Source organism: Equus asinus, chromosome 22, assembly GCF_041296235.1.
Source record: "Equus asinus isolate D_3611 breed Donkey chromosome 22, EquAss-T2T_v2, whole genome shotgun sequence".
Taxonomy (NCBI): domain Eukaryota; kingdom Metazoa; phylum Chordata; class Mammalia; order Perissodactyla; family Equidae; genus Equus; species Equus asinus.
The window spans coordinates 21,991,111-22,063,199 of record NC_091811.1 but is presented as its reverse complement, the minus strand read 5'-3'; the positions used below and the strand labels follow the sequence as shown (position 1 = coordinate 22,063,199).

The window sequence follows — 72,089 nt, the reverse complement described above, 5'->3', positions numbered from 1 at the left end:
TCAATCTTTTAAGAGGGAAAACTTATGAAGCCATAAGGCCTTGTTTATGAGGTTCGGTGAACTTTGAAGTTTACATATTTTCTTTCCTAGGAGACAGGTGTGGACATTCTCTGAATCACTGGGTGCAATACAGAGACCACTGCTACCACCAAACCGTGGAAATGGTCTCTTGGTTAAACTGTTCTGATCTCTGTGTTTCTTTAAATGCTACATTTTTAAAGACACAAAGGAGTAAATTGACGGTGAGATTGTATTTCATTCTTTACTTCTGGGATACGAACATATCATAGGTACCAGGCAAAGGAAGGTCTCACTTGCCGCTCTAAAACAAGGAAAAGGGACACTGTCTTGCGTTATTTTTTTACTCATCTTTCCCAGGTGTGCTCCACTTCAGCACATCTTTCTCTTCCCAACACACCAGTAATGCCCTCACCTTGGAAACGCTGCATTTGCTATTCTCTCTGCATGCAATTTCTCTCAGATATAGCCATAGCTAACTACTTCACCTCCTTCAAGTATCGATTCAATTATCACCTTAATAAAGCTTGCCCGGACAACTCTATTTAAAATTGCAACCTGTGTATCAGTGTCCCACCAGATGCCCTCCTCTGTACTCTTAGTTCTTCTCACCCACTCTAAATTTTTTATGGCGCTCGTCACCTTCTTAAATACCATATTATTTATATGTACGTTGTTAATTTGTATGTGGCTGAAATTCCCCCAAAGCAGACATTTTTGTAATTTTTGTTCAATGATATATATCAAGCTCAAAAAATAGGCACAAAATTCAATAAATGATACAATGAGTTAAGAAAAGTAATTCATATTTTGGTGTGGTGTCTTCTTGAATATAAAACTTTCTGTTAGCTATCTATTTTTTATTCTTTGTATTTAGTTCCTGATTCGAGAAAAGTATAGACACTGCAGTAGTGAAATATTTTTGAGGTTTCATTTATCAGTGAGCATATATAGACTGCATTGTTTTTATTTTTGTAATTCTTTCCTTCTCACTGCATATTTTTCATCTCTAATATGCTTTTAGTATTAATATTTTTGTGTATTTTGGTTCCATTAAGAGTATCATGAAGTTACTTGCAGCAAATCATACTTGGCTTGGCCTATCTTACAAGGAAGAGGACAATAAATGGAAGTGGGAGGATGGCTCCTTTCCTTCTCCTGAGCTGTAAGTTTCTAGTATATAATCCGATTCCTTATTCCTTTTACAATGTCTTTTCCTTAAAGAGCTGGAGGAAATAGAGAAGATTACTGGGGACAAAAGGTAGATCTTTTAGATTGTTTTTTTGTTATTTCCTATTATACTGTCAACAATTTTATAAATCATAAAGTCATTTATATTTTTCATAATTTGTGTAAATATGCCTCTCTTATTAGATGATCTGCCTAATGATAATTTCAGATAATAAATATAATATGGGGAAGGACATCACTATATATGATTAATGACACATCTGTATTTATATTGGGAAGAATAACAGAATCGTTATTCCTCAGCCAAGGAATTTGGGCCGTTTTTATGGTTTAAATACATATTGCTAAATTGCCATACAGAAACATTGCTTTAGACAACTATGGCAAAAATAAATATATTAGCAAGCTGTTTCATTACTCTGTGTCCATCTTAATTCACATTTCAAATTTTTGATAATTTTGATAGCTGACTTTTTATTTTATTCTTTTACATTATATTCTTCAGCTGTTTAGTGAGGCTGTTTTTCCTATAACCTGTATCAATAATTTTGCCCATTTTATCACATTTATCTTTTATTTCTTGGTACAATTCCTTATATATTAAGTTTCTGCCCTCTCTTTCAGATACGTCTTGCCACTTTTTTCCTTCACTAATTTGCCTTTTGAGTTTATTTGCTTTTATTATGTGAACAAATGGTTAACACTTAAGTATACCGAAATTGCCTTTATTCATTTGAAATATATTTTGGGTTGTGACAGAGAATGCTAAGCATGTACATGTGTGTACGCATATAGATATAATTATATCTATCTCTCTATGTATATATTTCAATTAGGTGATCAGTTGCAAAGTACTGTTAAATGATTCATTATTCTTCCATCATTGATTTTAATGTCTTATTTGTCATATACTAAAATTTTAATATTCAAATAATTTAATGCCATTTAAATATTTCAAAATTTGTGTAAATATTTTATGTGTAAACATAGTTGAATATTTTCTTACACTTGACTGTACTATTGCCTCACATTGAGAATCTATTCTTACTTTCATGGTTGATCATTTTAGTTATTGGAATTCTGTGATTTGAAAGTTTCCCTCTACTTCAAACCTTATACAATGTTTGGTACATAGAATACTCAACAAGCAAGTTGAATTAATGAATAGAAGACTGTATGAAATATTTTGGCAATTTACTTCTCCTAACACAGTTAAAAATTCTTTTTTTTCTAATTCCTTTGATATTTTGAAAAGGAATCTGTTATGCGTTTAATAAATGAATAGATGAGCTATGCTTTTTTTCCAGACTGTCATAGATGACAGTTTTGCTCTAGAGCTGATGAAATGTAGCTTTGTTGGCATTGACCAAAAGTGTTCTTCATAATCTAGATCTCTAGTCAAGGACTAAATTCAACTGGAGTATTTGGTAACACCTACCCTATAGCATTTATGTCAGCAGAGATTTTGTAAATTGTAGTGCATAATTGAACAGAGGGAAGCGTCCTGATATATTACATATATATATATATATATATATATATGAAATACAGACACATATATGTACACATATACATTATACTCCAAATTTCATAAATATTTTTGCTGATGCAAATGTATTTACATTCATGTAATGTATTTACAACTAAAATATCTCTCCTCTAATTGTAGCTGTACATGCATAGTTGAATGGTTTCTATCATGCCAATCTGTACTTAAACACAATTTCATATCCCAGGTCATATTTCCCATTTTTGTGATAATTTTCGAATCAGACCATTCTCTTCCTCTCTATACAGATGTATTTTTCCCACTTATAATTAATCATCACATTTTTGTGAAGCTTATTACTTATATGCCTATCTCATTTTTTAAATAAATTTATGAACTCTTTGAAAAGAAGACAGTGCCTTGAGTTCCCCACAGCACCTGATACAATGAATTCATGTAGTAAGTTCTTAAATAACACTATTTAATTTGAATATAATGAGCATGACCAGTGACTTGTGTTTTCTTAATTTCTCAGGCATTTACTAGAGCCAAGACAGGATTTCCAGGGGAAGTGTGTGTACATAAATGCACACACCATTGGTACTGATAACTGCACCAGACCCTCTTCATGCATGTGTGAGAAGGCTGCCCCCCAAAAAATTATAAGAAGATTCAAAGAAATGCTATGAGGTTCACATCTCAATAATATTCCAGATTCAAGATCTGCCTGCCTTTATTCTATTGTTCTTTCATATTATTTGTAACATTTTTTTCATGGCAGAAACTGATAAATGAGTTTATAATAGAAGGAGGCAGGGTGTAAGATTACCAGAAAAGTATGCGTATCCCAAGAAACTTAGAAATTTCAGAACTGCTTTGATTTTGTGAGAATTATATAAGTGAACTAATAAACATATCATTTCTTATGAATACTTAGCCTTTTGGTTCTTTTTTATATTTTTTATTTTTAAATTTTTTTATTGAGTTCATAATAGTTTACATCAATAGTTGTACATTATTTCTTGTGTGCCATCACATAAGTGCTCTCCTGTGCCCCTTGTGCCCACCCCCCCCAACCCCCTTCCCCTGGTAACCACTGAAATGTTTTCATTGTCTGTGTGTTTGTTCATATTCCACATATGGTGAAATCGTCTGGTGTTTGTCTTTCTCAGTCTGGCTTTTTTCGCTTAGCATAATTCCCTCCAGGTCCTTCCATGTTGTTGCAAATGGGATGAATTTGTCTTTTTTATGGCTAAGTAGTATTCCATTATATATATACCACATCTTCTTTATCCAGTCATCAGTTGGTGGGCACTTGGATTGTTTCCATGACTTGGCTATTGTGAATGGTGCTGCAGTGAACATAGGGGTGCATATATTACTTTGGATTATTGATTTCAAATGGTTTGGGTAGATACCCAATAGTGGGATAGTTGGATCATATGGTAGTTCTACTTTTAGTTTTTCGAGGAATCACCATTCTGTTTTCCATAGTGGCTGCACCAGTTTGTATTCCCATTAGCAGTGTATGAGGATTCCCTTTACTCCACACCCTCTCCAAAATTTGCTATTTTTAGTCTTAGTGATTATAGCCATTTTAACTGGTGTAAGGTGGTATCTTAGTGTAGTTTCATTTGCATTTCCCTGATGCTTAGTGATGTTGAACATCTTTTCATGTATTTATTGGCCCTCTGTATATCTTCTATGGAAAAATGTCTGTTCATAACCTCTGCCCATTTTTTGATCAGGTTGCTTGTTTTTTATTGTTCAGTGTATGAGTTCCTCATATATTACGGAGATTTAACCCCTTTTCAGATATATGATTTGCAAATATTTTCTCCCAAGTGGTGGGTTGTTTCCTTGTTTTGATTCTAGTTTCTTTTGCCTTGCAGAAGCTCTTTAGTGTGATGAAGTCCCACTTGCTTATTTTTTCTTTTGATTCATTCGTCTGAGAAGACATGGTATTCGAAAAGACCCTTTTTAGTTTGATGTCAAAGAGTGTACTATCTATATTATCTTCCAGGAATTTTATGGTTTCAGGACTTATCTTCAAGTCTTTGATCCATTTTGAGTTTATTTTTTGTATGGTGTGCGATAACAGTCTACCTTCATTCTTTTGCCTGTGGCTGTCCGGTTTTCCCAACACCGTTTATTGAAGAGACTATCCTTTTGCCATTGTATGTTCTTGGCACCTTTGTCGAAGATTAGCTGTCCATAGAGGTGCGCTTTTATTTCTGGGCTTTCAGTTCTGTTCCATTAATCTGTGTGCCTGTTTTTGGACCAGCACCATGCTGTTTTGATCACTATGGCTTTGTAGTAAATTTGAAGTCATGCATTGTGGTACCTCCAACTTTGTTATTTTTTCTCAGGTTTACCTTAGCAACCTGGGGCCTTTGGTTGCCCCATATGAATTTTAGGATTTTTTGTTCTATTTCCATGAAGAATGTCATTGGGATTCATATTGGGATTGCATTGAATCTGTAGATTGCTTTGGGGAGTATGGACATTTTAACTATGTTTATCCTTCCAATGCATATGCATGGAATATCCTTCCATCTCTTTATGTAATTATCAGTCTCTTTCAGTAATATCTTATAGTTTTCATTGTATAAGTCCTTCACCTCCGAGGTTAAATTTATTACTAGGTACTTTATTCTTTTAGTGGCGATTGTAAATGAAATTGTATTCTTGAGTTCTCTTTCTGTAACTTTGTTATCAGAGTATAGAAAAGCACCTGATTTTTGTAAGCTGACTTTGTACCCTGCAACTTTACTGTGGTTGTTAATTATCTCTATTAGTTTTCCAATGGATTATTTGGGGTTTTCTATATATAAGATCATATCGTCTGCAAACAGCAAGAGTTTCACTTTTTCACTCTCTATTTGGATTCCTTTTATTCCTTTCTGTTGCCTAATTGCTCTGGTCAAAATCTCCAGTACTATGTTGAATAAGAGTCATGATAGAGGGCATCCTTGTCTTGTTCCTGTTTTCAGGGGGATGGCGTGCAGTTTTTGCTCATTGAGTATGATGTTGGCTGTGGATTTGTCATATATGGCTTTATTATGTTGAGGTAATTTCCTTCTATCCCCATTTTGTTAAGAGTTTTTATGATAAACAGCTGTTGGATCTTGTCAAATGCTTTCTCTACATCTACTGAGATGATCATGTGGTTTTTATTCCTCAATTTGTTGATGTGGTATATCACATTGATTGTTTTGTGGATGTTGAACCATCCCTGAGTCCCTGGTATAAATCCCACTGCCTCATGATGTATGATCCTTTTGATGTATTGCTGAATTCGGGTTGACAAAATTTTGTTGAGGATTTTTGCATCTATGTTCATCAGTGATAATGGCCTTTAGTTTTCCTTTTTTGTGTTGTCTTGTCAGGCTTTGGAACTGGAGAGATGTTGGCCTTGTAGAATGTGTTAAGAACTGTTTCATTTTCCGTAATATTTTGGAATAGCTTGAGAAGGATAGGTATTAAATCCTCTCTGAAAGTTTGGTAGAATTCCCCAGGGAATTCATCTGGTCCTGGGGTTTTATTCTTTGGGATGCTTTTGATTACTGTTTCGAACTCTTTACTTGTGATTGCTCTGTTCAGATAATCTGTTTCTTCTTGATTCAGCTTTGGGAGGTTGTAAGAGTCTAAGAATTTATCCAACTCCTCTAGATTATCCATTTTTTTGGCATACAGTTTTTCATAGTATTCTCTTATAATCTGTTGTATTTTTGTGGTGTCTATTGTTATTTCTCCTCTTTCATATAAATGAAAAATTATAAAATTTTGTTTATCTGAGCTTTCTTTCTTTTTTTCTTTCTCAGTCTGACTAGGGGTTTTTCAATTTTATTTATCTTCTCAAAGAACTAGCTCTTTGTTTCACTGATCCTTTCTACTGCCCTTTTGTTTCAATAGCATTTATTTCTGCTTTGCTTTGTATTATTTCTTTCCTTCTGCTTACTTTGTGCTTTGTTTGTTCTTCATTTTCTAATTCATGTAGGTGTGATTTGAAATTGCTTATTTGGGATTTTTCTTTTTTGTTAAGGTGTGCCTGTATTGCGATGAATTTCCCCCTTAATATGACTTTTGCTGCATCTCTTATGAGTTGGTATAGTATGTTATAATTTTCATTTGTCTCCAGATACTTTTTGATTTGTCCTTTAATTTCTTCAGTGATCCATTGCTTATTCAGTAGCACATTGTTTAGTGTCCATCTCTTTGTACCTTTCTCAGATTTTAAATTTTAATTAATTTCTAGATTTATAGCATTGTGATTGGAAAAGATGCTTGTTATTATTTAAATTTTCTTAAATTTATTGATGCTTCTCTTGTTTCCCAACATATAGTCCATCCTTCAGAATGTTCTGTGTGCACTTGAGAAGAATGTGCATTCTGCTGTTTTTGGATAAATTGTTCTATATATGTGTATTAAGTGCAACTGGTTTACCTTTTCATTTAATTCCAATGTTTCCTTGTTGATTTTCTGTCTGGATGATCTATCTTTTGATATGAGTGGAGTGTTTAAGTTTCCCACTACTATTGTGTTATTATTAATACCTTCTTTTAGGTTTGCTAATAGTTGCTTTATGAACTTTGGTGCTTCTCTGTTGGGTGCATAGATATTTATAAGTATTATTTCTTCTTGATGGAGTGTCCCTTTGATCATTATATACTGACCCTCTATGTCTCTCTTTACTTGTCTTAACTTGAAGTCTACTTTGTCTGATATAAGTATTGTGGCACCTGCTTTCTTTTGTTTTCTATTAGCTTGGTTTATCATCTTCCATCCCTTTACTCTGAACCTGTTTTTGTCTTTGGAGCCGAGATGTGTTTCCTGGAGGCAGGATATTGTTGGTCTTGTTCTTTAATTCATCTCACCACTCTGTGTCTTTTTATTGGAGAATTCAATCCTTTTACATTTAGGGTGATTATTGATGTAGGAGGGCTTAATGTTGTCATTTTATCACTCATTTTCCAGTTCTCCTGCATTTCCTTTGTTTCTCATCCTATGTGTTTTGGTCTACTTATTTAATTATGTGGTTTTTTATGATGTGTTTCTTTGTTTTCTCCTTATTTATGATTTGTGTCTCTGTTCTGCTTTTTTGTTTAGTAGTTGCCCTGAGGCTTGTATTCAATATCTTGTGTATAACATAGTCCATTTTCTGATGGCCTCTTATTTCCTTAGTCTAAACCAATTCAGTCCCTTTCCTCCTCCCCTCCTAAGTTATGTTTCTCATATCTTATCCAATCCTGTGTTGTGAGTTTGATTAAAATGGCAGTATTATGGGCTGGCCTGGAGGCACCGTGGTTAAGTGAACATGTTCCACTTCTCAGTGGCCTGGGGTTCACCGATTTGGATCCCGGGTTCGGACATGGCACTGCTTGGCAAAAGCTATGCAGTGGTAGGCATCCCACGTATAAAGTAGAGGAAGATAGGCACAGATGTTAGCTCATGGCCAGTCTTCCTCAGCAAAAAGATGAGGATTGGCAGTAGTTAGCTCAGGGCTAATCTTCCTCAAAAGGAAAAATGGCAGGATTATCTTTGTTTTTGGTGTTTTCTTTCCCTTTAGCTTAATGCTATACTTGAGTATTTGCTATCATATTATGATTCTGTCTGTCTGTTTATCTCCTTACTCTGTGTTTTGTGATGCCTTCCTCCCTTGTTTTCTCATATGAGGGTCTTCTTTAGGATTTCTTATGGGGTGGGCGGTCTCATGGCCACGAATTCCCTTAGCTATTGTTTGTCTAGGAAAGTTTTTATTTCTCCCTCATATCTGAAGGATATTTTTGCTGGATAGAGTATTCTTGGCTGAAAACTCTTGTCTTTTAAACATTTGAATATGTCATTCCATTCTCTCCTATCTTATAAGGTTTCTGCAGAGAAATCCACTGAAAGCCTAATAGGGGTTCATTTATAGATTGTTATCTTCTGCCTTGCTGCCCTTAGTATTCTTTCTTCTTCATTCATTTTTGCCAGTTTTACTACTATATGCCTTGCAGTAGATCTTTTTACATTGACATATCTAGGAGATCTAGAAGCCTCTTCCACATGTATTTCCGTCTCTTTCCCTAGGTGTGGGACGTTCTTTGTTATTATTTCTTTGAACATGCTTTCTGCTCCATTCTCTTTCTCTTCTCCTTCTCTATACCTATAATTCTTATGTTGGATTTCCTAATTGAGTCAGATATTCGTCAGAGACTTTCTTCATTTCTTTTTAGTCTTAGTTCTCTCTGCTCCTTGTCTAGAGCATTTCAACATGTCTATCTGTGATTATGCTGATGTGCTCCTCCATTATGTCCACTCGATTGTTCAGGGAATCCATATTTTGTTTTATTTCTTCCTTTGTGTCTTTCATCTTTAATATTTCTGATTGATTCTTCTTTATAGTTTCAATCTCTTTTGTGAAGTACCTCCTGAACTTGTTGAGTTGTTTCACTACATTCTCTTTACCTTATGAATTTTTTGCTGATTTCTATTTTTAATTCATTGTCATTTATATTACATATTTCTGTGTACTCAGTACTGAATTCTGGGTACTTGTCATTTCCTCTCTGGTCTGGAGATTTGATATAGTGTTTGATATTGCTAGAGGAGGTGGGTCAGATCTTATGCATCCTGATATTATTTGGTTGCAGTTACCACCTATTGCCACTGAGTGGGGGTCCAAAGCCACATATTCTGAGCCCTCCACCTTCAGCTGAGATGCTGGGCACGGGGTGAGTAGAAGGGCACTTTTTCCTGTGTGCTTTCTGGACTTTCTCACTCCACTATTGCTATCTGGTCTCCTGGGGTGTTGAATCGATGAGGTCAGCCCCCACAAAAGCTCTCCCCCTGGTAGAGGTTTACCCTCTAGGCTGCACACACCCTCTGTGGTCCTTGATGTTCTCACAAATGAACGCCCCTCCCCTGTTCCTTCTCTCACAGAGCCTCCCATTGTTGTATATCACAGTCTTCAGGGGAGGGAGTGAAGTTCTCTCTTACCCCATTGCAGCTCCTTCAAGAGGGGCTCCAGCCTCTCTGACCTCAGCTGTATGGCTGTGTGTCTCTTCAACTTATTTGTGCTGTATTAGGATGTCCTCTGTTGGAGTATGGATTCCCCTTTTCATTGTATGTTGGAGGAGAAAGAGTCCTGGGCAAGTTTACTCTGTCACGATGCTGACATCACTCCATCTTCTTTTTAATATCTTAAAATTTATTCATTTATAATTGTGACCCCATGTAAACACTTCTTCAGAATCATTACAACAAGAAATCTAAGTGATAAGAGATTTAACATTTAATGCACAAAAAATGGCCAACATAGAAAAAATATCAATACTAACACAAAGTAAAATAAAATAAAATAAAGTTTAATTAAGACAAATTTCTGGTCATGTGTTTTCCAAGTTGCTTGCAGATGACTTCCTTCCTAACAGATTTTTAAATATGTCAATTTCACTTACATTAATTCCTTGCTTCTTGTCCTGTTGGAAAATATATATCCTGTCAGAGTGTACTTTTAAATAGACTCTGGATCCATTTCCCCTCGCCCTCTCACTGGTACAAGTTCTTATTCCATTAATTATCCTCCTTACATATATGCAATCACTTCCATTTAAAATATATTACCTTCAAGACATAAACATGCCCATACATCTCTATCATCCTATTAAATTTATGTCTTCTTCTATTGCTCCTTTTATAAGCTTCTCTTCCATGTCAGTGTACTTGAGCACAAAATCCACATGGATTATGTACTTTCTCACTTTCCAGTGGTTATTCAGAACCTTGTTATTTGTCTTCTTTTCACATTTTTATTGAGACTGCTTTTCTTTAACACTATTGATCTATTTGTCATTCATTTATTTATTTATTTTCAATTTTTTTTATGTATCTGTTTCTGTTTTAGACAGCAAGTTAATTCATGAATCTGATTAGCTATTGTTTTAGATGAGAAAAAATTAAGTTCCTTGTAAACTATGAAGCACTATATGATTCAAAAGTATTTTAGTTATAAATGATGATGGTACAATGTAAAAATTTTGGTTAGTGAAATGCATGCTATTCATACATATCACATTAACCTCTTTAATCTCCATCCCTTTTTATGTCTTTCACTTCTTCCTACTCCCTTGTTTTTCATTCTGATATCTATACTCTTCCTTCTATACTATCCTCCTTTCCTTTTATTTGTTCTACAAGGCAGACTTTATTGATGACAAGTGACAGAAACAAGATTCAACCTAGCTTGGGAAAAAAGGGACAGCTTTTGGGAATACATTTGGTTATTACATATAAGTGAAGAAAACTTTGAATAAACAAATCATAAGAAAAGTGGCGATACAGCTTAGGAATGGAGAAAACATGAGCTCAGAACTTGAATTCTACCAGCGTTCCCTGCTGCTTTTCTTTGCTTCTTTCTTTCAGGATGGGTTTTATTACTTTGTCATGAAGATGGATTTCTTTCAAATAGGAAACATGGACAATAACTACTCTCTTGCCTCCTATATTATAACTCCTTTTATGAGAGATTCTTCTCATTTAATTTCAGAAGGAAAAATAATAAATGATATGATGTTAAGGGAAGGCTAAACCCTAAAAAATATGGTCACCTCAACTACAGTCATATTTATTGAAGTATGGTGAGTTCTCAGGATAAAGGGTGTGTGCTGGCTGACAATAGCATAGATGATCCATACAATTATGCACTGTTTTTTCCTGTTCAACGAAAAGCTGCCAGAAATCAAATATATTCCTCAAGAAAACCTAGAAAATATAAGAAAAAGTGAGTAAAATAATAGCAAACATATATTTAAAATGTACTTAGCGCCAAACGCTGTTACAAGTGATTTATAGGTATTAACAGATTTGACACTGTATGGTAGATTGCAATATTTAATAGAAGAGAGAATTGATTAAGTTAACTTTTCTAAAGTTGTTAAACTTGTTAGTAGCAGAGCTAGAATTTGAGCTCAGAGATCTTACTGTGAAAGTCAATGCCCTGAAACATATTATCATATATATCTTCTCATATACCTACTCAAAGAAGGTTCTAGCAGAAGCATAATTTGACACTTAATGGCAGGTAAGGTTATACTGGAAGCCTTATAAAATAATGAATAAAAAATTTTAATTGTTCTATATTCAATTCAAAATAGCTGGGAATTCAGAAGACTATACAAGTTTTTGCAGTTTTGCTGTAGAATTACAGTGATAGTTTAAAAACATGTTCTGTGGGGAGTACATGTAAGGGACACAACTGAGATTTAAGGGTGACCCAGGAGAGGAATTCTAATAAATGTTATGTCTGGAAATATGTCTTGATATTTAGCAGAAGTCTCAATTTGTTTTTGAATATGTTGCAAGTCAGTTTCCTGGGGAAAGCGTATCTAAAGCAGAGCTTATTGTATCAAAAGTACTCTTGCGGGGCAGGCCCCGTGGCTCAGCAGTTAAGTGTGTTAAGTGTGTATTTTTCGCTTTGGCGGCCCAGGTTTCGGCAGTTGGGATCCCGGGTGCAGACAGGGCACCACTTGGTAAGCCATGCTGTGGTAGGCGTCCCACATATAAAGCAGAGGAAGATGAGCACCAATGTTAGCTCAGGGCCAGCCTTCCTCAGCAAAAAGAGGAGGATTGGCAGCAGTTAGCTCAGGGCTAATCTTCCTCAAGAAAAAAAAATGTGCTCTTGGCATCAACATTTTGCGGGAAAGAAGCAAAGTAGTATTGGACAGAAGGAGCTGTGATGAAATCTTCACGCCAAGCTTCAGTCAACTTCATGGGGATTTCTGAGGCTGGTAAGGTCCTTCAGAATAATCTGAAACTGGGCCTTTATACCTCTTGTATTACTCACACATGGGATGCGGGTGACTCATATAGGAAGAGTAACGATCTTAGGTAAGGTAGATTTCTTGAATTTGAGCAATGTCTCTGGGTTTAGCACCAACAGCTGTTGTCTGGAAGCATCTATGGAAATTAGCTCTGAAGTCCTGAAGGGAATTCAGTGTATAACACAGTATTCATGATAGAAAAAATAATTCAGACTTGCAGGATTTAGCTGTTCTTAGGCAGGAGAAGTCGTAGTTACGGATAAGAAATTTTTTGTGGAGAAGACAGCATATATAAATGACCTTAAGGAAGAGATTGAATGCATTTCAGCTGATATAGAATGTAAGGAAAGATTGAAAAACATTTAAGAACCACTCATGACTGCATGCTATTAAAGAGTTTACATTTTACTTGGTGGGAATCTACTCAAGTATTCTAAACAGAACAATATTTAATCAAATTTCTGTTGTAGAAAGATCTCAATTGCTGTAACATGGGCAAGGAATGAACTGAGACTGATGTTGAAGGCAGTGAGATTAGTAAAGGACGTATCATAATGATCAAAAAGAGAAATGTTGGACAGCCAGTTGACTGATGGCTCCTTTAAGGGGGAACACAGGAGAAAGGAAAGGTTTCTGGAAGTCCAAAATGGTAAATTTTAGGTATAATAAGTTTGATACATCTGTGAAATGTCCAGCTGGTTTTATACCTTGAAACCAGAGCCCAGTTGGTTTAGTAAGAATAGAATGTTCAGACCCTTCTATTTTATAAATCTCTACTTTTCAACTCATATGTACATAATCAACATAGAACAAGTATAGCTAGAACAAAATTTCTCATAACAAAATTAGTTTAACAGTTAAATTTTATTTTATTTTTTGCTTGAGGAAGACTGTTGCTGAGCTAACATCTGTCAGTCTTCCTCTGTTTTGTTTGTGGGATGTCTTCGCAGCACGGCTGATGAGTGGAGTAGGTCTGTGTCAGGGATCTGAACCCACGAACCTGAGCCACTGAAGCAGAGTGTGCTGAACATTAACCCTCGGCCATGGGGCTGGCCCCTGTTAAATTTTATTTTCACCAGTAGAGAGAGATTTTTTTTTGAGACTCCCAAATGAAATAGGAACAAATGAGAGAAAAAGGGACTTTGGCAAAGTCTTTTCCTCCCACATATTTAGAATTTTATTGCCCTTAATAACTCTCAGCCTGTGAATGGACCAGAGAGAAAGCAGTTAAACACAAAAATAAGCAATAGCAAAGGAAGTAAGAGAACACACAATGATGAAATTCTTCTTGTGTCCTGCCAAGGTGTTTCGTTTTTTCAGAAACGTCTGTGGAAGAGGTAGAAAAAGGAAAGTTGGGGAAGTGTGAGGGATTTACGCTGATTTAGGGACTGGTAGCATTAAAACAAAACACATTTTCTCCTTCCCTTTTAATTTCCACAGGTCTAGCCAGAGTTATATTAAACTTTTTGGTAAAGAAAATCATAACATATTCACCTTATTACCTTAAAAAACACATTCAGCAACAGTTTTCTGAAAACAGGAAACAGCAACAAGTACAAGAGAGCAGTCCCAAATATGTAGTGAGCACATAGACATCATTTTCTTAATATTATTTACCTAGTTTGTACATTTTTGAAAGAAGAAGTGAAAAGCAATCATGTGCTAATCAATTGGAGACAAAAAGAAAGACTGACTACAATATATCCCTTTTATTTTTCTATGACAAGATGTCAAAATCACACCTGGATATCTGTTTTTGAAACTAAATCGATAACTGCTTTGCTGACATGACATGAAAGTACAATATAATTTGTATGCGATTTCCATGCAAATACAAAGTCAGCAAAATATAGCTGACAATTTTCCTTTATTAGTAAAGATTAGTAGAGTAGGACAGTGGTTGCCTGGAGAAGGATATCTAGCACCAAATCTGAGTAGTAACAATATTGAAATTATGTTTATGGGTAAATGGAGACACAAGAGAATGTATTGTTATATAGTCCTGTAAAAGAAGAGAATGGGAGAAAGTAACGTCTTAGAAACCAATAGAATACAGTATTTCAAGAATGATAGTTAATGCTAAAGAACGTCCATTAGATTTAGCTATGAGGATATTATTTATGATCTCAGTTTTAATGAAGGTTAAAAAACAAAAGTTAGATTGCAATGGCTTTTGAATTAAACAGGCAGTGAGAAAATGGAGAAATGAAGTTTACTATTTTTTTAATATGTTTTATCTGCAAGTAGAGATTGGGCGATAATTTGAGAAGGAAACAGGGTAGAGGGAGGGTTGATCTATTGCTCACCCAACATCCTTTCTAGTCAGTGGACTTTTAAACCAATATGGTCACAACGTGTCTTTAATTTATTTTTATATTGTGTAGGTAGTTCAAGACTTAAATAGTTTTAACGCTTTGGTAAGGAGATAATATCGTTGAGGTTGTCAAGTATGTGAACACAAATGGCTATTTTTAATTGGACATAGTAGTTTTCAGGCTAATATAAGAGAGTAAATATTTCAACTGAAAAACATATGCAACAACATTTAGTAGTTTGTTTCCCCTTAGGAATTTAGAGAAAGTAATAGCGGTCACAGAACAGTTACATTAGGCAAGAATTCTAGACTTGTGCTTGCTTTTCTTTAATGGAAGAAATATTAAAGGAATGTATTTGAAGACTTTGGTTTAACTCTATGCCTTTAATGGTATCCTGTAGATGAGTCAAACTGTTTTATTCACTCCATGTCACAGCTCCCATTTCTGCTTCTTATTTTTCTCTTATAGCAAGGATCAAAGCTGTAACTCACATGGTAAAATTATTTCTCAACTGGTATATAGAAGATGGAAGACAAATTTTTTTAAAAATTCATAAATGCCATGAAATTATGATGCAGCCAAATTGCCTAAGAATTTTTCACGTTGGGCCAATTATTTGTGGATAAACCATAGCAAGAATTTTATAACTCATATTATATGTTTAGCCTCTGCTTTTAAGCATCTAAGAATATATCTAAGTGAATAATAGTCTCCTCTTCTCCATATATTTTAGTTATGTGGAAAGTAAACTCATGGAAAGTATAAAAATATAATTTCAAAAAAAGAACCAAAGTCAGTGAGTGGATCCTGTCAGCCTCTGTTCTGTTTACCTTTGTTTCAAATAAACATATGGAGGATGTGACAAGAAACTGAGGCTATCAGACTGGACAAGCTGATTGTGACTCAACAAGAAAGCTTCAGGCATCTTCTCGGTCACTTTCACAAAAATACTCATTGAGGGCTCTCAGTTAAGAAGACAGGAAAAGGAAAAAGCTTAGTTCTATGTGGAGTAGACATACAATTGAAATTAAAAAAATTTAATGGACGTAGGACATACATAATTCTCCAAAAATTGCCAACTTCAGTGTGAAATTAAAGTTAAAATGGTGCCAAGTAGGCTGCGTGGAACAGTTAAAGTCTTGATATCTCAGCATATGATTTGCCGCAGAAAGTCCGTACTATTCATTTTGTCTGCTTATCTAGCTATCTAGCCAGCTATCTATCTATGTATCTATCTATTACGTATCTATCATTATCATCATCTAAGGGCGTGGAATATGTCTGGCATTAAATGTTAAGTAAATGATGGCTAAAATTAAATTTATTATCTCATTTATTATTATACTTTCCTCACTATATTCTTTATATTTAATACTTATTGTAAATGTTAACAGCTATAGCTAATAATTATCTCTTGTGGTAACAAAAGAGATTATTTGCACCTAGATAACTTCCTTTTTGTTTTGAACACGTCGAGAGTGTCTTAATGATACTAAACTCTTTACGTTTCTTTCATTATCTTATATTTATTTTTCAAAGTCCTAGAACATTCATAACATTGTGTCCTAACATGATAAATGCTAAAACGTTTGGTTCTGGAGATATCACAGATTGGATAATTAAAATCACCCCACCACAAATAAATGTTTGAGATGTAAGAAAGGTTTTTTAAACTCATATTTGAGCGTTAAATTAAAGAAGGGATTTAAAGAGGGAGCCAAAAATCAAAGCTAGGGAGCCAGTGCTGTAGGTGGTTACTGGTGGATTAACACTCATGTCGGGGCTATGAAATAGTTTCCACAGGTTTTGGTTTAATGGTGGCTGGGAATATTTACCTTAATCCTAACTAATAATGCACTGCATTAAACTGATTGAAATATTTCTTACCACTCAAGACATTCTCTGATTGTTGCTTATGTATAGCCATAGCATGATGTAGGGCATCATTAAAAAATGCACTGAAAAGTATGACTTTGCATCCTCATTTACTCTCTTACTGATTCAACTAATCTATGTTGATTGTTTTGCTAGAGAGCCCTTACAAGATTTCTTTCATCATATTACTCAAAAATTTAGGAACAGCTATGGATTTTATGTGGCTAAACCACAATACTTGGCTTTCATGCCTTAATATAAGTTTAATTAGAAATTAATTAGGAGTTTTCTTTAGGATCCATTTGGATGAATGTGAGAATAGTCAGAAAGTCTTTGGAAAGCAATAATAATGAGTGAAATTTTGCGTTAAGACTTTTTATCATTAGGTTTTAAAATGAAACATAAATCTATAAAAATATAAATATGGTGGTTCTCACTCAACTGATATTTCAAATAGTGTAGTAAAGAACCCTTTATTTCAAGAAAATTGGTTGTATAATTTGGAAAATTATAAAATTAGACATTCATCTCACACTATATACCAAATATTCAAAAGCATGAAAATTAAATGATATGACCAGCAATGCCACGCATAGCACAGCCAGAGGCACTCACAACCAGAATCTACAACTATATACTGGGGGGCTTTGGGGAGAAGAATGAAAAACAAAGAAGATTGGCAACAGTTGTTAGCTCAGGTGCCAATCTTTAAAAAAAATTAAAAAAGAAAATTAAATGAGAAATCCAAACTGTGAAAAAATCTTCATGAAAATATACCAGCTGAATTCAGGATGTAAGAGTCTTTTTTGTGAGTGAGTAAGATTGTCCCTGAGCTAACACCTGTGCCAATCTTCCTCTATTTTATGTGGGAAGCCACCACAGTGTGGCCTAAGGAGCAGTGTCAGGTCCATGCCCAGGATCTGAACCTGCGAACCCCAGGCTGTGGAAGCAGAGCTAATGAACTTAACCACTATGCCACTGGGCCAGCCACATAAAAGTCTTTTAAAGTAAAAATTATAGTAAAAGTTGTTAGAAAATTCGTGATGGTTTAAAATAAGAAAACTAACTCTGGAAAAAATAATTTCTTAAAAAGAAAGAAAAGGATAAACTAAAAAATTTGCTAGCTACTTGAGAGATGAGGTAATATTTTTAATATTTAAATGGGTCTAATACATCATTAAAAAAAGATATTGTCCTCAATGAAGCATATACACTCTCTAGGGCACCAGGGAAATATTGTGAAAACAGGCATAGGCATAGAGTGATATTCTAACACTGATGAGAATTTTGATAACAATCTCACAATAGTGCAATGTTTAATCTTTCTTTAAGTATTTAACAGCACTATATAGCACTAGATATAGAGAAATAATGATGAACTAAATGGATAGGATACCTACTGCTAGAATGTCAGTTTCTGGTCAACACTGAAGAAATAAAAGAAAAGGAGATAAATGTATAGGCTTAAATAAAACTCTCCCCTAGGTAATACTGGAGAGTGTTTCCGTTACTCTGCAACTAAAATAATAAGCTCTAGACAGAGATCGAACTCCCCTTAGATTTTTTTCTTTCCACTTGGTAAAAATGTAGGGATAATACATGTTTTAATCAGGGTATTTGAATTCAGATGAGATGTGATTTGAGAAAAAGTATTAATAAAGGGAATTCTTTACCACTTCCACATTTTATGTCTACTATAGTGTCCTGGAAAATTAATTAATGTTGAACATAAAAGCACGGACTTTGCATTCTTGCTTGGAGAAAGAAACTGTCAATTGCTTTTGGTAACGGAAATGCATTTAGTAATCTGAGTTAGCTTAGTCAAAATTTTTATCAAAATTGAGCGAAGGTTAAACATAAATTTGAAGTAAACACACTTGTCTAAATTTGAAGCAAACAAATTTGAAGTAAACATATTTCTTTAAAATACCAGAAATGAGAAGGGGCGACACAATCTTTTTTTTGTTAATTTAAGTATAGTTGACATACAATTTTATGTTAGTTTCAGGTGTACAACATAGGGATTCCACATTTATATACATTATGAAATGATCACACCTGTCACCATACAAAGTTATTACAATATTATTGACTATATTCTCTATGCTATATATTACCTCCTTGTGACATTTATTTTATAATTGAAAGTTTGTACATCTTAATCCCCTTCACCTAGTTTGCCCAACTCCCTAATCCCCTCCCCTCTGGTAACCACCAGTTTGTTCTCTGTATCTATAAGTCTGTTTCTGTTTGTTCTGTTTGTTCATTTGTTTCATTTTGTAGGTTCCACATGGCTTTCTCTGACTTATTTCACTTAGCATAATACCCTCTAGATCCATCCATGTTGTCGCAAATGGCAATATTTCATTCTTTTCTATGGCTGAGTGACATTCCAGTGTATATAACCACATTTTCTTTATCCATTCATCTGTAGATGGACACAAGCTGCTTTCATATCTTGGTTATTGTAAGTAATGCTGCAATGGACATAAGGGTACATACATCTTTTCAAATTAGTGTTTTCATTTTCTTCAGGTAAATATCCAGAAGCAGAATTTCTGGATTGTGTGATAGTTCTATTTTTAATTCTTTGAGTCATCTCTATACTGTTTTCCATAATTACTGCACCAATTTACCTTCCCACCAACAGTGCACGAGAGTTTCCTTTTCTCCACATCCTCACCAACATTTATTAGTTCTTGTCTTTTTGATAATAGCCATTCTAACAGGTGTGAGGTGATATCTCATTGTAGTTTTGATTTGCATTCCCCTGATGACTAGTGATAATAAGCATAGGGACAACACAATCTTTATCAATACAATTTATTTTTCAAAGAGAGAGGAGTGTGCTGTGGCACCCATCCATAAAATAGAATAGAATCTCTGCTGTTGCTTTTCTCAATTCTCAGAAGTAATAGTGAGAAAATGACACATTCACAGATGGATCCACACTGTTACGGTGCTTAAAACAAATATGAAACCATTTAAAAGGTGAGTAAAATGTTAAAACCCAAACAAAATAGAAGATTGAATATTCAGTTTGCTGTTTTAAGTACTATTAGATAAAATAATTAGAACATATTACTAAATTATTAATTGGAATTAAAAGTGTAGAGATTATACTAAATTTACAAGTGAAATATTGATACTTGCTGAGATTCAAAAGTTTGATGTTATCCAGTTCTTAAAATCATACCATTATATTTTTATTTTAATACATACTCCATTAGTTGCCCATTGCTGCTTTGACAAAATTAATTTATATAGAGTGCTGTCTACTCTTTAATTCTTCTACCAGTTTAGAAAGGGAAAATAATATTGATATAAAGAGAAGAATGGCTATTAGCAATATCTGCCTCAATTGTTTTATTAATAATAGAGTTGTTCTTTGTTTTGGCAAACATGCATTCAGGCACAATATTTTTTGATAAGCTAAGTGAGGATTAATGAGCTATTTTTATTCTTTATGAATATAATTATCTCTGACAATCCAGTAATTTTATTCAACTAGATGAAAATGGTAATTGGCATTTATCATAAAGATACGAAAAGGGTATTTCAATTTTGCTACACCCATCAGTGACAGGCAATGAAATATCTGTAAGATTCTGAATATAGAGATGTTTGATGATAAGACAATGCTGGTTTGAACAACCATATGAATGGAGAACAAGGCAATATGTTATGCTTCTCATGCTTGAAAAGGCATTTTTTGGTATAGACATATTATCTAGTTATCTAACTCTTCATTTTACAGACCAAGAAACTGAGTGTCAGTGAGAATGCACAATACATACAGAGTCACAGTTCCACTATCTCCTTTTTATTTGATAAAAAGTTTATGCAAAACATGAATTCAGGAAAAATTAAATGATATCAACTTTAGCCTATCAGGAAAATAAAGGTACTTGCATTTTTGTTTATCTGTTTAACTTGCCTAACTTCTTAGGATTATTTTTTTTCATCTATTTCTTTAATTTCTGTCCTCTATTTCTATGTAAGAAATTCCTGTATATTAACTAAGATTACAGTGGTAATTATATTAATTGCTTCCAGAAATGATTGTCAAACTGATAGCTAATTTTTCCTTCCTTAGTTTAACAGCTGCCCTTTCCAGTTACTAAATCTGCTAGCTGAATTTCAAAAGGGAATGTTCCAAATGGTGAGAGTGAAGATTCAAGTGTCCAATAACCCAGACTTAGAAATTACGCGGATTCATTTATGCCATATTTCAATGGTTAACACAAATTATAAGACCAGTCCAAGAAGAAGTGAAATAGATTACATATTTTGACAAAGGAAAAGCATGAAAACATAGCAGATAGCATATGAGAAGGGAAACACCTTTGTGGGTAACTTCGGAAACACAGTGTACAACAGTCCACCCCAAGGACATAGTTCACACTCTCCCCACTTTTAAAATACGCTTACCTTGAAGTCCAGGATCTCATCATTTAAACCAAGTCAAGATGTGAATGAGGATTCTTGCTACGTTTATTGGGATCAGGTGCAGGTCCTCTAAACCCAGTAGTCTATGAATCTAAAAGCAAGTTATCTGTTCCCCAACATTCAAGAAAGAATGAGGAGACAAAGAGGATACATGCTGTGTTAAATATTAACTCAGGTAAGTATCAAATATTTTAAAGGAGTTCAGCCTTTAACTGACCTTTCTCAGTTGCTTTAACATATAATTGTTTTTTTATTTTTAACAGATTTTAAAAGAATTTATGTACACACATGTCCACATAACTTTTTATACTTAAATCCTGTATGAGGGATTTTTTTCTATGAGTCTGTTGATTCACAACTTTAAAAAACACAAAAATTTTAATTTTCTCTCCACTCACAGGAGAAAAATTTTGATTATCCAGATTTATTCCCTTAAACCATTAAGGGAATATACTCCCAGCAGCATCCACAGGAGTGAGTGTCCAGATCAGCAGTAGTATCCAAGGATGTATAGTCACAACGCTATCTTGAGGACTAGTAAAAGCTTTGAATTACTTATCCCAAGAACATGAGAGAAAATATTATTTTTCCAATCTATTGCAGATAAATATTTTTAATCAACTTTTACAGTCTATTTACAAGAAAATAAATCTTGTATGAAAAGCCTACTACGATATTTCTAAAAGACGTGGAACGTCAACAAAGTGAAAAATTTTGCACTAAAGACTTTTCTTACTTCTCTAGAGGAAGACAAATTACTACTGTTATCTTGATTTTTCATTCAAAATAAATAGCTATGCTGTGTTTTTTATCTTAATTTTTATTTATTCAAATTTTGTTTCAGTGTTGAACAAGTTTTGTTTTAAAGAAGAAGCGGCAGGTAATTTCTAAAGACATAAAGGAGAGAGAGAAGATTTATTTCATCTTATAGTAGTGGCAATGTTTTGAAAAAATTCAAACTGCATATGCCTTTTGAAATTGACTTTGATGTTATTTTATTTGCAGGAGGAGAAATCCACCATATGGAAATTTTAGTCATTTTATTCATATTATTTTTGAGTAGTTGTAAAAAAAGCATCCATAGGGCAACATCAAAGATGAAGAAAAGTTCATGTCAGGTTTCCCCTTCACAATTACTAAATAAAAGAAAAAGTAAAGAGATCTAGAGAGCTAAAAATATCAGACAGGAAGTTGGTTTTGAGATAATGATCTATGTTTTAAAAATAATCTACATTTGCCAGTGAAGTTCTGAAAGTTCAGTGTCATGAAAAAATGTTGCCCACATTTAAAAATTATTTAAAGTCTCTCATCTTGTGTTGACTGACTTCATTATCAGATAGAATGTCCACTTGAGGCCACAAGATGGCTACTGATGCCATGAATATTATATTTTTATAGCTTTAGACTTAAAAAAAGAATAATTCATATTTAACTGTTCCTGTAAAGACCTGAGTTTCACCAAAATTAAACAGCAAATATTGAAACAATAATGGAGACCAGGAGAATTTAAGGGACTGGCTGACTCTCATTGTAAGGTATGTTTTACATTTCACCAAGAAAGATGAAAGGGGAGGGGTAATCTTTCTTCCCTCTGAACCCTGGCATGTGAAATAGGTTTAGCCAATTAAATGCTTCACATGGGACTTGCCGTAGAAGGTGACATATTCATAGGTTCCAGATTAGGATGTGAACTTCTTTGGGGACCACTTCCCCCATCTCCTAAAACCCTCAATTCCTTGGGGGAGGAATTTTGACTCTGTTCTATGGCCTGATTCTCTCCCTGGGCAAATTATCCGAGCACAGTTTCGATGCTGGGTATGGGGGCATGGTGTGCTTCTCTCTGTGTAGAGGAATATAGGCAATGATGTTAGCTTAGGGCCAGGCTTCCTAGCAAAAAAGTGGAGGATTGGCAGCAGATGACAGCTCAAGGCTAATCTTTCTCCAAAAGAAAAAAAACGTGCTTTGGACTCTTACTCTTGAGTCAGTCTTGGAAAGGTGACACTCTGGGGAGAAGAGGGTATAAAGAAAGGAAGAAAAGAAGGAGAAGTGCAGTGAGGGGGAAAGAAGGAGAAGTGCAGTGAAGGGAACAGAAGGAGAAGTGCAGTGAAGGGGGAAGAAGCAAGAATATGCATGTGCAGTAGGGAGGGTGTTAGGATATGTTAGATGAAATATTTTTTAAAACCCCTTCTTTCCTCTCTCGAAAAATCCACCCATTTAAGAGGCTGTATTATATTTTCCTAACAGAAGAGGGCACTCTTAACCTAAGAATCCAAGAAAGTGCCCCAAGCGCCATCTCAGTCCACAGTATGTATGTTTCACCTCTATGAAGATACTACAGGAGGAACACAGAAAATGAGAACCAAAACAAGCTGATGAAAATTCCCCCATAAAAACTGACCACGAAACATAAGAAAACTGCAACACAACACGCCAAAATGATTTAAATATCCTAAAAAACAAAAATTGGACATTTGAACCAAAAATTCACAAGGAGAAAACTAAAATAGAAATAAATGAAACAATTTTCCTTTCTTCTCATTTTCACTCACTTATTATTATAGAGAATTTTGTCACCTAAATAACAGAATTTATAGCTGCAAGTTTCTTCTTAGGAGCATCCTTTATTTTAGTCTCTTTCAATATCAATTTTCTTTCATAAATATTTATTAAATTCACTTTTCTTCATTATGTAAAAATTTCCTGAAAACACACAATGTTAAATCACTTTCTAACTCAATAAATTTTCACTTATTGGATTTTATTTAAATCTACATATCAAATTACATATCTGAGTCCTTCTAACCAGCCAACACTTTCTGATTTCCTCTCTTTATGTGTGTTTTCACAGCATCCCTTATATATGGATACGTTTTCATGTAATTTCTGCTGGAAGAACTCTTTATAAAATATTTTAAGTAATATTTCTGTGACAATTACAGGCCAACAAAAGGATTCAGGAAAATTGGACCAATGAAATAGAAAATGTTCAAAATCATATGGTCAATATCACATACAACTTGGAAAATAAAGGTAGGAATTAATAATGTGACCAAGAATGTTGAAGAATCAAGTTTGTAGTTTTCAATTTCTGAAGCAATTTTCAAGGAAGGTACAGCTGATATATGTTCTATTTCTTATGCCTTGATTATTAAGCAGATAATTTTTAGTTTTTTCTTAGATGACTGTAATTCTCTAATGTTGCTCTAAAAAAAATTCTCTCAGTTTAATCCCTTTTTCCCCCAGAAAAGGTGATGGGTGTATAGATATGTGCTTTCTGTCATAAGAAAATTATTTCTTAGAAGAAATTTCTATACATAGTCAAGTTTAGAAGTGTAAAGATTTATTTTATTATAACGTGGATGCCAAGAGAAAGAAACAAGAGAATTACAAGAGAAAAATCAAGATAGAGAAAATAATTAATTAAAAAAATGTGTATCTTTATACATATTATGGAAAACACTGTGAAGAAACTGAACTCTACATAAAGAGAACTGGCACTATTTTTCTTCAGAATTTCAGAAATGCCAAAGGAGCTGAAATTTTGGTGGAAATCTAGGTTCTCATCTCATTAAAACAAAGGAGAGATCTGAAATATAGACTCTTCATCTCATTTCCCTGTCTTATTCTGTTCATGTTATTCTCTCTGACTAAAATTATTTTTCTTATCTTTGACTAGCAGGTTTTTAATGTTACTTTTAGAACATAACAAATGTCACTTATTCTGTAGGAGTCATTATTCAACATAAAACCATAATCCAAAACTGTGACAGTTGAAATTATTAGGGAGAATTTCCTCTTCAAGATAATGGAATCATTGACAACTGATGCACACTCTTGGCAAGAAAAAAAATAGGTAAATCACTTAAAATACCAAAGAAAACTTTAAGTTGGAAACATTAGTCAAGTGTCAATCTAAACTGGGAAGATTTCCAGATTTTTGTCTGAGAGTACCCCTTAATACCTACAATGTTTGATGGCAGAAAATTGCAGGTTTATTAGCTTAAGAAGTCAGTGAAAAACATTTTTGTCTGAAAGAAAAAACCCAGAAATTTAGGGAGGGCTTTTGGGGAAAAAAGTCATAGAAAGGGTAAGCCCCCAAATATGTTAATGAAATCCACCAGACTCTTTTGCTAAGGATTTAACTGTACATTGTGCAGATTTGAGCTGAAGAAGGCCCAGTGAGAAAGGGAATCCTGGAAGCAAAAAGAACTAAGTGGAATTTCAGCCACTTGCCAATACAGTGGAGAAAGAGTTTGGGGTTAAATTACAGCCTAATTGCCTGACTCTGGAGTGAAAATCATTCTTCAGGGGAGCATAATAGAATGCAGAATTTTAAAAGCATATCATTCATAATATCCTGTATCAATCAAAGATCACTAAGCACATAAGGGAACAAGAAAATTGGACCCATATTTTAGAAAGCAATCGAAGGAAACCAATCCTTAGGTAAACCAGATATTGCAATTAATAGCCAAGGAATTTAAAGCAGCTTTTATAAATATATTCAAAGAATATATATACACATAGTGATTATACAGACAGAGAATATCAGCAGAGACAGAGAAACTATAAAATATAACAAAGAAAATTCTAAGATACAATGTACAACTGAAATGGAGTATTTTTGGAAGGATTGAACAGCAGATTAGAGATAACAGAAAAACTGTTGTGAACTTGAGAGGTCAATAGAAATTACGTAATTTGAAAAAGTCTCACTTCCCAAATTAGTGAAAAATAAGATATTTTTAAAAATCTGTGTGACATATCACGCTTACAACTTATCTATAATGAAACATATTTTGAACTCAATGGAAATAAAAATATAACATATGAACATTTGTAGAAAGGAGCTAAAGTAGTACTTAGAGAGAAATTTATAGCATTAAATGCTTTTGAGAGAAAATAACATTCTCATACCAGTTAACTAAGATTCCATTTAAGAAAATATAATAAAGAAAGAAAATTAAAGTAAAACAATCTAGAAAGGAAATAATTAAGATAGGAACAAAAATAAAAAATAAAACAGAAATGATAAGGAAAATCAGTAAACCAAAAGGTAGGTTTTTTTTTTTTTTTTTTAAGATTAATAACACTGCCAGATAAACCAAGGTGGAAAAAAAACCCCAGAGAATCAGAAATGAAAAAGAAGACATAGCTACAGGCCTAAAAGATATTAAAAGGAAATGACATCTGTCAAAAGATAATTGACCATAAGTCTACTTTGGTTTTTTCTGCACTCTCTATTCTGTTTCATTATTCTATTACTTCTACCCTTATGCTAATATCACACTATCTTTTTTGAGTCAAGTTTTGAAGTTTATTGAGATATAATTCCGATACCATAAAATTCATCCTTTTAAAGCGTTCATGGGGCCGGCCCTGTGGCCAAGTGGTTAAGTTCCCGCTCTCCACTGTGGCGGCCCAGGGTTTCGCAAGTTCGGATCCTGCGCGTGGACATGGCATTGCTCATCAGGCCATGCTGAGGCAGCGCCCCACATGCCACAACTAGAAGGATCTACAACTAGAATATACAACTATGTACTGGGGGAATTTGGGGAGAAAAAGCAAAAACTAAAAAAGAGATTGGCAACAGTTGTTAGCTCAGGTGCCAATCTTAAAATAAATAAATAAAATAGTGTACAATTTAGTGGATTTTAGTTTATTCACAAGATTGCACAACCATCATCAATGTCTAATTCCAGAACATTTTCATCACCCCAAAAAGACACCCCATGTGCATTAGAAGTCACTCCCCGTATCTTCCCTCCCTACAGTCCCTGGAAACTACGAATCTACTTTCCACCTCTGTGGATTAGCCTATTCTGGACATTTTGTGTAAATGGAATCATAGAATAAGGGGTCTTTTGTGTCTGGCTTCTTTCACTTAGAGTGTTTTCATGGTTTATCTATGTTGTACCATATATCAGAACTTCATTTCTTTTAATAGTGGAATAATATTTCATTGTATAGATATGCAACATTTTGTTTATCCATTCATCAATTGATGGATACTTTTGTTGCCTCCGCTTTTTGACTATTATAAATAATGTTGCTATGTTCATTCATGTTAAGTTTTGGGGACATATGTTTTCAATTTGGGAGGTATATACCTAAGAGTAGAATTGCTGAGTCATATGATAACTCTATGTTTAACCTTTGAAGGAATTGCTAGAATGTTTTCTAAAGTGGCAGCATCATTTTGCAGTCTACCAGCAGTGTACAGGGCAATACTTGTCACTGTCTTTCTTTTTGATTATAGCCACACTGTCTTGATGTAATCTGTAATCATGTCTCCTCTTTCATTTCTGATGTTAGAAACTTGCGTTTTCTATCTTTCTTGGTTAGCATAGCTAGAATTGTATCAATTTTACTGATATTTTTAAAGAGCTAGATTTTGGTTTCATTGATTTGTCCCTTTTGCTTTCTGTTTTCAGTTTTGGTTTTTTGTACTGTAATTTTTATCACATATTTTCTTCTGTTTGCTTTAGGCTTAAATTGTTCTTCTTACTCTAGTTTCTTAAGACGGAAGTTTGGATTTTTGATGTTTTTATTTTTATATTATATGTAGATAATGCTAGAAATTTCCCTTGTAAGCACGGCTTTTGCTTCTCCTCACACATTTTGATGAGTTGTATTTTCATTCAGTTTACTTTCTCTTCAGAATTACTCTTTGATGCATTTGTTTTCATAAGGGCATTGTTTAATCTCCAATTATTTAGGAATTTTCAACTATCTTTTATTATTGATTTCTATATTAATTCCATTGTGGTCTATGAAAATACTTTCTACAATTTTTATTCTTTTAAATTTGTTAAGGTGTGTTTTATGGCTCTAAATGTGGCTTTATCTTGGTGGATGTTCCACGCAAGCTTGAGAAGAACAGAATAACAACAGTATTCTTTTGTTGTTGGATGAATTATTTCATAAATGTCAATCAAGTCAAGTCAATTGATAGTGCTTCCAGGTCAATTACATCCTTATTAGTTTTCTTCTTGTTGGACCTGTCAATTACTGATAGAGATATGTTGAAGTTTCCAACTATAATAATTAACTTGTCTGTTTCTCCATGCAGTATTATCAGTTTTCTCTCATGTATTTTATACTGTATCATTAGGTACATACACACTAACAGTTTTTATGTCTTCTTTGAATGCTTAACACCTTTATGATTTTGGGTTGTCCCTCATCATCTGTGTTAAAGTTTCCTGTTTTGATGGTATATGTAATTGTAGGGTTATGTCTATATAGTGAAATTGAATTTGGTAGTTGTAAATTTATTAAAAATTTGCCAAAATTTTTATCAAATTTTTGTTAATTAAAAATAGAAACAAATGGATCATGTTTGCAGACTCTTCACATTTAAGCCATGCTCTCCATTTTAATACTTCTTAACTGAATTTACTAAGTTGATTATAATTCAATATAAGCAGTTTTTAATTTGGTTTGCGGATGGTTGAATCTAGTATTGAGGATAGCTGCTTGTGTAAGTAGAAGAGATAGACATTCAACTATATTAACCATTTAGATTTTTCCAAATGGTTTAATTTAAAAAATTGGATTCTAATTGATTGTGTTTTATACACTTTTCACAAACACGTCTCTTTTTCTTCATTCACTTTAAAAATTATAACTGTCAGAAATGTAAAAATAAAAAGAGATGCTTATCTGAGTTATATCTTAAATACTATTTTGTGTTTTTCTATCTGTGGTACAGAATGAATAGAAGTTCTAGGAAAAAGCATAAATTCCACAGCATTTATTTATTCACTGAACTCACATTTATGGGGTTAAGAGATGTGACCAGTAACTACATTAGTCCTGAGGCTACACACATAAGTTCCTCCTAATCAATGGGGGAGCAAGACATGAACGTTACAGTGTACAGTAATAAGACAATATAAAGGTGAGCCTAGGCTTCATTAAGAGTATGTAAAATGGGCCTCACACAAATGCAGGCCGTGGAAATTGGTTTTCTGAAAATAGTTTTCTGGGGTACTTAAGATTTAACCAAATTAAAGAGGGTAAGGCATATTTTGAACAAGACATAGCATGTTCAAAGCTACATTATTTTCTGTCTATGTTTTTCATATACTTTATCAAGTAACAACAACAGAAAGATAAAATATTTGTTGACTTTCAGAGGCTGTAAAGAATTGAGAAAGGAAGTGGTCTAACTCTTACACCACTTGAAGCACTTAAAAGTAGAATATGACCAATAAAAGTGAATGTATGCCAAAACTGGATATATGTATAACAGAAGAGTAAATAGAAAAATGACTGTGGGTGTGAGTGGCTGAGCATGTGCAGCAGATGTCTCTGCTCATACCTGTAGATGTCCAGCAAGCACTCGCACTGTCAAGGCTGTGGTGGGCTCTCTGTGGCTTCCAGAGGATGTGTAGCTCAGCTTGTGACATCAACGTGGTCAGAAGTGTTGTTTACTGACTATTTGTCTGAAATAATGGCCTGAAATATGTGTAAACTGCTTAATGGAAAAGTTTGAAATCAAGCTATTTCTGTAAATATGTTTCTTGATAACAGAAAAACTACAAAGAAGATAAAATATGGAACTTTTCAGAGAAGCAAAATGAATGAGACACTAGCAGAGAAAATGAGATTGATTTAAAGATATTCACAAATATGTTAGAAATAAGGAAGAGAGAAGACTAAGCTTTCATAATTGTCAGTATACAAAATTTGACCATGCATACGTATGTGGAGGGGAATCTGAAAGCTTAGGATTAGTTGATATTGCCTGTATCATAATTCAATCACCTTTTATTATAAATGATATTAATATCCATGGATTAATGGATTACCATTGATTAGATTTACAAAGACAATAAAAGAAATATGAAATTTACTATTATAAAATGGATTTGCCAGAAGGAAATTTAAATCTATGATAGTGAGTCAGTGACTAAAAATGACTTTACAAATTTATTGACAACATTAAATATCTTATTCTGCTAAGGAAAGATGTTTTCTTAAAAAACATTTAACTGTTTAATTAAATCAACTCTATTTGTACAAACATCGTGGATTTTGTATGTTTTCATACTGGTTTTGGAAATAATATTAAAATCTGAAAAAATAATATTAAAAAGACTAATTTTTCCTTTATGATTTTATTTTTCTGGTTAAAAGTGATTTATTTTTAAAGCAATTTGTCTTGTGAATTAACTATTTAATTATAGAACCAAGGAATTATGCTTTACAAATTTGAAATTTCCTATACACAGAGATAAGGTTTATGGTGATTAATAAAAATAATCTATATACTCTGCTAAATCTTTGTATTTAATACTGTGTTTAATATTTAGCTCTTTGATTTTACTTTCCTTTTTTGGAAAATAGATTTGTCAAAATTCCTTTAGCCTAACAGAAGTAAGGGTATTTGTTGTACTGGATACAAAATCAACTATCAGTTCACTAAGAAAGAAATGGGAAATACAACACCAAATTCCTGAAAGCTTTGGCTGGCAGGATTTTCTTAAACATGTAGTTTAAAAGCTAGCTACATTGTAGAAAATCCTCTGACCTCAAATTGTAAAAATTAGCATTTCAATTCTGAGGTTTGCATAAACTTGGGAAGTTTAGGGACAACCTTTAGACTTTTAAAAGACTGATAATAAAAGATGCAAAATACTATAAAAGAATGGAGCGTGCTTTTACAAGTTCAGAGTGAAATTGCAGAGTGTCATATTCTTTCATAAATGAAGGGTTAATTTTTGCATACCTTTGAGTTATTGTGTTAGAATCTAGTAAAGTGGGAAATTTAGTTCATGAAAAAGAGTTCAATTTAAGCTCTATTGATATTTCAATTGTATATAGTCTTATTATTGACAAATTTAGTTACTTGCTGATGCTTATTTGAAAAAGAAAATCTTAATTATTGAAATATATTTTATTATAGGACTTAGAATATATAGACAACTAAATATTATATTAATCTAAATACTCAGATAAAAGAGCTTCTGTGGAATTTTCTGTTTCCTATTTTTACTCATGAAATATTTAGAGATTTTAGTATGATTTAAATTGGGTTATACATGAAAATAATGTGAATACTAATATATGTAATTAATTTATACTGATGTATTTAGCAAAGATTCTAACTTAGAACCTTTATTCCTGTTCCAAGACAGATATAGGAAACAAGAATCCTTACAGGTTTGTCTTTGTTTGAAAGCAGATCTTGTAAACAGGATAGATCACATGCTGGCGTCAAGGTTTTCAGATCTTTATCTAGAGACTTCAAGAACAAGATGAATGTTTTTGTCAGAGACCCAACCTGCTTGCTTTTTTATATATGGCAGAGTGGGCCCACTCTAGTCATTTGAAAGCTGTCCTTTACTGTTTTGAAACTCCAGGTTTGGATAGGATAAATTCCTAACCTCTGAGGGTAGTCACCTCATGCTAAACACATCCAACGTTAAATGACCTCTATCTCTAGTACCAACTCAGTTCCCCACAAAATGCCAATGTTATCCTTGATCTTCCCTCTCCTCTTTCCTTTTCAGCCTCATGGAGTTCAGTAATTCATCAAGCCCTGGTAGCGATGCGGGGTCGGTGAGCTGAGGAGTGGAAAGAAAGATTTCTTAGACTCTTAAGATCTGGCAGTAGTGCTCTTTTATTTAGAGAATAGAATAGCATGGGGACAGGACCCATGGGCATTCAGAGCTTCTACTGCTGCCACTTCTGCTGCCCCCGGTGGCATGGGGACAGGACCCATGGGCAGGCAGAGCTGCTGCTGCTGCCCCGAGTTGAGGGTTAGGGCTAATTTTATAAGGCATGGGTATGTGAGTCATTTCTTTACAAGACAAAGGAAAGAACATGATAAAAAGTTAAAATGGTATCAGTGCAGGTGGGGTCTGGTCGTTGGGTGATCCCATGACTTTTAGACAAGAATCAAATCGGATTAAGTTAAGGTCAGAAGCCACCACCCTAAATCAGTTACATGAGATTGCCAGACAGCAACCAACTTAAGTTCTTGCCTTCCCCATTAAGAGTTTCTAGGGACAAGGTCATCTCTCTTCTCCTTCATGGTACAGAGAGGGAGGCACCTTTTACAGATAGATTTACCTTACAAATGTAAATGTGTCCCAACAAGGGCAAGTTCCATTCCCCAGAGCCTCCTTCCCTGTCCCCGTTTATCGAAAGCAATCAGCCCAAAACAGAGACATATCCTGGGGTGGCTAATTTCAGGTACCTACAAGGTCATACCCCCTTCCTTCACAAATGCAAATGTCTCTCAAAAGGGCAAGCAAAATTCCAGTCCTTGGAGCCTGCTTCTCATCTGCAGTTTTAAAAATAACCAGCCTAAAATCCTCATCAGTAGTATCACTCTCAAATTTGCCAAATCTATTATTATTATTATTAATCAATTTCATTATTATTTTATATTCCTATCATGATATTCCTCATTAAAACCTTATCACGTTTCTCTTGAACTGCTGTTGGTGCGTTATAACTGCCTCTTTACGATCTTCCTTGTTCTTCTTAAATGTCAATTCCATTTCCCCACAGCAGCCAATTATATATTTAAAACTCAAATCAGTCAACATCTGATTATTTATGCAATCCAATAAGCTTCTGTTACCTATGGAATAAAGTAAAGCTGCTTAAAGAGACACGAGATTGTTCTTCACTCCTGCCATCTTTCCAGTTTCATTTCCTCTCACTGCCTTCCTAATGCTGCCACAAGGACTGCTGTTGTGTCTATGATTTTATGTCATTTTCTTCATTTTGTCTGTGTTTCCTATAACTTGCATCATTAACTCTTACTCCTGGTAGTCATGTAGGACTCAAATGAGATACTATCTCTTAAAATAAAACTGTTATTAACCTCCATTCTACTTCTACCCATGCCAGGATTTGATTTTGTGGTTCTCTTTCAAGCTGCATCTTCCTATCACTGCCCCTTACACAATTACTTATAATTATTTCTATATCTTTTTCAAATGGAATAGACTAAACCACAGGACTTCAGTGACTGTCTCTTTTCAGTGCCTAGCAGAGACCTGGCTATGTTATGGATTCTTAATAATTAGTAGTTTCATGAATGAATTAATGAGTGTCAAACAACATATATTTAATTAAGTTTGGGCATTTTTACCTCTTGTACCACACAGTTTGAAAACGTCATCATGAATTTTCTATGGGTCTGGAGGAAAAGTTTTGTATAAATTATAAGTTGTATACTGTACATATACCAGACTATGGGCACCATCTTAAAGGTTCAGGAAGTCTCTCTTAGAACCTAGGTAAAAGTAGAAACCAATGTTGCTATTGCACCTCAAACATGTTAGGACAGGATGGAAATTTAAATAAAGATGTTTTCTAATGGTGTCCAACGTGCACATCACAAAGTGACTCCCTCTGAGTTTTAGACCTTGATTTAGGATAAAGCTGTTTATTATGCATACAATTTTATATGCATACTTCAAAAAAACTGGAGAAGTAGGGAATCACTGATTGAATAATTTGAAAAGTGGCATGATCGAACTTATAATTAGGAATATTAACACAACAACTGAAATACAAGAGATGGGAATCTCCAGGAAATAATATGTCAGGCAAGACAAATAATATGAGGATCAAGAAGAGATAAATGGAAAATGTTTGATAGATAAGGTCCCCTAGAAACTTAGCACCTGATTGGACTGAATCTAAACCACTACCTGTCTTGCCTCCTCTTCTCCAGTTCAGTGCTCTGCTCACATATTCTTTTCTGACATTCAAGTAAACTTGGTCTTATAAAGTCATCAAAACTCTTCTACTGTCTGAATCCAGATGAAATTTGAATATTTGTTTATCTCCTTAAAATACTTGCCATGACTGAATTCTCCTTCTTAAGTTTTACTGATGCCTTTCCATCCTGGGTTTCCTCTTAAGATCTCTGGCCATTTCTTCTTCTCCGTGTTGTGCCCCCAATTCTTCATTTAGGACTGTGAGTGTTGGTGCATCTCTGAGTTGTAGTCTTTATCCTTTTTGTGCTGTAGAGACTCTCCTGTGACTCTCTCTAGGGTTTCACACAGTACTTATGCACCACTATTCCAATATCTATATCTCGAACTCCATGTTCCACTATTTACTGATTGTATCTGATTTGATGCCCCAGTTATACCTTAAATTAATTCTATTTAAATTTTACAAAATGCTGACACGGCTGCACATTCACAGACAGTATCCATACATACCAGAATCATGAAGAGTTAAAGTCCCAATCCTCCCTCTCTCTAATCAATATAGTACAAATTGTTTTTAGGTGGTACACACATTAAAAAGGTTTTTCCTTAGACAAAAGTCTAGGAGATAATTAAACAATGTGGATAAGATCCAAGTTCTCGTCTTATCTCATGATTAAGCTAGAACCAATGAGAAAAACTAAAGCTGTAAGGTATATATCAGATTTTTACAGTGTGATCATAGGTCCTAGTTAGAGATTCATGCAATGGATACAGAATGTATTGTACAGAGCATGTTTCACTCTATTTCTGAATTATCCTTACATTTATTCACTTGTTTCTTTAGCTATGTCTAAAATAAAAACTACTCAAAAATACATCTAGGGGTCAGCTCATTGGTGCAACAGTTAAGTTTTCATGATCTGTTTTGGCAGCCCCGGGTCTGCCAGGTGTGGACCTATGCACTGCTTGTCAAGCCATGCTGTGGCAGGCCTCTCGCATATAAAGTAGAGGAAGATCAGCAGAGATGTTAGCTCAGGGCCAGTCTTCCTCAGCAAAAAAGAGGAGGATTGGCAGCAGATGTTAGCTCAGGGTTAATCTTCCTCAAAAAAAAAGAAAACACACATCTAAAAATCATTCGTCAATATAGCTCTTAAAATTATTTCTGATAATAATTAAAACCTAACACTTTACCTCATTAATATGTTAATACATTTGTTAAATATTTACTGAGTTTCATTCTGTTTCAGGCACTATTCTATGTGCTAGAGATACAGATTTGAGTGAGGCACAAAGTTCTCACAGGGCATGTAATTTACTCCTTTTAGAAGAAATATATAACTTAAAATTATTTCCCAAGATAAGTAGATGGATAGTTATGCGAATAGGTAGAAAGATAAAAGGATAGAATGATGAATACATAAAAACACATGCTTTTTTAAAAAAATAGAAGCTCATCTCTTGTAATCAGAGTGATAAAAAAGGTTGTGGCTTTGTATGGTATAACTGAAGTCATCTGGAGTAACTTGAGGAATAACACACCAGCAAATACTGTAAATATGACAATTCTTCCCAAATCAATTTATACATAAAGTAAATTGCAGAAAAAGTCCTAATAGAAATTCTATAGAACTTCGTATTAGATCTTAGATAGAAGAAGTTCATATAGAAGAAGAAATAGCTGAGATTATTTAAGAAATTTTTATAAAACTCAATAATGATGTTAGCTTGCATAAACACTAAGTACATTACAAAACTAAATAATTAAAGTTGTTTTTAATTTATGTAAGGAAAATTAATCAACAGTAAATCAATAACCACTATTTATTCTTTGCTTATTCTGCATGAGCAAGGAATAGATAAGACTAAAATAGACCCGACCATAAGTAGAAATAACATAAAATCAATGGGAAATTGTGTATTAGTGGTAAATCATCCTGGCAAAGAAAATTAATAATTTTGAAATGTCTATTTATCTGTCTACCTATCTATTTATCCCTAAATTTTAAAACATACTCAAAAAAATGAATTATAGATGAGTTTTATGAAAACCCAGAAGTTAATGTTTTTCATCTCTATATGGTGAGGTGTTTCTGACATAAACGGAAAGATTGATAGATTAAAAAGAACCAGTAGAAAATACATATCCTTATAATATGAAAGATACTAAAATTAAGATGTAATTTAATATTTCTTAAAAAGATGACTTTTTTCTCAGTTTTTAATTTTTTTAAAAGACAAAGCAAAGTTTCAGAACATATGGTCCATTTTTGTTGTTTTCACCATCTTTACAGTGATGTAATTTACATATAATAAAATGAATTCATTTTAAAAAATTGCATTTATTTTATTTTATTTTATTTTTTGTGAGGAAGATTGGCCCTGAGCTAATGTCTGTTGCCAAGCTTCCTCTTTCTACTTGAGGAAGATTGTCGCTGAGCTAACATCTGTGCCAATCTTCCTCTATTTCATGTGGAATGCCACCACAGTGTGGATTGACGAGCAGTACTAGGTCTGCACCTGGGATAGGAACAAATGAACCCCGGGCCACTCCAGTGGAACATGCGAGCTTAGCCACTAGACTACCAGGCCAGCCACCAAAATGACATTTTTTGAGAGGCTTTCTTATACATTCATTATGGAATGGTGAGTTGATATAAAATGCTTGAAAAGTAATTTAGCAAAATGTATCATCTTAAAAATATGCATAACTTGTAAATAGATCATTATAGTCAACATATAATCATGGGATGGGAAGTGAGATTGAGGATGAGAGAGGTTGTAATCTGAATCTATGTTTGAAATGAAATATTTTCTTAATTAGACAGGTATCTCTTCCTTTACAGTCAATGAATCCATTTTTTAAAGCAGCCAAATAAGTTCCTATGAATAAAACAAGTCAATCTTCACACAGAACTGCAAGTGAAACTGAAAAATAAGGCCTAATTTTTTTTAAACAAAGCATCAAGTGCCAGAGATTTGGGTTGATCATCAAATTAACTAAAATTGTAATATTTCTTCCCAAAGCCTGGAAGTCATGACTTTGAAATTCATACAGGGAGCATCCATCAGAAAAGAGGCATTATACAAAATGATTATTTTTTAAATATCCACTTTCAAACATTTACTGAAGGTAACAGTATATACTGTATCCTGTCTTTTGCAAAATTTTAGCACTTCATTTAGCTTCATTTTAAGCACTGTTTCATAATTCTCTAATTCTATCTTTTAAAATACATACTGTTATTTGTTTTCCTTTGTTTCATTCAGTTAGGTACATTCATGATCGCCTTATTTGTTTTCCTTATAAACTATATCATCAAAATACAAGATGCTTGAGTTTGCTTCAATGTCCGAGTTTGCTGTTTTTCTTCTTTACAGATTTTCTTCTGTTAGTCTAGATGTGAATAGACTTAATTTATAAATACATATGATACTGCCACCAAGCCAAGATTAGAAAACAATGGCTGTAGGTACTGCTGCTGCTGCTGGTTTTTGAAACTTTATTTTCTCAATAATCTCTTGCAAACTTTTCCAGACATCATTAGATGAAGCCAGCTTAACCCTGTTGCTTTGAAAATGTCTTTTTTAAGATTCCCTATGGAAGACAAAACACTGTGGTTGTGTTATCCACTGCTATAATTATTATATAATCTGTCCTATGGACATGATTATTATCATATTTTCTGCAATCCACTGTGCAGCATCTACATGTCTTCCCAGAGCATCAGCACTTATGAGGGCAAAGTGCAGAATAAGTAAAGTCATTTTTCACGTAGTTTCATTTCATTAATGCTGTTTGATTTTAAGAAACTTTCTTTCAGTCAAAGGTAAAAAAGGGACATGATCATGCTTAATCACTGAAAGGAAAAAAGGAAATCAGTTAACAATGACTATTACACTCTATGTATAGAAGTATAAGAAAATTATCCGGAAGACAAGGAATCACAGCAGAATCAAGACAGAAAAGCTTTGGGGCATTTCATTGAATACCTTTATAGATAGTGCATGTTGCTTTCCTTTACATCTTTAGATCCTAGATGCTAGCCTCTAAGAGTGGAGATGTTTGCAGGCAGAAAAAGAAAAGACCAAGAGTACCACAGATTTTTCTATTTCTTCCCTATGCATTGGCACTAAGCAGTTTAAATAGTTAAATCTTTTTCTTTTTCTTTAGGTATAAAGTATTTCACTAAGAGTTTAAAAATAAAAAAGCTATCATTCTATTCCTTCCTCTTGTCAAAATTCAGTAGTAAGATGAGGGGAAAAAGTTATTGGGAACACCCAAGCATTGAATATCAAATGTTGAGAATTATCCTTAATAAGGATACTGCAGGCAGAATATAACCAGGTCTTTCATCATATAAGTTTTCATACCATGAATTTCAACTACCTATAAATTATACTGAGATATTAGCTCTGTGGGCTGACATTTAACGTTAGCACATCACTATCTTGTCACACTTTCAATTTGAAAACATCCTATATATCAGTGAAACCTTTCTCTTGATGACACAATATTTCCTTGAACTTTAGCTGTGGTTTTAGAAAAGATATAGGGCCTTTGGCTAAGAAACAATTTGGAATCTCACACTTTTTACAATGGGTTAAGGCTGGATGGTTCAGATATAAGCTGCGCAATTATAGTGAGCTCTCTGATAATCTTCTATGTCTTGAGATTTTGGTGTTTTGTTGCTGAACTTTTGATCTTTGAGTTTTGGTGGCATTGAATCTATATTGTTATAAAAGTTATTGATAGTGCTGAGATTAAAATGTGGTCCTCAGGTTTGAAAAAGATCAATCAATCTCCGTAAGCAGTCCATCTTGATCTGGTGTTGTCTGTTATAACTTCTCAACTGCTGCATTTCCCTAAGTGAGGGTATTTGGGATATGAAATTTGATCTTTTTAAGTGCCTCTGAGTCATATTATTCTTCATTTCATTGACCTCAGATTTTACTTTATTCAGCTTTCTCTTTTGAATCTCAAGTTCTCCTTGAAGCTGTTCCATTCTGCTCTCCTGGTGTTCCAATAAAGCTTGTGGTAGGCATCTGCATCAGATGTCATTCTCAACTTTTGTGCTTGACGTATTCTATCCACACATGCTAAAGCGAGGCCCATAAGATGCTGAATACTGTTGCTATATAATTACCAGGATGGTTTACTAGACTTGTAAGTTCAAAAGTAGGGATACCATCCCTGGTGAGACTACAGGAGGTTTATTTGAAGAAATTGTAATTTTGAAAGTCTATTTTGTATTAGGTTGAATGATGAGCACTGGAGGAGAAGTTGCAGAGATACTGCCTACGGCTCTGCTTGTGGAAGGGTGGTGATGAATAAAGGTAGGAACTATGCTCACTTGCCAAGATATATTCTTGAAGGCAGCAGACACTCCAGAGTTTGTGGATATAAAGGATGTGGGCTGATTCCACATGATCTATTCATTTCCTGTGGTAGCATTACCTGAAATATAGATCTTAGATTGATTACCGGATAACTCCATATCAGCATTTAGGGGGCTGGCAGTTGTGTAAACAGTGGGCTAATTTCTATTTAAAGTCTAGCTATTGACCAAAAAGGAACTTCTGGAGACTTGCAGTCTACAGCAATGCAATTTTGAAGAATTGTTTCTTTGTGGTAATTCAGGGTTTATTTCAATGTATTTTTAAGGTTCTGTTGAAATATTCTGAATGTTATATTGCTTATTGCTAGAAGATTGTGAGCTACTGAATGAATTGTTGGTGATTATGGAGTAGTAACTGAACTGATGGGCATGCAGATGTGATATGTTGGGTGGCCTTGCTGATTTGGCTCTTGGGTTGAGGGATGTGACAGATGGTTAGGTTTAGAATAGCCAAGGACCAGTTTGTAAAGGTTCATAGAATTGTCTCAGGTTCAACTTCCATCGATTCTTTTCCCTTCTCTTCCATATCGTGAACATTGTGTGACTGCAAATACAAGTTGAGAGAAATCATGTTATTGCATTGACCAGAAATTCCAGAATCATTTGGTAGATAGTAGTCCATCCACAATAAAGATACATTATAATCTCCTGGGAGAGAGCTGCACAGCAGATATCCCAGTTGTTATGTTTTTGTAACACACACCTGGATACAACAACTTCAGGTCCTTTGGGTTAACAGAATTGTCATTTGATTACATTGAGAAACCCAGTCAGAATGCTGGTCAACCTGAAGTTGTAATGTAAGACTTAGCATAGATAGAATTTCCCTGTACACTATTAAGTCACAGGTCATGTAAAAATCTGAAAATCAGAGCCAGCCCGGTGGTGGTGCAGCAGTTAAGTTCCCACATTCCGCTTTGGCAGCCCGGATTTGCTGGTTACGATCCCAGGTGTGGAAATGCCCACGCTTATCAAGCCATGCTGTAGCAGGCGTCCCACATGAAATAGAGGAAGATGGGCATGGATGTTAGCTCAGGGCCAGTCTTCCTCAGAAAAAAAGAGGAGGATTGGCAGCAAATGTTAGCTCAAGGCTAATCTTCCTCAAAGAAAAAAAAAAAACCTGAAAATCAATTTGATGCTTTCTTTTAGGATATTTGCATGTTTCTTGATTAAGGCTTTTTGTATGGGAGGCAATTCTAGGCCTTTAGTGGAAATAGTACTCATCTCTTCAATCCAAGCATTTTTCTTTCCTATCCCTGCTGCCTACAGCAACACAACTCCTTCAGATTTCACCCACAGAGGGGACACCTCAGCACTGGGTTCCACCCTGCTTAGTCCCTATTGACCAGCTGAGGAAGAGAAGTGGAAGAGGGGAGGGCAGTTGCTGCTACAGATCATAATGTGGCTGGATGAGATCATCACTCCCAAGCTGCTAATCGTAGACTCCAGTTCCTGTGGTCCCTTTTCCATCTGCAAGCAATCCTCCTCCCTTGCTCGTCCCCACTCCCCCATCCTGACCTCTCTCCCAGTCCCAGCTCTTGCTCTCTTTTGCCATGGATAGTCCCCATTATTTTTTAAAGTAGTATGTCTTATTTTTTTTGGCTCCATTTCTGAGACAACTGGAAATAAAAAATAGCAAACTTGTTGTTTAAAAGCTGAACTGGTGTTTTCTATGGTGGGAAAGACTCCTGATTAACCATTCTAGGAAGAAAGTGATTATATTACTATTAGACTCCATCATATGTTTTATATATATGTCTCATAATATAACATATATAGTATAAGTTACATATTATAACATATTTAGGATATCTATTTTTCATATTTTAAGAAATAAAGGGTTTTCTTTTTTGCCCCGAAAGCATGATCATATCTCTCTCACTAACACAGAATGAGCTATATTGTTAAACAAAGGGCTTTTCGTTAAAAATATAAATAGTGGAATTCTTTCAATCTCATGAAATATACATTGCCCTTATTGTTTGAAATGACTGCAATGTTCTCTGAAATGAAATATATATTTAAACATTTCCTTTTGAAAAGACAGTTAGTGATGCCTGAAAAATTTTTATGGACTTTTATCTCCCCAGAATTATTACCTTATTATTTACTCTAAGAAATTTATACGCAGAACAAATCTGTAAGTTTGTATGCTTCAACCTTTCTAAATAACCTCTAAAGAACACATTTGCCAATCTTAGGATGTCTCTTTTCTAGTATAGGAGCTCATTAACTTTTGCCAATATGATGGCCAATATCAGTGATATTTGGTTTATTTAAATTCCATTTCATTTATTATCAGTGAGAATTTAGCATCTTTTCACATTTTTAATTGATCTGTACATGTGGATGTATTAAATGTCTATTCAGACTTTTTGCTCATTTGTGAAAGTTAGCTATCTTTTTCTTATCAATCTGTACATGCTCTTAATATATGTGACTATACATCGCTGTGTTATATAAATTATAAATATTTTGTTTTCCTTTTGTCTAGGCAGATATGTTATTTTTAAAATTTGTCTTTATTTTCTATATTTCTTGGCCTTTCTCTAAGGTTAAAAATACATTTTCATGTTTCCATCCCTTATGTATATTACTTATGGTTAGTATTTTGTTCAACTATAGTAGGTATATTGGGATTTGAAATCTAATGAGGTTAAAAATTCTATGTAATTGTAAGCTGGTGCCAGGGATACTACTAAGAAAACATTGTATAGGCAAAAGGAAAGAGGAATGATGAATAGTGTATGATTCTTGGGTGACAGGAGTGGACAGATCCAAATATAGACAAAATTGGCCTTATTGAAGAGGAAGAAGAGGATGTCTTTTGAACAGAAGAGAATATAAAATGCATGTGTATATAGAAAGAAATCTGACAGATTTTCAGTCTGACAATCGGGTGGCTTTTTTTTATCTGTGATATAGATCATCTTCTGAGAATAACAAGGGATGTGGAAGAGTTAGAGATTTTTTAAGAATGGCAAATGTGTGATAAGATTAACTTTAGAGAATGCGAAATTGTGGTGACCTGAAAAAAGTAACAGGAATCCTAACAGCACTAAAACAATTTCATGTTACTGACAGTGAACTTATATTTCAATAAATCTGACTTATTCTAAAAGCACTTGGCTTCTCAGGCATTGACAGAAACAGATAATTAATTTCACATATAGGGTAGTAATTTTGTTGATCAAATGGGACCAAAATAAGTTCAAGGGAATTATTGTGTTAGCAGAAGTGAAACATATTATGGAATCAAGTTGGACATGGAGAAAAGTGAAGGAAGAAGAATACTGATATATTAGAACAAAGTAGAGTTAGAGACAGGACTGGTGATGCTAATGGGATAAAATATTTCATGTTGGAAAGAGATGAACAAGCAAGCTAGAAAGATAAGGGTGTTTGTGAAGGATGGGAGACTTCAATAAGACATTTTTGAGATGAAACATTTAAAGGTATGACAAAGACCAAAGTGTTCCTATGAGAGTGATTGGCTGAAGCAGAGTGAAGTTACTTGGAGATGAAGAGGCAAGGAGACTGAGTGACCAAGACGTAGAAGGATCATGCACATGGACATTGATGGATTGGAAGGCTGTGATTCATCATCACTGGTGAATAAAGAGGATGCCTGGGAAGATGTAGGCAACACTGAGAAGAAGGAAAATAAACTTTAATGAGATTCATAAATAAATGAAAGAGGCTTGAGGAGAATGATATCAGTACTATGTTCTGAGTCAACAGATAGAAACTAACAAGAGAGATGAATTTGGAAATTTATAATAAGATAATTTCTTTTATATCTATGGTCTAGTGACCTTTGAAGTCTTTCAAATTATATAGTAATTTATTATAAGATACCAGACTGTATTATACTATATTATATGCTATAATATGCAAAGTATAGTCACCACGCTATGAGGTGCAATATCAACTATCGCTGGGAATCATTTATTATAATTTAACCAAGAAAGTCAAAAATATAATTTCTGTTTTGAAAAATCTACCTACTTTTCCTTGTATCCTATGGTACTCTTGTTCCATGTAACCTGAAATACAACATGCAATTTGGTTTATTTTTCTTTTCCTGTAAGCCCTCAGACTAGTTATAGGGGTATTCTCATTAAGCAGCCTTTAAATTTAGTATCTTTCTCATACATGTTAAATTGAAGGGTCTATAATTTATGAAATAGCTTTCAAAGTGCCAAAGGTCACGGCATGCTAAAGCAAGATTTTCACTCCCTTGTAGGCATTTTGTGGGGGAGTCAAACTACAAACCAGCAGTTATGTGAGAACTTCCTTTGCAGTTTTGCACACACAATTTGATTAACAAAATACCATAAGTCATTATTAGATTGTTTTTAACCTAAACTCTTTCTTGGAGGTTTTTACATCAGATTATCTACTATATAATTTTATTAATTCTAGTCGGGAAAAATTTTACATTGTTTCATACCTATTTACCTACAAATTTATTTTCAAATTTATTCTTCAAGTCGGTGAGTATGATCGCTTCTGCTTATTTTCTTCTCTCAAAATGTTAAAAGTGTATGTCATTTTTTATATTAATTTCAACTATTAACTCAAAATGTATTTAATAATAGTTTGAGAAAAAGCCATTTCTGTAAAAATGTGGTACATGTTCATTTTATAAACAATAGTGTGAGGTATGATTCCAGCTACCTCTTCTATTTTGTTTTCTTTCTTTGCTCAAAATTTTCTTATTTTATTTTTCTGACTACCTAGCCTCCTTTCTCAAGTTATTTTATTGAATAAGTCATCACTTTTTCATTACTTTGAAGTGTTGCATCAGTAGGTATATTCATTATTTGGTTTTGATACCTACTGACAAACTACTTTCCAGAAAGGAAAAATTTAGATTAAGCAGAAGCCAGTGTAAATGAATGTCTGTTTTCTTGCACATTGTCCAACTCTGTCATTACATTTAGTTTATAAACATTTACTGATTTTATGGGTGAAAATGTACATGAATAATTTGTTAGTTTGTATTTTTATCATTAGTGACGAAATGAACGTCTTTTAATGTGCTTATTGGTAATAAAAAATCTTTGCATTATCAATAAAATGATGCCTGTAACTCAACATAACTCTTTTCCTCATCTATGTGTGACACGAAAGTTATAATTATCTACTCATATTTTCTTTTAATTCTTTGTTAGTTTTATTGTTTCATGGTTTACAATTAACATTTTGGTTTGTGTAAAATTTGTTTGAGTATGTGTTGTGAAATTAGTGATCTAAGTCAATTTTCATCTGATTCTATCACTTTTAAACTTTCCTTAGACCATAGTTATTCCATTATTTATTCTCAGTAACAATATTATTTTCCTTCCTTCTCTGGTCCAAAACAAATAGTTTAATTCTTAAATACTTAAGCAGCAACATCCTTACACTCCCTATATACCCTTAAATCAACTACCATTTCAGCTGGTGGATATATATGAACTGGCAAAAACTTTCAGAAAACAAGTTGAGGAAGTATAAAAAAGTCCTTAATTTAAAAAAATTTTTGGAAGTTTACTCTTAGGAAATAATCATGGATATAGACCTTTTCTATCTAATATTTTAATATTAATTTAATAGAAAATAGAAATATTTTCTATTTAATATTTTTAAGTACTCAAAATTTTACCTTTAAGTAGCTTTTAACATATGTTCTTTAATTTTCAATAAAATAGAAAGTAATGTAAATCTGCCAAAACTCTACATATGAGTAACTATTGCAAACATAACATATTATAAATCTATTATTTTACTTTATCTATCAAGAATATTTGTCATTTTAAACAGTTAGTGGTGTTTTTGGGTGTAGATGTGTCACAACTTATTTAACAACTCCCTTAACTGTGAACACTTCTGTTGATAACATTTTCTGTGTTAATTTTTTTGTTCTTCTAATCCAACTCATACAAAATAAAAACAAAATACCTGTGCTGCATAACTTTGAATATTTAAAAAAATTTTGTAACGTAAGTTGTTTAAAATTGAATTACTAGTGAAAAGCCTGCATATTTTGTGTTTTAATAAGTATTGATAAGTTAGTGCTTACAATCATTTGCCAATTCAAAAAATATCAGTTGCTTCAATTATGTAATGTTCTCATAGGTGAAAATTGTCTATTCTTTTAACTTGCGTTTCTTTATATAATAATAAGATTGAAAATTTAATAAATTGGATTTTAGAAATTTCTTTTTTATTTTCTTTATTCATTTTTGGTGGTTCACTGGCATTGTCTCATTAACTTAGATGGTCTGTATGTGTGTGCCTCTCTGTGTGAGTGTGTGTGTAAAAGCGAAAATGGTCTGATTAGGTAGAAGAAAGGTGGCAGGCTGGCAGATTGCAAATGTAGAATGTACCTAGTGCCTGAAAGAGATGAATTTTCTCTCTGCTAGTAACAGAATCCACTGAACAATAAATTATTTCAGTCATATAATGTTTTATATCAACCTCGTTTGAAATATAGAGCATTGATATCAAATTTAAATTTTCAATTCTTCATTAATGCAGTTGTGTTTTAATCACTGCCCACACATTATTGACCTTATTAATTATACAGAGAACGCTGAGAATGAAAAACGTATATACTTAATCCACTCCTTTCAAAGCTAATTCAAGAGGAAATGAAATATTTAACTTTATCAAAGGAGGGTAAATTTATTCTTCTGAATAAGGAACATTGAGAAGTTAGGAGAGTGATTTAGACCCACATTTATTACCTCTTTTGCCTCATCAGTACTATACCTAAATGTTTGCTTGTGCATCAGATTGAGTGCGTTATTCACTGTCTGATCTGAGACAATGATCAAAACTCTTTTCCTTACATTTCTATTGCTTAGAAATTAAAGAGAAACACAGTAAGTTATCAAGACTGAACTGAAGCAACTTGTCTTCTGGAAAAAAGATGCTTAAAAATAAGCAAAACAAAGATGTTGCAAACAAGCAAGAGGTAACATACACAGAATTGAAATTTCCCAAGTCTCAACAGAAGCAAAGAATACCCAAGACAGACCAGAGCAATGTCATATCAAGTGAAGAGCAAGTAAAGTTCATGGAACTGAAATTTACCTCTTCTCATCTACAGCACGAAAGAAGGTTTGCTAGGAAAAAAAGAAAAGGTACAGTAATATACGTATTCTTATTAGCTGGATCCTGATTCTTGGGTTTAGAAGATTGCTTCTCTCAAAACCATTATAAAATTGCCACATTGCACTAATTTCCTATCTTCAACACTCTCCTCAACTCTTTTAGGATATTGCCATGAATAGTTTGTCTCTGAAATAGTCCTTTAATATTTTTATTTCCTCCAAAATATCGTTGACCCAAACTCCAACAGAATTGCGTTACTTGGGAGAACTATGCAGATTGCACACATTCTATTGCTGCTTCTTCATGTTATTTTTAAATTATTTAAAAAATAGTTCTTGATGTTAGCCTTTAATCCAGTTTAGTCCTATTCAGCCCTACAAATATTTTTGGAATTTTCCTGTGGGCCTGCTTTGGAGTTTGAGACCTACAAAAATGAAGGAGAAATAACCACTTATATTCAAAGAACTAAAAGAATTTGTTAGAACAAAGACAGATTATTTAAAAAACAGATATTTTGGAGGTAAAACCTTTAACACTTCATGATTAACTGGATACAAGAGGTAAAGTTGTGAAATGAGCATAATATTGTAATAAGTTTCCTAGACTAAGTGATTAGGAAATTAGTCATCTTACCCACTATTAAGAAAAATAGTGATTAACTTAGTAAAAGTCAGATCAAATATGGCATTTGAATTGTCTTATAGTTCAGAGGAAAATGTTCATAATGAAATCAGATTTTAGAGGCTGGAGCTCCAGGGAGAGGTTAGAAAATGTTGTGAAAGACTTAAATGAGTAGCTAAGATTGCAGGTAGAGATAATGTGAGTAAAGTCTTACACAGAGAAAAGCAGAATGGAAGACTTGAGCAGAGGAAGACCCAAGGAAGGTACATGTGAGTACATGACCAGAGAGAAAGAGAAAATAAACTCTGTCAAATTAAGAATAGTGGTCTAGTAAAGTTCATATGGGAAATCATTTCCTTGGATTTAGCAATTGAAGTTTTTATTTGATTAAGGAGAAAATCATATAAGCTGCAACTAAGAGTTAAGGGGTTGAAAGCACTTTAGCTTGCATTTAGGAATAAAACGAGTTCAGAAAGTATTTTCACAATTATGGCTGAAAAAAAACACATGAGAGAAATGGCAATAAAAAATGAAAGACCTGAATCAAGACAAGGGATTATATTAAATTTTGAGAGATTTCAGCACATGTTTAGACTAATCTGGCAAAGTTTATAGAAAAAGATGATGAAGTTACTGGCAAGGAAGAGAAATCTCCTCTTAGAGAATAAATGTTCTAGAGGAGACGGGGTGTTGTGGAATAAAGGGGCCATAAGAAAGGTTTAGACTTGGACAAATTGCTCATCCTCTGAAACGAAAAGAAGGTAATGACAATAAGCTATGAATATATGAATAGTAATGTGTATATATATGCAGTTATGGGGTGAACAAATTAAGGGAATCATACTTCAAGAAATAATTAGTTCTTATTTTCCTGCAATGTTCAATCCAATATCACTTTTTTATAGCAGCATTTCCTTGTCTCATATGTCTAGGTTAAAATTTGGTAAATATTCCCAGATTTCTTTGGTAAAATTTATGACAAGTATTTCTTACCTCAACAAGGAAAAGATGCATTTAGTTATTTCCCCTTGACTAAAAAATTGATTGATTGATTAATATAAGAATATTAATATTCACATGGAATTTAGAATTCAATATTTTATTTGCATGATAAGTTTTTTCCAGGTGTATTTAGTTTCCAAGTTTGACAGCAAAGAGAGTACATTTTAGGATTGCACAGTGTTAATTCGTAGAACACTAGGCAAAGGATGCTGGAAGATGCTGGTGAGAGTGGTTAAGGTGTCATACCTTGGGCCTCAAATGAGATAGGGGAGAAACGAGGTCAAGAAGGAGCTATAGTGAGGAAGGAAATTTGGGTATCGAAGAACTGGTGTTCTCATTGTGGCTAAGGGGTAATTTTATTCAGGACAAACACATTAAAAATTAGAAAAATATATAGTTGCCCTTGGAGAGTGAGATATAATGGTTTTAAGTTTCATATTTGATGACTTCTAGGAAATGATAAAACTTAATCATTGTTTCTGTTTTCTTTATTGTCTGACTACCTATCTATAGCATGGCAAGCAACAACTGGGAGTCTAGGGGTCTTGTGTATAATCTTGGTGACAACAGTGGGTGTCTTGCTTGCAAACTGTAAGTGATCGAGAAAGTAATTTGTTGTTACAAAAAGTATATCAGCAATATATTTCATTAACTTGTTATCAAGACTGAATTTTTACATTGTTTTAATAATTTTATCCTAAATAGTACTAATACTACCATTATTTTTGTCATAGTATTTTTTACCAGAGAAGAGCAAAACCAAAAAATAGCACTTATTCCCAGTCTACCTTCTAAAAATGGTGGTAAGTATTAACTTTGTTCAGTCAACTTCTACTGCTTCTGATTACTGAGGCTAAAGGTTACATTTTTCTGAAACCCATAGACCTTCAATGAATCATGATGAACAAATGCAGTTTTATCTATGTTCAATCTCTTCTCAGGGAAATAGTCTTGTTGAGTAAAATAAGAAAGACGACACAATAGAAGGTGAAAAGATCCAAAGTATTATATAGATGAGGTAACTGTTGTTTGTGATTTTATTATTATAAGGAGAAAAATGAGATTTAAAATATGCTAAATGCCAAATATTAGCTATTCATATTGCTGGTGTTTTTTTTTCCTATTCACCTAGTTTGAAAATAAAAATCAACCAAATAGGAAATAATTAGAAAAATGAAAATTAAGTGAATTTTTATTACACACACTCTAACATGGTTAAAATTTGAAAAGACTGACAGAAACAAGTGTTGGTAAGGATTTGGAGCCAATGTACTAGCACACATCCCCAGCAATTCCATTGTTAAACATTTCAGCAAGAGAAATGAAAACGTATGTCCACAAAAGGCACATACACAAATGTTTGTAGACATTTTGTTTAAAATAACTCAAAATTGTAAGCATTCTAAATATTAATCAACAGTTGAATGGATTGATAAATTGTGGTTTAGTCATATAAGGGTCTACTCAGCAATGAAAAGGAATGAAATACTTATACACATAAACTGGATAAATGCAAAAACATTATTCTGAGTGAGGTTAGATGAAGAAAAGTTCATATTAAAGAATTACGTTTATATGAGTTGCTAAAAAATAATCTACGGTGATGTAAATCAGACCCATGGCTGCTCTGGTGAGGTGGGAGTGTGGGAGAATTAGTTGGGAAGGAATATTAGCGAACTTTTGAAGTGATGAAAATATTCTAAATCTTAATTGGGGAGGTAGTTACAAAGGAATATTCATTTGTCAAAATTCATCAAATTATATACTTCAAAGCAGTGATTTTATTGTATGTAAGCCACACCTCAATAGAGTTGATTTAAAAATAGTACAGAAAGACCTAATTAAGGGCAATGGTTTCTTGGTTGCCCATCCTCCTCTCTTAGTCTTGCACTGGCAAATGCTCTCAACTCTTCAAGCTCTTTCTTTACTACCTCTATGTTTCAAAATAATACGCTTATACTGCTATTTTTTGAGTTATTCATTTTAGATAGTATAAGTTGTTTTCTTATCATTATTAGTAAGAAAACAATGGCCATAGCTTTCCATTCTTGTTTCCCATTTTCTCCCTAACGTGCTGTCATGATCACATGATGACCTCTCTCCTAAAGCCCTTTGGTCTCTATTTCAAATCTGGATTAACTGCACTGTAGATAAACTGCTCAATTACACAGGATTTCTTTTACTGTTTTTTTTTTGTGTGTTATAAATCCTACATGGATTCCGTATTTTAATTTTTTATAGGTTTTGTGTACCATTACTTGCTTCTTTCAGAACTTAGTGACCTCCTAGAATTAGCTCGTGGGACATATATTTTTGAGTCTTTGAATTATCTTTAAGAGGTTTTCTATTTTGCTCTCTTGTTGAAAAAATACATTTTATAAGATATTATTGGTTGAAAAAATGCATTTTATAAGATATGATTTCATTTTCTTCTTCCTTCAATGTACTTACAAGTGTAACAGTATTTATATGATATCCTTGGTGACATTTTTAAAATTACTTTCAAGTTTTTTTTACCTTATTTCTTATTTTATTCCTTTCTTCTGAAATGTCTCAATAATATGCTTTTGTGTGGAAGTTGTTTATTTATTTATTTCTATTTTTTATTTTAATTGTATACTCCGTGGGTTCTTTCAGTCTACAGTCATAGCTACTTAAAATTGAATTATTATTTTGATTTTTTGCTGGATTATTAATTTGAATTTTTGCTATTTCTTTGTTAGCCTTCTCCATTCTATTTCCTTTTTTAGCAGTTTTTCCTTTTTTTATTCTGGGATTCTTTTTCTGTAATTTTATCAGTTGTCTTTGTTTTATTATCTTCCTCTCCTGCTTTCTACATTTCTGTTCTTGTTCTAGTCTGCTTTGGTTCAGACGTTAGCTTGTACCTCTCCCATATTTTAATTATCTTATTTTTATTTTCCAAGAGATCGGATTTTGTTCTCTGGTTTTTAAAATTTTTTACAGGAACTTGTTCATCATTGAAGGAACCCAAATTATGTATTTCAGATAATTTTACATATATTGATTTTGTTCGGGATTTTTAGTTTGCCCTTTCTATTTTCTCTCCATTTTTAAATTTCATGTTTTTGTTTTCCATGATGATGACTTTCATCAAATATCTTCCAATCCTGACTATTTAGATGCACGTTAGAGTGTTGCATTAAAAAGGCTGAGTAGGAATCTGTTTGAGTAAGAAGGCACTTGGTTGTAAGTTGTTTGGAAGCCAAGTGCCCATTTTGTTGCAAGCATGCCCCTTTCCTCCCCCAACCCCAAAATGTTAATTTCTGGAAATTATGATATCTAAAGATGGATTTTATATTATTATTGCCTGTAGGGACAATAGACTTACCTGCTGTTATTTCGGAGAAAAGACGTTAATGGCAGCACCATTCACTAATGGAGCTTAGCCCTGTTGTATTTTGGCCTCGTTTTTCAGGTCTACCTTCTAATTATTTGTTCCCCTTGATCTTAAGCCTGTTGATTTCAATTCCCCAAAGAATTACCTTCTGTTCATCTTATAGACTAGGAGAATGGGAAGTTAAATTTCAGTAGGCAAAATGGGCAAACGATATTTCTGAACATACTTTCAATCCATCCTTGATCTCCACCATCCCTAATGCTTGTCCTCCAGTATTTTATGACTCCACGTCTGATCTTCTTAAGGTTTTTGAGGAATGAATAATCTAGTTTCTCAAATGCTGACTGTTTACGTTGTCATCTTCTCACATTTGCTCAATCATTTAATATCATATTATTTATTTTCTGTCTTCTAGGGATTCAGTTAAACATATTGTCAGCTTTTTTCTCTTTCTTTCTGTATTTCTGCATCCCTCTTCCTCTTTCTCTTCTTCCTTTTTCTCTTTATTTCTTATTTCTTTACTACTGCTGTGGTTGCATTTCTAACTTTAATGGTTAATAGATACCTCTCAAGCTCTATTCCCCTAAGAGAAAGGAGGTTTGAGATTACTGTGAGGAGGTAGGGAACCAGAGTTGCTGCTCTAATATTCACCTAAAGGATGATGCCCACCAGCTCGGGCGTCTATGTTTATATGTCAATGAAACCCAGCTTCCCCTTTTCTCTTGCCTATCTTCAGTTGTCTAGATGGATAAAATTTTGAAAATTTAAAATAAACTGTTAGTTTTATATCTAGTTTTCCAATAAAACAAAAGAAATCATCAAGGGTTAAAAATGGAGAAAAAGTTTGAAATGAGAGTGATATACTGACTATGAAGTTACCAGTATTTGGGTTATTTCCTTTTTTAATAAATCAACAGTCTGGATGGAACAGCTACAAGAGAGGCAGAGGATGAGGCTTTCACTTAACGTGAACAAGAGAATTAAAAATTAGTTTATCGCATAAAGCTTGAGGTTAATGAGAAAAATATTCTATGTTAGCTCAAGTTCTAGTTGAATATAAAGACCTCCCTGTAATTTCCTAGTCAGGCATACTTAGAATGTAAACTTGCATTTCCTGTGGGATGCTGAGTTTGGAGGATCCCAGGTCACCACAGGAAAGCAGATGTAGATCATCCATCTAAGATAAGAGTACTAAATCAGACCCAGGTATTTGTTATATATGAAAGTTAATTTAAAATACCAAATTGCATGGGGAAAAAGTCATGAATTGTACTTAGTTGAAATAACAAAGAAAATGTCTAGATGAAATGCATTCAGGTAATGGAAGTGTCAGATACAGAATAAAAACTAGATGTCTTTCAAATATTTAAAGGGATTAAAAGTGAAATTAAAGATATACAAAAATCTGATATGGAAAATATGACAGATGTTTACAAAAGGACCAAACAGGAACTTAGTCTTTGCCTGGATGTTTTAAGAAACAGAGGCTGAGGCAAGGACTAAAGGGATGAAGATTTATTTGAGAGAGGAAAATCCAGTTCAGTAAGGGTGAGTAAAGAGTGGGAACATGAAAATTAAAGTAACGAAAATAATATGCTGTGATTCTGGTTATTATTTCACAATGGACAGCAAATTGACACAGCAAATCACTTAGGAAGTGTATTTTTGTTCAGTAAGCTTAATTGTTTTGGAAAGACTGCAAAGGGAACCTATGTATTTGAATAATCCATGACGGAGAGGAAAGAAAAAGAATAAAACATAACACGTAGAGTGAGGGTGGAGGCAAAAATATGAATGAAAGAAATTTGTAAAAGAAGAAATTCAAAGTATAGTTATTATAAGGAAAGATGCTCACTTTCACTGGCAATTAGGAAATGTTTTTATTAAATAATGGTATACTATTTAAAATCTGAAAGATTGGTATAGATTTGTAAAAATATGAGAATTTGAAAATGTTAAAAAATACCAAGCAGATTAAAGGAAGACATACACTGTTGGTGAAATTAAGGTGAGTAAAATCAAACATAGGGTTTCTTTAAAAATTATACTTTTTACTCTTCACTATTTATCTCACATAGATTCTTGTAGAGATACACTAGCAGACATGTAAAAGGATGTTTGTTACAAAAATTCATGAAAAAGATAAAAAAATTTAAAAATTGATCATTAAACTCAAAGGCTTGGATATCTGTGATATATATATACACCACTACATATATAATAATAATCATATATAGGTAATGATACATATATTATTATTATACAAATGTTAACATTATTGGTCTTGATCTACTTGCCTTGACATGTATACTTCTTTCAAAAATAATGTTGAATGAAAAATATGTTGATGTCATTTCAATAAACAAAGATGCAAAATAATATGTTTTTATGCCTCTGAAAATATATATCAGTATTTAAAATGACCTTGATGAGAAGAATGTAAACCAATGTTTCTCCTCAGAAAGAGAGAGAGGAAAAGAGAGAGGGGAAAATGCAATTGTCTTCCTTAGGACAAAAGCAACTTTAACTCTGTATTTCTGATGATGATAAAAAGATTATAAAAATATGAAAATTGTATATATTTATTAAATAGTTAAATGACAAGTTTTAAAGTAATTACTGAATTTTATTGTATGTATTTAAAATCAATAGTAATCTTGAAGAAAATTGAAATTGTTTATTAATTGCCTTTTTTGTTTGTATAATTATATAGTTTAGACATTTAAATATGCATGCATAATTTTAGTCATGTCAAACATGCTTATAATATTATTTGAAATGTACCTTCCTTATAGGTGCAATTTCATAACAATTTTTAAACTGAAAAGTCAAATCAGCAAAATATGATTATTGTTAGCTATAGGTTGTATAAAATTACTCAGAAGTGTTACAAACAATGCTCAAATTTTGCTTTCTATTTAATATCTATCTGTGTAACAAACACAAAGATCTAGTAATTGTGTTAATAGTAGTTACTCATAGTACAGAACATGCATTTAGCATGTTTATATTTTCTAGAATGTTCCTGTGATCTTTGTTCAAGTCACTGGATTGGATTTGGAAATAGCTGTTATCATCATTCCAGTGAACTCAAAACCTGGCCAGAGAGCCATGCTGCCTGTGCCAAGCTGAATTCCCATCTTCTGAAGATAGATATCAATGAAGAGCTGGTAGGGCAGACACTTCTGCTTTTGTGTTATACTGTAACTGTATTTGTTTGGAAGCATTAGTGATTAACCCCATAATGTGGGAAACCTGAAGTTCTCAAAAGTATAAGATATTTTCTTACTTAGACCAATTTTCTTATGGAGAAATTAGAGAAACTCCATCATTTGAACATTTAATGCTAAAAAGAAAGAACATTAACAAATAGGATATCTTGAGAAAAATTCTATTACTACCAAGTGGATGTGTACAAGCCCTTGGAAGACCTTTTATTAACCATTGAGTCAGAAAGGAGAGGATTATAGTATGCACACATTTCTGATTTATGATTTTTTTCCCAATAGGAAATCTTATCAATCTTTCAAATGAAAGGATGGATAGGTCTCAAAATCAATGAAACAAATGGGTTCTGGTTATGGGAAGATGGCATCAAAGGGATCCAAAGTGTGTAAGTACAGTGAAAATAACTGGACTTTTCTGAGTGTATGTGGGATGTGTGTGTGTGTGTGTGTATGTTACCTGTATAAGGCATAGAAAGAGCAACTAAGAAAAAGAAAGAACCATGGTATTTGAGGATCAACATGTAGGAAATAATCGTGAGAGAATTGCCAGCCCTTTCTAAGTAATCTCATCTTTAGGATATTTACATTTTTAACTTTACTGGACTCTTAGAAGAAATTTGTGCATAGTTTTAGGCGAGTTTATAAATTATGTTTATAAACTTCTATCACATTATTATTATTTGTTATTTGACTCATAATTCTAAGTAAACAAGCAGGGTAGGATTAAACACTGTCTAATATTCTGTTAGGTTTAATGTTTTGCTATTGAATACTGTCAATCTTCAGGTTATTTTATTTTGTTCTTGTTTGATTTGTTTTATTTTTTTTCATGTTGTTTATTCTTGCTAATTTTAAGGTTGGCATTTAAAATTGACATTTTCAGATACCACACCTTGCTTTTTAATTTTTTTTACACAGATTAAAATTTCTGAAAGGAGATAACCATAGCTGTGCATATATAGAAGGAAAATATGTTTATGCGGATGACTGTTCATCTCGGAAAAGTTATGTCTGCGAGTTTAGTATTTAGCAGCTGGTTTACTAACGCATGCTCTTATTGAGTTCTAATTAATAAAAACATTTACAAAATACTTTGGTTATTTATTGCTTTTATAAAATGCTTTATAAGTTATTGCTAAACTTGTTTTGAACTCAGAATATTTATTTACATTTTTAAACTTTAAATTGTATTGGGAGGAAAATTTGCTACCCACAAATTCCTTGGGGGTAATTATCTTCCCTATCAAAGCACACATTACTATCAATTCATCAAACAAAGTTATAAAACATCTTTTGTGAATTAAACATCTTTGCTAAATCATGGCAATACAAAGACAGGAAAGGTTTCTCTATCAGTTAGGATTCTGGCATGAAACAGACACCATTTCAGATTGCTCAAAAGATTTAATGAAGGTACTACTTGCAGTGGTCAGGACAGGTTTAATGGGGAAACAAGAAATAAATAAAATTTAAGGTAAGAAAGATTAAGAAACTCAGAGACTAGCAACAGTCAGAAACCATTACCATTGCTAGATGGTGATAGTAATAATAATAGTGAAACTATCTGGCACTAGTTCTGGAGAGCCAATTTTTCACATTTCTTCGTTTCTTCTCAACTCAGCTTTTAGTATCTTCATGTTGGTAACTTGAAATGTACCAACATGGCTTTGCATTATGAAAATCTGCAAATACTCTGACTCTTGCCTTCCAATATTTCTGTGCTGCCCCTTGGCCAAATGCACTGTGTAGCCAGCTAGAGTGGTGTTCTAGTGGTTAAGATTTGGTGCTCTCACTGCTCCAGTCCAGGTTCTTTTCCTGGTCATGAAACCACATCACCTGTCTTCTGTCATATTTTGGCAGCCGCATGTTGCTGTAATACTGAAAGCCATGCCAATGGTGTTTCAAATACTATCAGGGTCAATTCATGGTGGTCAGGTTTCCACAAAGCTTCCAGACTAAAATGGACTACAAAGAAAGACCATAGCCATCCACTTCTGAAAAAATTGGCCATGAAAACTTCGTGAATGGCAGCGGAGCATTGTCTGATATAGCACCAGAAGGTGAGAAGATGGTGCAAACAAAGACCCAGCATGGTTCTTCTATGCTGTACATAGAGTTGCTAGGAGTTGGAATTGACTTGCCAGCACTAACAATAACAACAGAAGCCAGCGAGAGAGGGAAGCTTAGGGAGCAGAGCAAGAAAAGATGAAAAATAGATTTGGGTGGGATGTTAAAAATGTAGAATAATCAACAGGTTACTACCTTTTTTCCACTTATCATGCATAACTGCCCTTCATATAGATAAAAATTATCTTACCTATAACAGAGGGACAGCACAAAGATCCTTCAGCCAGCATAGGGTAGTGGACTAATATCAGTTCAGTGAACATCCAACTTGCAACTTAAAATGTAGTTCTGGACATCACCAGTCCTTCTTATACAAAGTAACAGAGAAAGGTGGGGAGAATGCAGAGTCCCTGTCTGTGTAACTGATTATGAGGACAAACTTGATAATTTTAACTTTCTTCTTCATCAGTTAACCTATGTTTCTTTTTCCTGCTCAGGTTTGTTAACTGATGACATGACTTAAAGCTCTATTGCACCTGTATACAAAATCCTGTCTCTAGTGTATTACCAGAGTCACCCATTGAATCATATTATTGAAGATGTGAATACTGGAAAACTCCTGAATGAATTACTAGTATTTCACGCATAGTTATCTTTGTCCTCACTGTATAACAGCAACACAACATTCCTTTGATAACTGGTATCATTAACTCGAGCTTCTATAGCAAGTTTCTTTGATTCTTTGTTACATGGCATGGAGTTCAAAAGGCTAAAGGAAATCCATAAGATGATCCTCTTGTCCAGTTGTTTATTGAGAGTTTCTTCTGCAGTAGATTCTCTCTGATGGGAATTTGGGTAGTACACAAATATTTTAACAGTTTTTTCTTATTCTTAGAGATCTATTAAACTTATTGTTATTTTACCAAGACTCTGATAAGTCTGCAATGATTAGACATTGATGTTAAACACAGAGAAAAACAGATTGACTGATTGGAGTTCTGACCACTGGGTTGACTTTTATTTCACCACTTTCTTACAAGGACATCTCTAAGTGGAATTCTAATGCTACAGCTGTCCATATTGAACTAGTGCCAGTATCTTGTACAGGACTGTCTGTAAAGTAGGTCACTATTTTTCCTATTCTTTTCATCTGTTTTAGGTAAGTACACCAATCTTGTGTGTGAAAGGTCATCCCATGATCTGTGGCACACTAGGCACATAATAGAATCCAGAGTTTTTATAATGTATCATTCACAAGGTCCAAAATATAAGTAAATATTATTATGCAGGCTCATTTATAATCTATAAAATGTGAATGTATTAGTTTCCAGTGGCTACTGTAACCAATTACAAAAAACTTGGTGGCTTTAAACAATAAACATTTATTCTGTCATAATTCTGGAGGCCAGAAGTCCATATGAGTGTCGTTGGGCCAAAATCAAGGTGTCAATAAAGCCAAACTCCCTCCAGAGTGGAATTCACTCTTTGCCTCTTCCAGCTTCTGGAGATTGTCAACATTCCTTGGTTTGTGGCCAGATTACTCCAATTTTTAAGCCTGTGTCTTTAAATCTCTCTCTACCCATCTTCACATTGCCTGGTCTATATATCAGTGTTAAATCTGCTTCTGCCACCCTCTTATAAGGATGCACGTGATTGTCTTTAGGGACCATTTAGAGAATCCAAAATAATATCCCCATCTTAAGATCCTTTACTTAAATCTTTTGCCATCTAAGATAATAGTCACACATTCCAGGAATGAGCACCTGATATATTTGGGGGCATTTTTCAGCCTACCACAATGACTAATAGTTAAGAAAAAAAGAACAGATAAAAACTAATAAAAACAGATAAAAATGGGAGCAGGGTGCTCCCATTTTTGCATTTAGCATAAAAAAGCTTTAGAGCACTTTCAATACTTTAAAAGAAAATGTGGTTAGAGTGAGTGAAAAGATATGGAATCTTAGCAGAGAAATGAAAATTATGAAAGAAAACCAAACAAAATCTCTAGAATTAAAGGAGCCATAAGTGAAATGAAAATTTCTAATACTTAAAATATTTTAAGATATAATGGCTAAAAGCTTTCCAAATTTAGTTATAAAAATATAATTTACATAAAAATTCAAGAAGTTCAGCAAACCTAAAGAAGGATAAATAAAAGGAAAACTCTGCATAAAAACATCTTTGTCAAACTTCTGAAATTTAAAAATGAAGAAAATATATTGAATATAATCACAGAAAAATGATTATGGAGAGACTGCAGAACAACTTTAAAGGCTGAAGGAAAAATAAATTTAAAAATGCCTATTGAGGGCTGGCCCAGTGGCACAGTAGTTAAGTGTGCATATTCCACTTTGGCGGCCCGGGGTTTGCCGGATTGGATCCCAGATGCGAACATGGCATCACTTGACAAGCCATGTTATGGCAGGTGTCCCATGTATAAAACAGAGGAAGATGGGAACAGATGTTAGCTCAAGGCCAGTCTTCTTCAGAAAAAAAGAGGAGGATTGGCAGCAGATGTTAGCTCAGGGCTAATCTTCCTCAAAAAAAGAAATGCCTATGGAGACTTCTGGTTTCTGGTCCAGCATATAAGAAACTTGGAAGTCATCACCTTCATCCTAACAAGAAAAAACCGAACAAACTTAAGATCAAAAACTCTGCTTAGATTCTTCAGAGAATTAAGGTCACAGGGCAACTACTGCCCCCCAAATTAGAGAGACAGGGGGGCAGACATGGAGAGTCAAATTTCAATGGAGCATAAGTCCAAGACCAAATATCACTGCTCAAGTAAGAAGCAGGGTAGGAAAAGATAAACTGTATTTGACATGTTGCCAGAATCTCAGTGTGGACAAGCATGAGACCTAAAACTCAAGAAAGGGGCAGTCCTAATGGTCGACCACAGTTTCTTAGTTTTACCCCTAAGAGCCTTACTAGTTCTCATGGTGAGTGTTGGAGAAAAAACTGGTGTTTCTGACATGGAAGGGAAACATAGCCAATTTAAAATACACTTAGAGAATTCTGTTCTTAAAAAGGCCTCCCCTCAATGGAAACTACTTTACCAGAACCTAATCAAGTGTACTTTTACCAGAGCCTAACCACCCTGGGGGAAAAGTAATACCCAACTGCAACCTACTCTAGCTTTCCATGTGATGGAAGGGAAATGACCAATGCCAGTCCCCTCTAATCTTTCTGTGTCACATTAAGTGTGAGGAGGGAACTAAGAAGCACTTGTGAATATGATAGCCCAGGGGCACAGGCTCATTAGAAGACGAGATCTAATTATAAAACTATAGAATGCTTTCCCTCCTCCCACATCCAATGAGTACATCAATAGAGCTCTTGCATAACAAAGAGAATGCAGCTATAACAACTGCATGTCTTAGAGCATATTCAAGATATCTCTGGGGAAACCCAAAGAAAACAGGAGAGACAAAAACATGGAAACCAGAGGAATATTTGCCTCCAACATTTATAGCTATAACATATAATACACAGCTTAATTCTTAGGCAGATATGCAAAAAGTCTCACACTGACACTGAGGTCTATTTGTCTCAGTTCCTTTACACAGTAGATATATCATGAATAAATTTTGACAACAATAACAAAAAATACAAAGAATGCTAAAAGGCTCAAAGCACAGCTTGAAGAAACAAAGAAAACATCAGAACCAGAATCAGATATGGCAAATATACTGGAATTATGAGACCGGGAATTTTAAACAGCTATCATTAATATGATAAGGGCTCCAATGCAAAAAAAGTGGGCAACATACATGAATTATTGGATAATATAATAAGGGAAATAGAAACTCTAAGAAACAAACAAAAGAAAATGCTGGAAATAACAAAAATGTATAAAAATAAAGAATATCTTCAAAAGGTTTAACAATAGATGGAACATGGCTGAAGAAAGAATAAATGAACTTGAAGAAATGTCAATAGCAACTTCTAAAACAAATGTAAAGAATAAAAAGAATTAAAAAGATGAAGAAGAATCTCCAAAGGCTGTGAGACAATTACAAAAGTTATAATATATGCTTAATAGGGATACTAGAAGGAGAAGAAAGACAGAAAGGAACAGAAGAAATATTTGAGGTAATAATGACTGAGAATTTTCCAAAGTTAAAGACAAACACAAAACCATAGACCCAGGAAGTTCATAGAACACTAAGCAAGATAAATACTAAAAAGAAAAAAAAATCGATACCTAGGTATGTTCAACTCAAAGAGCTAAAATCAAAGACAAAGGGGAAATCTTAAGAGAAACAAAAGGGCGAAAAAACCCAAACAAAACCTTACCTATAGAGGAGCAAGGATTTCTTTTCAGAAACCATGTAAGCAGGAAGAGAATGGAGTGAAATATTTAAGATGTTGAAAGGAAAAAATAGTCATTATAGAATCCTGTACTCAGAGAAATTAGCCTTCAGAAGTGAAGGAGAAATAGAGACTTTCTCAGACAGACAAAAACGATGGAATTCAGGCCACTAGATCTGCCTTGTAAGACATGTTAAAAGAAGTTCTTCAGAAGGAAGGAAATGATATGGGTCAGAACTAAGGTCTAAAGAAAGAAAGGAAGCACTTTATGTTTCATATTCCTAATTGATCTAACAGATAAAAGTTTGTTCAATATACTGATAGCGACGATGTACTCTGTGACTGTAGCTTATGGATAAATGAAATGAATGACAGCAATGCTTTGAGGGAACTGAAGAAAGAATTGAGAACACTCTGTTACAAGATACGTGCACTACCTGTGAAAATGCGGTTACCTGAAACAATGTTGTTTGAAGGTGGACTTTGATTAGTTGTAAATGTCTACTGCAAACTATAGGTCAACTAATGAAAAGGTAAAGAAAAAAAGAAGTCAATTGATATACTAAAAGAGGAGAGAAAATGGACTCAGATAAATGTTCATTTTAAATGAGAAAAGTAAAAAAAAAGACTGAAAAACAAACAAAGAACAAGGGCAATGAATAAAAAACTATTAAAAATATGGTATATATTAATCCACCTATATCAATAATTACTTTAAATGTCAATGGTATAAATACACCAAGTACAACACAGAGACTGTAATAGTGGATAAAAATCAAGACATAACTGTATGTTATCTACAAGAAACTCATTTTAAACATAAAGACACATATAGACTAAAAGTAATGGGATGGAGAAGGATATACCATACTCACAAAAAACAAAAAAAAGCTATAGTAGCTCTATTAATTTCAGACAAAGTAGACTTCAGAGCAAGGAAGATCGTCATGGGTAAAGAGGAGCATTATATATTGATAAAGGTGTTAATTCTCCAAGAGGACATAACAACCCTTAATATGTATGCACCTAAAAACAGAGCACGAATAATACATAAGGCAAATACTGATAACACTGAAAGGAGAAATAGATCAATTCTCTATTATAATTAAGGACTTCAACACCCCTCTCTTAGGAAATGACAGATCCAGCAGGCAGAAAGTCAGTAAGGACATAGTTTCATAGGAAAGCACAGTTGATCAACTGGAGCCAACAACAGCAGAATACGTATTATTTGTAAGCTCATACAAAATATTCACCAAGATAGACCACATTCTGGGCCATAACACATACTTTAACAAATTCAAAAGAGCAGAAATCATGCGAACTATTGCCTTATACAACAATGGAATTAAAGTAAATCACTACTACAAAGACAGTGGAAAAATCTCAAAAAAATTAGAGATTAAATGATATATTTCTAAATATCACATGGATCACAGAAGAAGTCTAAAGAGAAATCGAAACAATATTCGTACTAAATAAAAAAGAAAATACAACTTATTAAAATCTGTGAGATGTAATGAAAATAGTGCCTAGAGGAAAATTTTTACATTGAATGCATATATTAGAAAAGAAGGAAGATCTAAGACCAATAACTAAGCTTGCACATCACAGAACTGGAAAAAAAGAGCAAATTAAATCCAAAGCAAGCAGAGGAAAAAAAGTAACAAAAATTAGAGTAGAAATGAACAAAATGAAAATAGGAAATCAATAGAGAAAATCGATGAAATCAAAAGCTGCTTCTTTGAAAAGATCAAGAAAATCGGTAAGCCAGTCTAAGAAAAATAGGAAGAAAAATAGTTTATAAAACATTAACAGATCATCAAAATTTAAATTTGTAAGCATAAGTTTATCTTTGTGTAAACATCAACAAGAAGCAACATGGTGAATGTAATTTAGGAGTACGTGTGGTATTTAACTTAAAACTTAAATTAATTAAAATTAAATATATTTAAAAACTCAGTTCTTCAGTAATATTAGTCACATTTCAAGTGCTCAATAGCCACAAGTGGCTAGTGACCACCATATTGTACAGTAGAGATAAAAATAGTTCCCTCATAACATAAATTTCTATTGGGCAGTATCATAAAGTTTTCAAATGCTCAAAGTTTTAAAATAAGACCAAATAATTTATAAAAGTCATAATAACAACTTATATCCTACCAGCAATGTATAAGCAATCCCACTGATATTCAGCTTCTCTGACATATTATAATATCACTTCATATTTTGGCAAAATGAATGCTTGTAAGCGATATCTCACTATGGTGCTAATTTTCATTTCCTTTTACAAACTGAGGTGCATGTGTTTATTGGCAAACACATTCTTTTGTACAATGCCTGTTTTTGTGTCTGTTCATGTTTCTCTTAGTTTTCTCTTAAATTTTCTCTTTAGATTTGTAGGAATTCCTTAACAATTCTTGATTAATCCCTTCTTGGTTACATTTGCAGCAAACATTTTTCAAATTTGTCACCTGTTTTTTTCACCTTTTTCATTTTATTGAGGTCATAATAATTTATAATATTGTAAGAGATAAAATGTACATTAACATTTATCAGTCATCACATATATGTGCCCCTTTACCCCTTATGCCCACCCCACAGCCCTCTAACCCTCTGGTAACCACTAATCTATTCTCTTTGTCTGTGTATTTGTTAATCTTCCACATATGAGTGAAATCACGTGGTGTTTTTCTTTCTCTGTCTGGCTTATTTTGCTTAACATAATATCCTCAAGCTCTGTCCATGTTGTTGCAAATGGGACATTTTTGTTTTTTAGGCTGAGTAGTATTCCATTGTATATATATATATATACCACATCTTCTTTATCCATTCATCAGTTGATGGGCACTTGGGTTGCTTCCACATCTTGGCTATTGTGAATAATGCGGCAATGAACATAGGGGTGCATAAGTCACTTTGAATTGTTGATTTCAGGTTATTTGGATAGCTGGGCCATATGGAATTTCTATTCTTAATTTTTCGAGAAATCTCTATACTGTTTTACATAGTGACTGCACCCGTTTGCATTCCCAGCAGCAGTGTATAAAGATTCCCTTTTCTCCACTTCATATCTGACATTTATTTTGTCTTGATAATTATGCCCATTCTAACAGGTGTAAGGTAATATCTTATTGTAGTTTAGATTTGCATTTCCCTAATGATTAGTGATGTTGAAGAGAAATAATAAAAATCAGAGCAGAAATAAATGCTATTGAATCAAAAAAGGCGGTAGACAGGATCAATGAAACAAAGAGCTGGCTCTTTGACAAGATAAATAAAAATGGCAAACCCCTAGCCAGCTTACAAAGAAAAAAGATAGAAAGCTCAAATAAACAAAATCAGAAATGAAAGAGGAGAAATAACAGCATACTCCACAGAAATACAAAAGATTACAAGAGAATACTATGAAAAACTATATGCCAACTAAATGGATAACCTAGAGGAAATGAATAAATTCTTAGACTTTTACAAAATCCCCAAGCTGAGTCAAGAATAGACAGACGATCTGAATAGACCAATCGCAAGGAAAGAGATTGAAACAGCAATCAGAAGCATCCCAAACAATAAAACCCCAGGACCAGATGGCTTTCCTGGGAAATTCTACCAAACATTCAGAGAGGATTTAACACCTACCCTTTTCAAGCTATTTCAAAAGATTAGGGCGGATGGATCACTTCCTAACACGTTCTACAATGCAAACATCACCCTGATACAAAAGCCTGACAAGGACCAAACAAAAAAGGAGAAATGCAGGCCAATATCGCTGATGAACATAGAGGCAAAAATCTCAACATAATTTTAGCAACCCAAATTCAGCAATTCATCAAAAGGATCATACATCATGATCAAGTAGGATTCATACCAGGGACACAGGTATGGTTCAACATCTGAAAATCAATCAACATGATATGGCACATCAAAAAATTGAGGAATAAAAATCACATGATCATCTCAATAGATGCAGAGAAAGCATTTGACAAGATCCAACAGCCATTTATGATAAAAAAAAAAACTCTGAACAAAATGGGGACAGAAGGGAACTACCTCAACATAGTAAAGGCCATATATGACAAACCCACAGACAACATCATACTCAATGGGCGAAAACTTAGGGCCATTCCCCTAAGAACAAGAAGAAGACAAGGATGCCCACTATCACCATTCTTATTCACCATAGTACTGAAGGTTTTTGCCAGATCAATTAGGCAAGAGAAAGAATAAAAGAATAGGCAAATAGGGAGTGAAGAAGTGAAACTCTTGCTGTTGGCAGACAGCATGATCATATATATAGAAAACTCCAAAAAATCCATCAGAAAACTAATAGAAATAATTACCAACTACAGTAAAGGTACAGGGTACAGAATCAACTTACAAAAATCAGTTGCTTTTCTATACTCCAATAATGAACTTACAGAAAGAGAACTCAAGGAGACAGTTCCATTTGCAATCACAAAAGAATCAAGTACCTAGGAATAAATTTAACCAGGGAGGTGAAGGACTTACACAATGAAAACTATAAGAAATTACTGAGAGAAATTGATAATGACGTAAAGAGATGGAAAGAGATTCCTTGCTCATGGATTGGAAGAATAAATGTAGTTAAAATGTCCATACTGCCCAAAGCAATCTACAGATTCAGTGCAATCCCTATCAGAATCCCAATGACATTCTTCATGGAAATAGAGTAAAGAATACTAAAATTCATATGGGGCAATCAAAGACCCTGAATTGCTAAGGCAATCCTGAGAAAAAAGAACAAAGCTGAAGGCATCACAATTCCTGACTTCAAAATGTACTACAAAGCCATAGTGAACAACACAGCATGATCCTGGTACAAAAATAGGCGAAAGGATCAATGAAACAGAACTGAAAGCCCCAGACATAAAACCGTTATCTCTACGGACAGCTAATCTTTGACAAAGGTGCCAAGAACATACAATGGAGAAAAGACAGTCTCTGCAATAGATAGTGTTGGGAAGACTGGATAGCCACGTGCAAAAGAATGAAGGTAGACCACTATCTCATGCCATACACAAAAATAAACTCAAAAGGGATCAAAGACTTGAAGATATGACCTGAAACCATAAAACCCCCGGAAGATAATATTGGTAGTACATTTTGACATTTAACTATAAAGGATCTTTTCAAATACCATGGCCCAAGACAAGGGAAACAAAAGAAAAAATAAACAAGTGGGAATTCATCAGACCAAAGAGCTTCTGCAAGGTCAGATAAACTAGGATCAAAACAAAGAGACAACCCACTTATTGGGAGAAAATATTTGCAAATCATATATCTGACAAGGGGTTAAACTCCATAATATATGAGGAAATCTCACAAGTGAACAAGAAAGCAAACAACCTGATGAAAAAGTGGGCAGAGGGGATGAACAGACATTTTTCCAAAGAAGATATACAGATTAAAAGATGTTCAACATCACTAACCATCAGGGAAATGCAAATCAAAACTACACTAAGATACCACCTTATGCATGTTAAAATGGCTATAATCAGTAAGACTAAAAATAGCAAATGTTGGAGAGGGTGTGGAGAGAAGGGAACCCTCATACTCACTGGTGGGAATGCAAACTGGTACAGCCACTATGGAAAACAGTATGGAGATTCCTCAAAAAATTAAAAATAGAACTACCATACAATCCAGCCATTCCACTATTGGGTATCTATACAAAGAGCTTGAAGTCAGCAATTCCAAAAGTCCTATGCACCCCAATGTTCAGTGCAGCATTATTTACAATAGCCAAGATGTGGAAGCAACCTAAGTGCCCATCAACAGATGAATGGATAAAGAAGTTGTGGTACATATATACAATGGAATACTACTCAGCTGCAAAACAGAACAAAATCATCCCATTTGCAACAACATGGATGGACCTTGAGGGAATTATGTTAAGTGAAATAAGCCAGTTAGAGAAGGATAATCTCTCTATGACTCCACTCATATGAGGAATTTAAAAATGTGGACAAAGAGAACAGATTAGTGGCTACCAGGGGAAAGGTGGGGTTGGGGGTTGGCACAAAGGGTGAAGTGGTGCACCTACAACACGAATGACAAACATTAATGTACAACTGAAATCACACAAGATTGTAACCTATCATTAACTCAATTAAAAAAAAAAAAAAACTTCCCAAAAAGTAAAAGTCCGGGACCAGATAGCTTCTCTGGTGAATTCTATCAAACATTCAAAGAAGATTTAATACTTATGCTTCTCAATCTCTTCCAAAAATTTGAAGAGGAGGGATGCTTCCTAACACTTTGCAAGTCCACCATTACCCTGATACCAAAACTAGAGAAGGACACCAAAAAAAGAAAAATTACAGGTCAATATCACTGATGATGCTAGATGCAAACATCCACAATAAAGTATTATCAAATCAAATACAACAATACATTTAAAAGATCATACGCCATAGTCAAGTGAGATTTATTCCAGGGACACAGGGATGGTTTCACACCTGCAAGTCAATCAATGTGATACACTAAACTAACAAATGACGAATAAATATCACATGAGCATCTCAATAGATGCAGAGAAAGCATTTGACAAGATTCAACACTCATTTATGATAAAAAACTTTCAATAAAAATGGTGCCTCATCATACCTCATTATAATAAAGACTTTATATGACAAACCCACAGCGAACATCATATCCAATGGTGAAAAACCGAAGGCTATTCCTCTAAGAACAGGAGCAAGACAAGAATGAATGCTCTCACTACAATTTTTCAACATGGTGTTACAAGTCCCAGCCTGATCAATTTAGCAAGAAAAAGAAATAACAGGGATCAAAATCGGAAAGAAAGAAGTGAAACTTTCACTTTTCTTGGATGACATGACTCTATACGTAGAAAACCCTAAAGAATCCACAAAAAAAACTATTAGAAATAATTAACAAATACAGTAAAGTTTTAGAGTAGAAAAACAACACAAAAAATCATTTGCGTTTCTATACACTAACAAGCAAGTAGTAGAAATATAAACCAAGAATGCAATCCCATTTACAACTGCAAGGAGAACAATAAAATATCTAGGAATAAATTTAACTAGGAGATGAAAGACCTGTACACTGAAAACCTTAAGTCATTGTTGAAAGAAACTGAAGAAGACATAGAGAAATGGAAAAATAATCCATGCTTATGGATTGGAAGATTTTGTTTTTAATTGAGTACATAGTAGTGTACATCGATGTGAGATTTCAGTTGTACATTATTTCTTGACGGTCACCACATAAGTGCTCCCCTTGACCTCCTGTGCCCAACCCCCATCCCTCTTGCCCTGGTAATCGCTGAGCTGTTTGCATTGTCCAAGTACTTTTTATATTCCACATATGAGTGAAATCATCTGGTGTTTGTCTTTCTCAGACTGGCTTATTTTGCTTAGCATAATTCTCTCCAGGTCCTTCCATGTTATTGCAAATGGGATGAATTTGTCTTTTTTTTTTCTGGCTGAGTGATATTCCATTTTGTATGCATATATATAGGTATATATAGGTATATATATGTATATGTATATATATATATATACATATATGTATCACATCTTCTTTTTCCAATCATTGTTTGATGGGCACTTGGGTTGCTTACATGTCTTGGCTATTGTGAATAGTGCTGCAATGAACATAGGAGTGCATGTGTTACTTTGGATTGTTGATTTCAAATTGTTTGGGTAGACACCCAGTAGTGGGAGAGCTGGGTCATATGGTAGTTCTATCTTTAGTTTTTCTGAGGAATCTCCATACTGTTTTCCATAGTGGCTACACCAGTTTACATTCCCACCAGCAGTGTATGAGGGTTCCATTCTCTCCACAACCTCTCCAACATTTGTTACTATTAGATTTAGATATTTTTGTCATTCTAATGGGTGTAAGGTGATATCTTAGTGTAGTTTTGAGTTGCATTTCCCTGATGATCAGCGATGACAAGCATCTTTTCATGTGCCTATTGGCCATCCATATGTCTTCTTTGGAGAAATGTCTGTTCATGTCTCCAGCCCATTTTTTGATTGGGTTGTTTGATTTTTTGTTGTTGAGTTCTGAGAGTTCTTTATATATTATGGATATTAAGCCTTTGTCAGATATATGACTTGCAAATATTTTTTCCCAGTTAGTGGGTTGTTTTTTTGTTTCAATCCTGTTGTCATTTGCCTTGAAGAAGCTCTGTAGTCTGATGAAGTCCCATTTGTTTATTCTTTCTATTTTCTCCCTTCTCTGAGAAGACATGGTGTCCAAAAAGGTCCTTTTAATACTGATGTCAAAGAGTGTACTGCCTACATTTTCTTCTAGAAGCCTTATGGTTTCAGGTCTCACCTTTAGGTCTTTGATCCATTTTGAGTTTGTTTTGGTGAATGGTGAAAAAGAATGGTCAATTTTCATTCTTTTACATATGGCTTTCCAGTTTTCCCAGCACCATTTGTTGAAAAGACTTTCTTTTCTACATTGTATGCACTCTGCTCCTTTGTCGAAGATAAGCTGTCCATAGATGTGTGGTTTTACTTCTGGGCTTTCAATTCTGTTCCATTGATCTGTGCACATGTTTTTGTACCAGTACCATGCTGTTTTGATTACTGTAGCTTTGTAGTAAGTTTCGAAGTCAGGGATTGTAATGACTCCCGTTCTGTTCTTTTTTCTCAGGATTGCTTGAGCAATCCAGGGTCTTTTGTTGCCCCATATAAATTTTAGGATTCTTTGTTCTAATTCTGTAAAGAATGTCATTGGGATTCTGATTGGGATAGCGTTAAATCTGTAAATTGCTTTAGGTAGAACGGACATTTTAACTATGTTTATTCTTCCAATCCATGTTCATGGACTGTCTTTCCATGTCCTTATGTCGTCATCCAATTCTCTCAGAAAGACCTTGTAATTTTCATTATATAAGTCCTTCACTTCCTTAGTTAAATTTACCCCTAGGTATTTTATTCTTTTTGTTGCTATTGTGAATGGTATTGTGTTCTTGAGTTCTTTTTCTGTTAGTTCGTTGTTAGAATATAGAAATGCTACTGATTTATGCAAAGTGATTTTATACCCTGCAACTTTGCTGTAGTTGTTGATTACTTCTAAGAGTTTTCCAATGGATTCTTTGGGGTTTTCTATATATAAGAGCATGTCGTCTGCAAATAGCGAGTTTCACTTCTTCCCTCCCTATTTGGATTCCTTTTATTCCTTTATCTTGACTGATTGCTCTGGCCAGGACCTCCAGTACTATGTTAAATGAGTGGTGATAGAGGACATCCTTGTCTCGTTCCTGTTTTCAGGGGGATGGCACTCAGTTTTTGCCCATTGAGTATGATGTGGGCTGTGGGCTTGTCATATATGGCCTTTATTATGTTGAGGTAGTTGCCTTCTATGCCCATTTTGTTCAGAGTTTTTATCATAAATGGCTGTTGGATCTTGTCAAATGCTTTCTCTGCACCTATTGAGATGATCATGTGGTTTTTGTTTTTCATTTTGTTGATGTGGTGTATCACGTTGATTGATTTGAGGATGTTGAACCATCCCTGTTTCCCTGGTATGAATCCCTCTTGATCATGATCTATGATCCTTTTGATGAATTGCTGAATTCTGGTGGCCAAAATTTTGTTTAGAATTTTTGCATCAATATTCATCAGTGATATTGGCCTGTAGTTCTCTTTTTTCATGGCGTCCTTGTCAGGCTTTGGTATCAGCGTGATGTTGCCCTCATAGAATGTGTTAGGAAGTCTTCCATCCTCCCTAATTTTTTGGAATAGCTTGAAAAGGATAGGTGTTAAATCCTCTCTGAAAGTTTGGTAGAATTCCCCAGGGAAGCCATCTGGTCTTGGGGTTTTATTCTTTGGGATGTTTTTGATTGCTGTTTCAATCTCTTTCCTTGTGATTGGTCTGTTCAAATTGTCTGCTTCTTCTTGAGTGAGCTTTGGGAGATTGTAAGAGTCCAAGAATTTATCCATTTCCTCTAGGTTATCCATTCTGTTAGCATAGAGTTTTCCATAGTATTCTCTTATAATCCATTGTATTTCTGCAGAGTCTGTTGTTATTTCTCCTTGTTCATTTCTGATTTTGTTTATTTGAGCTTTCTCCCTTTTTTTTCTTTCTAAGTCTGGCTAGGGGTTTGTTAATTTTATTTATCTTCTCAAAGAACCAGCTCTTTGTTTCATTGATCCTTTCTACTGCCTTTTTCGTTTCAATGGTATTTATTTCTGCTCTTATTTTTATTATTTCTCTCCTGCTGCCTTTGGGCTTTATTTGTTCTTCTTTCTCTAGTTCAGTTAGGTGTAGTTTAAGATTGCTTATTTGAGATTTTTGTTGTTGGTTAAGATGTGCCTGTATTGCGATGGATTTTCCTCTTAATACAGCTTTTGCTGTATCCCATATGAGTTGGTATGACGTGTTACCATTTTCATTAGTTTCCAGGTATTTTTTTATTCCTTCTTTAATTTCGTCAATGATCCATTGCTTGTTCAGTAGTGTATTGTTTAGTCTCCACATCTTTGTGCCTTTCTCAGCTTTTTTCTTGTAATTAATTTCTAGCCTTATAGCATTATGATCAGAGAAGATGCTTGTTATTATTTCAATTTTTTTAAATTTGTAGAGGCTTGCCTTGTTTCCCAACATATGGTCTATCCTTGAGAATGTTCCATGTGCACTTGAGAAGAATGTGTATTCTGCTTTTTTAGGGTGAAGTGATCTATATATGTCTATTAAGTCCAATCGTTTTAGTTTTTCATTTAGCTCCACTATTTCTTTGTTGATTTTCTGTCTGGATGATCTGTCCATTGATGTGAGTGGGGTGTTGAGGTCTCCTGCTATTATAGTATTGTTTTTAACACCTTCCTTTAGGTCTGTTAATAGTTGCTTTATGAACCTTGGTGCTCCTATGTTGGGTGCATAGATATTTATAAGTGTTTTTTCTTCTTGATGAAGTGTCCCTTTGATCATTATATACTGTCCCTGTGTGTCTCTCTTTACCTGTCTTATTTTGAAATCCACTTTGTCTGATATAAGAATTGCAACATCGACTTTATTTTCCTTGCCATTAGCTTGAAGTATGGTCCTCCGCCCCTTCACTCTGAGCCTGTGTTTGTCCTTGGGGCTGAGGTGTGTTTCCTGGAGGCAACAAATTGTTGCATCTTGTTCTTTAGTCCATTTTGCCACTCTGTGTCTTTTTATTGGAGAGTTC

General features: G+C 33.9%; 2 protein-coding genes and 1 pseudogene across 5 annotated transcripts in view; 2 read left to right on the top strand and 1 right to left on the bottom strand.

The window, feature by feature from the left end:
- Positions 1-3,605, top strand: part of LOC139041559 (C-type lectin domain family 12 member B-like) — an 8,580-nt gene extending 4,975 nt beyond the window's left edge. Inside the window, exons 6-8 of the mRNA XM_070494381.1 lie at positions 91-242; positions 1,077-1,183; positions 3,234-3,605. Coding sequence (XP_070350482.1) covers positions 91-242; positions 1,077-1,183; positions 3,234-3,387 — 413 coding nt within the window. The 3' untranslated portion in view covers positions 3,388-3,605. The remainder of the gene's footprint in view (positions 1-90; positions 243-1,076; positions 1,184-3,233) is intronic.
- Positions 3,606-22,463: 18,858 nt separating this feature from the next.
- LOC123279887 (killer cell lectin-like receptor subfamily I member 1) lies at positions 22,464-55,622 on the top strand. 4 transcript variants are annotated; one of them, XM_070494788.1, is made up of 8 exons: positions 22,538-22,676; positions 24,081-24,171; positions 46,081-46,359; positions 48,467-48,544; positions 48,688-48,756; positions 54,330-54,481; positions 54,821-54,924; positions 55,457-55,622. In XM_070494788.1, the coding sequence occupies exons 3-8, from the start codon at positions 46,146-46,148 to the stop codon at positions 55,566-55,568; spliced, it is 729 nt and encodes a 242-aa protein (XP_070350889.1). In that variant the 5' UTR covers positions 22,538-22,676; positions 24,081-24,171; positions 46,081-46,145; the 3' UTR covers positions 55,569-55,622. The 4 variants fall into 4 exon arrangements, with proteins under 4 accessions (XP_070350890.1, XP_070350889.1, XP_070350888.1 ...); XM_070494789.1 differs by lacking the exon at positions 48,467-48,544 and having other exon boundaries at positions 22,464-22,676; XM_070494787.1 differs by lacking the exons at positions 22,538-22,676; positions 24,081-24,171 and adding an exon at positions 43,141-43,722.
- On the bottom strand, positions 38,307-39,702 carry LOC106834124 (TGF-beta-activated kinase 1 and MAP3K7-binding protein 2 pseudogene; annotated as a pseudogene).
- Positions 55,623-72,089: the final 16,467 nt, after the last annotated feature.

What these genes read in the sequence shown, in the direction of transcription:
- LOC123279887 (XM_070494788.1), top strand. Translation starts at nt 46,146, where the DNA reads ATGCTTAAAAATAAGCAAAACAAAGATGTTGCAAACAAGCAAGAGGTA. An exon ending in TCTACCTTCTAAAAATGGTG is followed by an intron (nt 48,757 to 54,329) that starts GTAAGTATTAAC and finishes TATATTTTCTAG; the next exon opens with AATGTTCCTGTGATCTTTGT. An exon ending in ATCAAAGGGATCCAAAGTGT is followed by an intron (nt 54,925 to 55,456) that starts GTAAGTACAGTG and finishes TTTTTTACACAG; the next exon opens with ATTAAAATTTCTGAAAGGAG.